At 35.9% G+C, this 72,089-nt stretch overlaps 3 protein-coding genes across 3 annotated transcripts; all 3 read right to left on the bottom strand.

The window, feature by feature from the left end:
- Window positions 1-36,242: 36,242 nt before the first annotated feature.
- On the bottom strand, window positions 36,243-37,547 carry LOC139875737 (uncharacterized). The gene is made up of 3 exons (XM_071863044.1): window positions 37,214-37,547; window positions 36,795-37,033; window positions 36,243-36,266 (listed from the first exon to the last, which is right to left on the bottom strand). Exons 1-3 carry the CDS (start codon window positions 37,545-37,547, stop codon window positions 36,243-36,245), a joined length of 597 nt encoding a protein of 198 aa, XP_071719145.1.
- Window positions 37,548-40,557: 3,010 nt separating this feature from the next.
- Window positions 40,558-43,806, bottom strand: LOC139875736 (uncharacterized). Its single transcript, XM_071863043.1, has 4 exons — window positions 43,723-43,806; window positions 41,298-41,578; window positions 40,798-41,226; window positions 40,558-40,609 (listed from the first exon to the last, which is right to left on the bottom strand). Exons 1-4 carry the CDS (start codon window positions 43,804-43,806, stop codon window positions 40,558-40,560), a joined length of 846 nt encoding a protein of 281 aa, XP_071719144.1.
- A 114-nt stretch (window positions 43,807-43,920) lies between these two features.
- LOC139875735 (uncharacterized) lies at window positions 43,921-47,554 on the bottom strand. Its single transcript, XM_071863042.1, has 6 exons — window positions 46,592-47,554; window positions 46,349-46,462; window positions 46,114-46,306; window positions 45,558-45,793; window positions 44,374-45,171; window positions 43,921-44,259 (listed from the first exon to the last, which is right to left on the bottom strand). The coding sequence occupies exons 1-6, from the start codon at window positions 47,552-47,554 to the stop codon at window positions 43,921-43,923; spliced, it is 2,643 nt and encodes an 880-aa protein (XP_071719143.1).
- Window positions 47,555-72,089: the final 24,535 nt, after the last annotated feature.

Raw genomic sequence — 72,089 nt, 5'->3', positions numbered from 1 at the left:
AATAGATAAACGAAGACAAAAATAAAGAAAACAAGAACGCGAAGATTTAACGTGGTTATATGTAATCAACGGATTGATTACTTTAATCCACAGACCAAACTAGAGAGATTTTATTGATAATTTTCGTGATACAATGTATGGGTTACATTAGGGTGTTTATATAGGCAAAACAATACAAGGAAACAACTTAACGAGCAAGAAAAACTCGTTTCTAGAATTTTCTCCCGTCAGGACTCACTTCGCGACCGCGATAGAAAAGTTATGGTCGCAACTTTTGACTTCCAAGCTAACTAATCTTCTGATGAGCTTTTCGCGACCATAGCTCACTTTTATCCTGTCGCGAAAGGAACTTGGGGACCGCGAGTCATCCTCCTATGGTCGCAAGAATCAGAAATCAGGAAATTCTTCTTTTTGTTTCAATCTTCTTCACCACTCCAACAATCTCCCACTTGAAGGAGTATTTAAACAAACCTAATCTTCGTCAACCCAACACATCAACAAACTAACCAAGATAGTCGAACCACCATACATACCGCCAAAACGCCATTTGGGACACACACACTCATCACATACGTCGAATGAGTAGACTTTCGATATAAGGTCTTCAACACTTCTTGTTAGACTTGAACCATCATCTCTCTATCTCTCTAGTAGGTCATCTTCTCTCATCAATTCATGAGAAGACCGGTTGAGGCAATGCAAAACCTCAACTTGTCCGTCGTCACCACCTTAGTAAACATATCCGCGGGATTCTCTTTACCATGGACTTTCTTCAAAATTAAAGTACCATATCTTATATGATGTCGAATGAAATGATACCTCAACTTGATGTGTTTCGTACGACTATGAAACACCGGATTCTTCCCAAGATTAACCCCACTTTGATTATCACAATACAAGACGCAAAAGTCTTGTGTTTTACCCAACTCACTCAAGAAGTCCTTCAACCACACAAGCTCTTTAGTAGCTTCCACAATAGCCATGTATTCGGCCTCCGTTGTAGATAAAGCAACACTTCTTTATAGTCGAGACACCCAACTAATTGCCGTCTTCCCTAATGTGAAAACATAACCCGTAGTGCTTTTCCCCGAATCATCACACCCACCCAAATTAGCATCCGCATAACCTCTAAGTATGACATTGTTTTTAGTAAAACACAATCCCATATTAGAAGTACCTTTCAAGTAACGAAGCAACCATTTGAGCGCTTCCCAATGCTCTTTCCCCGGTTTAGACATATAACGGCTTACTACCCCTACCGCATGGGCAATATCCGGTCTCGTACAAACCATGGCATACATAACACTACCCACGGCTGATGCATATGGGCAATATCCGGTCTCGTACAAACCATGGCATACATAACACTACCCACGGCTGATGCATACAGAACCTTCTCCATCTCCGCTTTGTCTTCTTCCGTTTTAGGTGATTGACGTTTCGATAACCTTATTGAGCTTCCCAAAGGCATAGAACGAGCCTTTGAATTCTCCATGTTGAACCTCTCTACTACTTTCTCAATGTATTTAGTTTGACACAAGTATAGAGTTCCTTTCACAAGATCACGCACAATACTCATCCCAAGTATTTGCCTAGATCCACCAAGGTCTTTCATCTCGAACTCATGGGAAAGTAATTTCTTCAACTTGTTGATTTCAGACATGTTAGAACCCGCAATCAACATGTCATCAACATACAATAACAAGATGATATAAGAAGACTTGAATTTCTTCAAGTAGCAACAATGATCGGCTTCACATCTTAAGAAATTAATCTTCTTCATAAACTCATCAAACTTCAAGTACCATTGACGAGGTGCTTGCTTCAATCCATACAAACTTTTCTTTAGCTTACAAACCCACTTCTCTTTACCCTTTACCTCAAAGCCCTCGGGTTGCTTCATATAGATCTCTTCATGAAGATCTCCATGTAAGAATGCGGTCTTCACATCTAGTTGCTCAAGATGTAAGTCCTTGGATGCAACTATAGCAAGTACCAACCGAATAGTAGTCATTTTAACTACCGGTGAAAAAATCTCGTTGTAATCATCTCCTTCCCTTTTTTGAAAGCCTTTGAACACCAACCAAGCCTTGTACCTTTTCTTGCCATCCAACTCATTCTCGATTCTATACACCCATTTGCTTTTCAACGCCCTTTTATCATGAGGTAATTTCACTAGTGACCAAGTTTTATTCTTTTCAAGTGACCCCATCTCTTCTTTCATGGCAAGCTTCCATTGTATGGATTCTTTTGATTTTCTCGCCATAAAGTAACTCTCAGGTTCACCATTCTCGGTATAGAGCAAGTAGTTTGTTGATGAAGAATACCTAGGATTAGGCTTGGACACTCAAGTAGAACGTCTTAGTATAGGAGCAACCGGTATGGTTAGACCAGTTCCATCATCATCCTCCTTATCACTAGAACTCCCACTATGTTCAGAACTTTCACCGCTTTCCGAACCATCTTCATCATTAGCACTTTGTGATGCCTCACCATTATTCGGAAATTCATTGTTACCCGAACTCCCACTAGAACCTGCAAGATCATCAATAGAAACATCGTCAAAAGTAACATAATCTGGTTTAGGACTCCCCATTTCCGGTTTGCCATAAACCCAATCTTCATCAAAGTAACATCACGCGAACGAATCACTTTTCTAGCTTCGTTATCCCAACATCGATAACCCATCTCATCCGAACCATAACCAATGAAAGTACATCTCTTTAACTTAGCCTCAAGCTTGTCTCTATCCACATCCTTGGTCTTTACATATGCATTGCACCCAAAGATTCTAAGATGACCATAACTCACCTTCTTACCTTGCCATTCTTCCTCGGGAATTCGGAAACCCAATGGTGTTGAGGGTCCCCTATTAATCAAATAAGCCGCCGTACTAACCGCATCCGCCCAAAACATCTTAGGCAAACCGACAAGTAGTCTCATACTCTTATCCCTTTCATTCAATGTACGATTCATACATTCGGTGACCCCATTGTGTTCCGGTGTCTCCAGTACCGTCTTTAACATCTTAATACCGAGCTTTGCACAATGGTCTTTAAACTCAAGACTACCATATTCTCCTTCATTATCCGACTTTAAGCTCTTCACCTTTAAGTTGGTTTCATTCTCTACCATAGCTTTCCACTTCACAAAAGTATCAAATACATCGGATTTAGCTTTAAGAAAATAAACTCATACCTTTCGAGTGGAATCGTCAATGAAGGTGACATAATAGCGAGAACCTCCATGTGATTCTACATTCGTTGGACCAAATACATCCGTATGAACTAGCTCCAATTTCTCCTACTTAGGCACATTCCCCGATTTCCCAAAAGTTACCTTCTTTTGCTTCCCATATATACATGGTTCGCAAAACCCAAGCTCCACTTTCTTCAAATCCGGAATTCTCTCACTCGAAACAAGCATCTTCATACCCTTTTCACTCATATGCCCGAGACTTCAGTGCCATAGAGTAGAACTATCTCCAACATCAACCGTGCAACCACCGTGTTTTCATCAAACACCTCAACCATATAAAGTGTTCCCCTTTTATGTCCACGTGCCATGACCCTACTACCCTTAACCACCTTCCATTGGCGATTTTCAAAAGTAACCGCGTTACCTTCCTCATCTAATTGACCAACCGAGATAAGCTTCCTTTTCAACTTAGGTATAAACCTCACGTCTTTCAAAGTCCAATTAGAACCAAGAGTAGTCTTCAATATAATATCTCCTATACCTTCAATTTCAAGCTTTTTATTGTTTGCCAATCTAACCTTACCCTGATACGATCGAAAATTCGTCATCAAACTCCTAGTGGGTGAGGCATGAAACGAAGCTCCCGAATCCAAAATCCAAGACTCTGTCGAATCTTCAACACTACACAAAAGTACATCATCCGTATCTTTCGCGGTAAAGTTAACACATTTCTCCGGAGAATTTTTACAATTCCTTTGAAAGTGTCCCTTTTGATTGCAACCCTAACAAATAGCTTCACTTCGGACCTTTGATGGATACCTCTTCTTAGACTTCTTCCTACCCTTCTTCTCACCACCACGATCAATTTTTCTACCCCGGTTGTCGGCACTTAACAAGGATCCGAATGACGATTCCCCCGAGTTTCTCCTACGAGTGTCTTCACCGAGAATCAAATCCCTAATACCTTCAAACACTAGCTTAGTAGTTCCCGTAGAGCTACTAACCGCGGGAACCGTACCCGACCAACTCTCCGGTAACGATGAAAGCAAGATTAGTGCTTTTAGCTCATCATCAAACTTGAGATCTACCGATTCAAGCCTTGATATAATATTGTTGAATTCGTTGATGTGATCAGTTACACTCGAACCTTCCCTCATCTTCGTATTGAACAATTGTCGCATAAGAAAAACCTTATTTTCCGCCGTAGGTTTTTCATACATGTTAGAGAGAGCCTTCAAACATGGAAACGTTATTTTCTCGTTCACAACGTTATATGCAACGTTCTTGGCGAGAGAGATACGAATCACACCCAAAGCTTGGCGATCCAAAAGAGACCAATCGGCCTCATCCATGCCTTCGGGTTTGACATCCAACAAGGGTTGGTGTAGCTTCTTTTGATACAAGTAATCTTCGATTTGCATCTTCCAAAAGTCGAAGTCTTTTCCATCAAACCTATCGATTCTAAATTTTCCGTCTTTCGCCATCTTCCCAATTCAAAAACCTTGAGCTCTGATACCAATTGTTAGGATTATTGGACCCAACAACGCGAAGATTTAACGTGGTTATACGGATTGATTACTTTAATCCACGGACAAAGCTAGAGAGATTTGATTGATAATTTTCGTGATACAATGTATGGGTTATATTAGGGTGTTTATATAGGCAAAACTGTAACATCCCGCGTTTTTCCGTTAAATTTATTTTAACACCGTCTTTTTTTTAGATAATATCTTTTGTTATCTAAATTCATGTCTTTCATTAACTAACGTTCTTAGTGTGATGCCCCGTACTAAATCATCATGTACGGACCATCATCAACAGGATCATTACAAGGTTAAGTACTATATGCGTTTTCAAAACAGAGTTTGCATTCATTAATAAAAGTGACGTCATAACAAACGTCAAATGTTTTACAATCCAAAGCATGCTTCGTTAAGTAGAAGCATTAAGTAAGTGTACGTGACCATAAAGGTCGTTACATAACATAGTTTCAAATGTAAATAAGTTTAAATGCAAGATAAGTAGTCATGCGATAACAACTCTAGGCAGCGGGTTCTACAGCACGACTAGTAAACTAGCGGAAGCGACTTCAAGCACCTGAGAAATACACGCTTAAAAAGGTCAACACAAAGGTTGGTGAGCTATAGTTTAAGTATAACAATAATGTAAGTAGGCCACGAGATTTCAGTGCTACAACGAGCGTTCAAAAGTATGTAAAAGTATATGCTTAACCGTGGGCACCCGGTAACTAACTTAACGTTTAATGTACCCCCTTAAAGTGCACTTGGCAAGTGCGTATAACCTCGAAGTATTTAAACACTCGTTAAATGCTAGCGCGACTAGCCCGAGTGGGGATGTCAAACCCTATGGATCCATATCTAAGATTCGCGTTCACGGTTCAAAAACCAATGATTAAACGTTACCGAGCTAAAGGGAATGTTTATGCCGTTATATAACCCACACATATATAAGTTTAAGTACTCGTGCCTAGTATGTAAAATATAAAATCCGCATGTATTCTCAGTTCCCAAAATAAGTTAAAGTAAAAAGGGAATGCTATAACTCACAATGATTAGTAGTAACGGTAAGGTAGTAGTCGGAAAGTGTGCAAGTAAATGGTCCGAGTGTCCTCAACCTAAGTCAAATAATACTAAGTCAGTAAGATGTCTCAAAAGGTTTACGAGTATGTAATTAAGGTCATAAGGGTCATCATCAATCATCATTAAACAAAAGGTAACAAGTAAGGTTCGTTTATGAAAGTCGTTTAAAACAAAGGCTGATTTCGGTCAGTCACCACGGTCTCTATACCTACTGAAATAAGGTGAGACCAGTGTCCATGGCTCCGTCTATGAGTCCCTTAAGTGTGGTTAAAATTACAGAAGCTAACTCGTCTTAGTTTGACCGTGGCGACGGTTTAAGTGCGAGTAGGTCAGAATTTTCTGCACAACGTTAAAGGACCTAGTGACGAACGGAGGGCCATAAATCCTAAACCGTGACTCGTATGAAGACGAGTCCTAAACGAAAAATTATCTACTCGAACAGAGCTAACTGAATATCACAGTTTAAGTAGCCCAGGTGTTCGGGTCTGACTCAGAAAACAGTAAACAGAAAACTGAAACAGGAAACCGAAAAGTAAATGGACCTAGTGACGATCGGAGGGCCATAGACTCTAAACCGTAACTCGTATGAAGACGAGTCTTACATGAAAAGTTATCTATTCGAAAAGTTCTATCCAAAAATCAAGGTTTGGTCAGCCCAGACCTTCGGGTCTGTTCCATAAATATCTGAGCAGAAACCTTGGACAGAAAACAATAAGTTTGGAGGATTCCGGTGGTCTTGGTGCTTGATGTTCATCATGGTTCTCATCCTTGATGCATATAGCTTCAAGTGCACAACTCATGGATGTGTTAACATCATATTAACCAAGTCTTGACCATCATAACCCTAGTGCAAGTCTAAGACATAAATTGATGAACCAAAGTTACATCAAGTCCTAGATCTACACACACATGAACTATGAAAGTAATTCTAACTAAGTTTTGACACTAGCAACACAAGTGTGTGTCTAAGACATGTAGATCAACTCACTTGAGAGTTGTATGATGTTTGATGAACCAAAGTTTCATCAAAGTCTTAGATCTATCACATACATCAACTTTAAAACTAGAAATAAACTACAAACTTGAAAACAAACTTAAGTACACAAGATCTTAGGTTATAGAACCTAGTTTTTAGTAGATCTTGAAGATCTTAGTTCCAAATGCATAGATCTAGTACTTAAGTTAAATCAACACAAGTATGTGAAGTTGTAACTAACAAGTTACACTTCTATGTCTTGAACTTACAAGGTTTCAAGAAGAATAATCAAGTCTTAACTAGTAAATACTTGACCATGAACATAAATCACAAATTTAACTAAGTAAAAGTGAAACAAATAACTAGATCTACAAGTTTTATGTTTACATTTGTTTCATACTTGAGAAGATCAAACCAAAGTGTAGATCTTAATAGTTCAAGTCAACAACATAAACATAAAGATGTTTCTACAACTTATGAACTAGAAACATGAAATTAAAGTAAAGATAATGAAGAAAAATAACTAGATCTATAAGTATTTGTTCATGTTTGTATCATGCTTGAGAAGATTCAACTAACTTGTGAATCTTAAGAGTTCAAGTCTACAACTCATGGAACAAAGAAGATCTTAAAGTATATGAACTTGCAACTTGAAATTTCATAAATATGGAACTTCAAACTAAAGAGTTTGAGTTCATGTTCTTAGTTCTTCAAATTCAAAGAAGTAACTAAGATCTAAGAAGATTCAAGCTAAAGAGACTTGATCTTTACAAAAAAACAAGAAACAATTACAAACAACAAGTAATAAGCAAAGATGATGATGATTATTTGAGCTCTAGGCTACGGTTTCAAGAAGGAGAAAAGAAGAAAAAAAAAAGTTTAAACTTACAAAAGAATGAGAGAAAGTTGAGAGAGTTTGAGAGGAGTTTGAATGTGTGTGTGAAATGAATGAGAGAATGCAAGTATCAAGTGATATGTGAAGTGAAAATGGACTCTCCTCTCTCTCCTTGTGGTGGACGGTTTCTAGGTCTAAAGGGGGAGGTCAAGATGCAACTTTCTAGCATGGGAGAAAGGGTGGAAGCTAAGAAGGGTAAAGGAGTTAAAAGACCTTGCATGCTTGAGACAACTTTGTCTCTAAATTAACTTAATTAAACCTTGATTAATCTTAACATAAACTAGTTTAATGAGTGGGCTTGCAAGTCCATAAAAGAGTAGGGTGGGCTTACATGGCCCAAGTCTAGTAATTAAAGCCCAAATTTAATTAAAGGTGCAATTTAAATAATGAAAGCCCAAGTAATTAATCACTAACCTTGATTAATTAAAATGATTAATAATAAATAATCATGAATGTAAATAATATTCTAAAAATATTATTCGCGCAGTTTCGTGTGTCGCAGGGACGTTTCGGGCCCTTAAAAGTCAAGTACGGGCAATCATGGCAACATGTAAATGTAATTACATACATTCGTTTAATCACACGTATTAATAATAATAATTATTAATAAAATAATGTTGGAAAAACCAGGGTCATTACATTACCCACCTGTTAAAGAAAATTTCGTCCCGAAATTTAAGCTGAAGTAGATGGAGGAGTCGGGAAAAGATGAGGATATTTCCGCATCATTTGATCCTCTCGTTCCCAAGTAAACTCAGGTCCTCGTTTGGCATTCCATCGTACTCGTACAATCGGAATCTTGTTGCGTTTCAAAGTTTTGATCTCACGATCCATAATCTCAACAGGTTCCTCCACAAAGTGGAGTTTGTCATCAATAGTAAGTTCTTCCAATGGTATGATGAGTTCGGGTGCAGCAAGACACTTCTTCAAGTTTGACACATGGAAGGTAGGATGAACTGAGCTCAATTGTGCTGGTAGATCCAAACGGTATGCAACTGGTCCAACACGTTCCAAGATCTCGAAAGGACCAATGTATCGTGGGTTCAACTTTCCACGTTTTCCAAAACGGATCACACCTTTCCAAGGTGCAACCTTCAACATTACACGATCACCAACATTAAATTCAAAGTCTTTCCGTTTAAGATCGGCATAACTCTTTTGGCGATCACGGGCAGTCTTAAGTCTAGCTTGGATCTGAGCAATCTTCTCCGTGGTTTCGTGGACTACCTCGGGTCCGGTGATTTGCTTTTCGCCTACTTCGGCCCAACAAATAGGAGATCGGCACTTACGACCATACAATGCTTCAAAAGGTGCAGCATTAATGCTTGAGTGATAACTGTTGTTGTACGAGAATTCGGCGAGTGGCAAATGCCTTTCCCAGGCCTTTCCAAAATCAATGACACATGCACGCAGCATGTCCTCCAAGGTCTGAATCGTTCGTTCACTTTGCCCGTCAGTCTGAGGATGATAAGCAGTACTCATGTCAAGACGAGTTCCCATGGCTTCTTGCAAAGAACGCCAAAATCTAGAAGCAAAACGGGGATCGCGATCGGAGATGATCGATAAAGGTACACCATGACGAGATACAACCTCTTTGATGTATAACTGAGCGAGTCTTTCCATTGTATCAGTTTCCTTCATCGCTAGGAAGTGTGCAGATTTGGTGAGGCGGTCAACAATAACCCAAATAGTATCGCATCCGCCCACCGTCTTTGGCAGCTTAGTAATGAAATCCATTGTGATCCTTTCCCACTTCCATTGTGGGATTTCTGGCTGTTGAAGTAACCCAGAAGGTCTCTGATGCTCGGCTTTAACCTTCGAGCAAGTCAAACACTTACCAACATAAGTCGCAACGTCCTTCTTAAGATTCGACCACCAATACTGTTCTTTAAGGTCGTGGTACATCTTACCCGCACTGGGGTGAATCGAATATCTCGATTTGTGTGCTTCATCAAGTATCAGGTTTCGTAGATCTCCATAATAAGGTACCCAAATTCTTCCGGCATAACATCGGAGTCCAGACTCTCTAACCTCGAATCGAGAGACAAGTATGTTCAAATGCTCGTGATATATGTTCTCCTCCTTGAGAGCCTCAACTTGGGCTACTCTGATCTGGTTGTTGAGGTTCGAATGGATGGTGATGTTCAGAGCCCTAACACGGAGAGGTGCCGTCCTCTCCTTTCGGCTTAAAGCGTCAGCTACAACATTGGCCTTGCCAGGGTGATAACGGAGTTCACAATCGTAGTCGTTGAGCGTCTCGATCCATCGACGCTGTCTCATATTCAATTGTTTCTGATCAAATATGTGCTGGAGACTCTTGTGATCGGTGAAGATAGTGCTCTTAGTTCCATACAAATAGTGTCTCCACAATTTGAGCGCAAAGACAACGGCTCCAAGTTCAAGATCATGTGTAGTGTAGTTCCGCTCGTGAATCTTCAGTTGGCGGGAGGCATAGGCAATAACCTTTGATCGTTGCATCAGTACACAACCAAAACCACTCTTCGATGCATCGCAATAAACAACAAAGTCGTCACTACCTTCAGGAAGTGATAGGATAGGTGCGGAGGTTAACTTCTTCTTCAAAGTTTGGAATGCTGATTCGTGTGCGGGTTCCCAAATGAACTTCTTGCCCTTGTGAGTTAGTGCGGTCAAAGGACGCGCAATCAGAGAAAATCCTTCGATAAACCTTCGATAATAACCGGCGAGACCTAGAAATTGGCGAATATGCGTTGGAGTAGTGGGGGTCTCCCACTTGCTGATGGCTTCAATCTTGGCGGGATCAACTTTGATACCCTGGTCGCTCACAACATGACCCAAAAATTGTACCTCCTTCAACCAAAATTCACACTTGGAGAATTTGGCGTAAAGTTGTTCTTGTCTTAAGAGTTCAAGCACTAATCGGAGGTGTTGCTCATGTTCTTCTTCGCTCTTAGAGTAGATGAGGATATCATCTATGAAGACGATAACAAACTTGTCCAAGTAAGGCTTGCAGACACGATTCATGAGGTCCATGAACACGGCAGGTGCATTTGTCAAACCGAATGGCATCACGAGGAACTCATAATGACCATAACGGGTCCTGAATGCAGTTTTCATCACGTCACTTTCCTTCACCCTCAGCTGGTGATATCCGGATCGCAAATCGATCTTTGAATAAACGCTCGATCCTTGTAGTTGATCAAAAAGATCGTCAATTCGTGGAAGAGGATATCGATTCTTGATAGTCAATTTGTTGAGTTCACGGTAGTCGATACACATACGGAAGGATCCATCCTTCTTCTTCACAAACAACACCGGTGCGCCCCAAGGCGAGAAGCTTGGTTGGATAAACCCTCGATCTAATAGCTCTTGTAGTTGACTATGTAATTCTTGCATCTCGGAAGGTGCGAGTCTATAAGGTGCGCGAGCTACAGGTGCAGCTCCTGGCACTAAGTCAATCTGAAACTCTACTGCTCTCTGCGGCGGTAATCCAGGCAATTCCTCTGGGAAGACATCAGAAAATTCGTTCACAATTCGAACGTCGTTCACGTTCTTCACCTCAATTTCTACCGCTTTCACATGTGCTAGGACAGCAAAGCGTGCCTTCTTCATAATCTTTTGCGCTTTCACGCAACTAATGAGGTTCAACTTCGAGGTACATCTCTCTCCATAGATAACCAGTGGTTCGCCATCTCCTTGTGGTATGCGAAGTGCTTTATCTCCACAGATAACATCGGCCTTTATCTTGCTCAACCAATCCATACTGACGATCACGTCAAAACTTCCCAGTTTGATAGGTATCAAATCAATTTTGAAATCTGCACCAGCTATGTTGATAATAGCTCCACGACTAATATGGTCAACCTTTTCAAGTTTTCCATTGGCGACCTCGACAAGCATACTTTCCTTTAAAGGAACTAACGACCAATCTAACTTATCACAAAAATGTCTACACACATAGCTCCTATCGGCACCAGTATCAAATAGAACAGAAGCTAAAAGATTGTTGATTTTGAATATACCTGTCACCAAGTCGGGGTTGTCGCGTGCGTCCCTCGCATTAACATTGAAGGCTCTAGCACGTGGTGGTCCGCCATCCTTACGCTTGTTTGGGCACTCGTTTCTGAAATGGCCCGTTTTTCCACACTCATAACATTTCCTAGGCCCATTGTTGTTGTGGTTTGGCTTCACGTTCAAAGTAGTAACCTTACAATCTTTACCAACATGCCCAGTCCGTTGGCATTTCTCACAGACAACATTGCAATACCCGGTGTGGTGCTTATAACACCTCTTGCATTGTGGTAAAGTTCCTTTGTAGTTCGGGTTGGAGCTGTTGTTGTTGGGGTTGGTGTTATTGTTGTTTTGCCTGAACCCTTCATGTCGCTTCGCTGGGTTTGATCATAGTTCTTACCCCTGTTGTTGTTGTGGTTGTTGTCCCATTTCCTCTTCTCGCCACTACCAGTTTCAAACTTAGCCTTCTCCGGCTCGTCAAGGATGATTTGATTCAAGAGAGTATGCGCCATGCGCATTGCTTCGGGAACGCTTGGTGGCTTGGATGAGGTAACATTACCCTTGATGGACTTAGGAAGTCCCGAGAAGTATTTTTCCAAGCGCTTAAATTCGGGGGTGACCATGGTCGGACACATAAGAGCCAACTCCAAAAACCTACGGTTGTAACTGTTAAGGTCGTTCCCTACGGCCTTTAACTGCATAAATTCGATTTCCATCTTCTGAATTTCGGTTCTCGGACAGTATTCCTCGATCATAGCACATTTAAATTCTTCCTAAGGCGTAGCATACGCCTCATCAATTCCTTGCGCTTGGGCCATGGTATTCCACCATGTAAGCGCGCCATCAGAAAGCGTGCAAGATGCAAATTTCGTTTTGTTAGCTTCCGAACAATTGCTAACCCTGAATACCGATTCCAACTTTTCAAACCATCTGGTGAGACCAACTGGTCCCTCGGTGCCGCTGAAGTTATGCGGTTTGCAGCTCTGGAATTCCTTGTAAGTACACCCATCTCGGACGAGTGGAACGACAGGCGGTGGTACAATTGGAGGGTTCCTTTCTGCTAGAGCAGCAGCAACACGTTCGTTAATCATGTCCTCAATCTGGGCGGCGGTAGGCGTGGTTCTTCCGTTAGCCATGGTATTCTAAACAAAAATTTTGACCCAAGTCAAAATCCAGCATGCAAGTAGTAATAATACAGTATATAGTGACCAATCATGGAATCAAAACATCACATGTTATTAAATAATGCATCTAGGTACAAACATCACAGAATCATAGTACAGCAATGTAAATAGAACATCGTGCAAGAATTAAATAACGCAAAGTTCCAGTTGTTAATGATAATAAGTTTCATACATCTGAATAAGTTCGTGCAATACATATGAAATACATGAAACTATATCTAGATTACATCATGAAAACTAAATACAAGGTCCTACGGTGAAGGCGGGTGAACTGCTCCTCGAGCCAACTGCTCCTCGAGCTCAGTGACTCGAGCTCGGAGAGTCTCAATCTCCCTCATCAGTTCCTCGTTAGAGGGAGCTGGTGGGGCAGGCGGTGCAGGTGGGTCGGGTGGTGCCGGTGGTGCCGGTGGTGCTGATGTAGATGGTCCGGCTCCGGATGTAGACGGTACGTCCCTAGATGTAAGTGGTGCGTATCTGAATCTAGGTGGTACGGTTCCAGGAATAGTCAATACGTAACGGGGAACCTTACGTATCTGTGGGTCGGCAGGGTATGGCACAACTCGTTTACGAGCAGTAACCCTACGTCGATGTCCAAAAGCATCAGTAAAAACACGACCTCCATTCACCCCTGGAATGACGGTGCCATCGAAACGGTACCGCTTCTTCGGTGGGGTGGAGGGTGCCTGAATAGGTCTATCGGCAGGATCCTCATCATCGCTGGAGTCGTCAGATGAGGTGTCGTCTGAAGGAGCATCGGTGGGAGACCCGTCGTCTGAATCATGTGGTGGTGACGCGGGTGGCGGAGGTGGTAATCCGAAATGTCCGAAAGCGGCCAACATCTGTCGGTGTCGGCCTGGCGTAATCACGGCTAGGCGTCCGTCGGGAGTGCGTCGGCAAGGTGTGCGCCAGTGATTACGGAAGGGACCTTCCCCGAACTCTGCGGGGATCTCCATACCACCAATGCGAGCCAGTTGCCTCGGGGGTCTGGAAGCAGACGCTGGGGCAGGTGCGCTAGAGCTAGCTCCAGAAGTAGAAGCGCCGGGATCGCCAGTGGGTGTCGGGGCCGGAATATCGGCAGCAGCAGCAGCAGCAGGTGCAGCAGTAGGTGGAACAATGGGGTCTGAGCCTGTACTGCCCGGAATGTCAACAGGTGGAACGTCCGACATCTGAACAAGGAAAAATAAATTTTCCGTGTCAGTATGTCATAAAGCAAGCAAATAATAGGCCAACAGTTTAAATCATGTATGACAATAAGTAGCATGGCAATATCAGTAATTCGTATGAAGGTAGCATGCAATCGAAAGCAAGTAGCATCATGCAGTAGTGAAATCATGTAATAGCATGTGGCATATAGCAGTAATAGTAAGCAGCAGCATGCAGTAAGTTCAGCAGAAACACGTAAACTAGCAAGTTGTAGATTAGTCCTATTAGTGAATCCTACTCGGGTCGGTCTTAGACTCACTAATGCAACCTAATTCCCTACAACCAATGCTCTGATACCAAATGTGACGCCCCGTACTAAATCATCATGTACGGACCATCATCAACAGGATCATTACAAGGTTAAGTACTATATGCGTTTTTAAAACAGAGTTTGCATTCATTAATAAAAGTGACGTCATAACAAACGTCAAATGTTTTACAATCCAAAGCATGCTTCGTTAAGTAGAAGCATTAAGTAAGTGTACGTGACCATAAAGGTCGTTACATAACATAGTTTCAAATGTAAATAAGTTTAAATGCAAGATAAGTAGTCATGCGATAACAACTCTAGGCAGCGGGTTCTACAGCACGACTAGTAAACTAGCGGAAGCGACTTCAAGCACCTGAGAAATACACGCTTAAAAAGGTCAACACAAAGGTTGGTGAGCTATAGTTTAAGTATAACAATAATGTAAGTAGGCCACGAGATTTCAGTGCTACAACGAGCGTTCAAAAGTATGTAAAAGTATATGCTTAACCGTGGGCACCCGGTAACTAACTTAACGTTTAATGTACCCCCTTAAAGTGCACTTGGCAAGTGCGTATAACCTCGAAGTATTTAAACACTCGTTAAATGCTAGCGCGACTAGCCCGAGTGGGGATGTCAAACCCTATGGATCCATATCTAAGATTCGCGTTCACGGTTCAAAAACCAATGATTAAACATTACCGAGCTAAAGGGAATGTTTATGCCGTTATATAACCCACACATATATAAGTTTAAGTACTCGTGCCTAGTATGTAAAATATAAAATCCGCATGTATTCTCAGTTCCCAAAATAAGTTAAAGTAAAAAGGGAATGCTATAACTCACAATGATTAGTAGTAACGGTAAGGTAGTAGTCGGAAAGTGTGCAAGTAAATGGTCCGAGTGTCCTCAACCTAAGTCAAATAATACTAAGTCAGTAAGACGTCTCAAAAGGTTTACGAGTATGTAATTAAGGTCATAAGGGTCATCATCAATCATCATTAAACAAAAGGTAACAAGTAAGGTTCGTTTATGAAAGTCGTTTAAAACAAAGGCTGATTTCGGTCAGTCACCACGGTCTCTATACCTACTGAAATAAGGTGAGACCAGTGGCCATGGCTCCTTCTATGAGTCCCTTAAGTGTGGTTAAAATTACAGAAGCTAACTCGTCTTAGTTTGACCGTGGCGACGGTTTAAGTGCGAGTAGGTCAGAATTTTCTGCACAACGTTAAAGAACCTAGTGACGAACGGAGGGCCATAAATCCTAAACCGTGACTCGTATGAAGACGAGTCCTAAACGAAAAATTATCTACTCGAACAGAGCTAACTGAATATCACAGTTTAAGTAGCCCAGGTGTTCGGGTCTGACTCAGAAAACAGTAAACAGAAAACTGAAACAGGAAACCGAAAAGTAAATGGACCTAGTGACGATCGGAGGGCCATAGACTCTAAACCGTAACTCGTATGAAGACGAGTCTTACATGAAAAGTTATCTATTCGAAAAGTTCTATCCAAAAATCAAGGTTTGGTCAGCCCAGACCTTCGGGTCTGTTCCAGAAATATCTGAGCAGAAACCTTGGACAGAAAACAATAAGTTTGGAGGATTCCGGTGGTCTTGGTGCTTGATGTTCATCATGGTTCTCATCCTTGATGCATATAGCTTCAAGTGCACAACTCATGGATGTGTTAACATCATATTAACCAAGTCTTGACCATCATAAACCTAGTGCAAGTCTAAGACATAAATTGATGAACCAAAGTTACATCAAGTCCTAGATCTACACACACATGAACTATGAAAGTAATTCTAACTAAGTTTTGACACTAGCAACACAAGTGTGTGTCTAAGACATGTAGATCAACTCACTTGAGAGTTGTATGATGTTTGATGAACCAAAGTTTCATCAAAGTCTTAGATCTATCACATACATCAACTTTAAAACTAGAAATAAACTACAAACTTGAAAACAAACTTAAGTACACAAGATCTTAGGTTATAGAACCTAGTTTTTAGTAGATCTTGAAGATCTTAGTTCCAAATGCATAGATCTAGTACTTAAGTTAAATCAACACAAGTATGTGAAGTTGTAACTAACAAGTTACACTTCTATGTCTTGAACTTACAAGGTTTCAAGAAGAATAATCAAGTCTTAACTAGTAAATACTTGACCATGAACATAAATCACAAATTTAACTAAGTAAAAGTGAAACAAATAACTAGATCTACAAGTTTTATGTTTACATTTGTTTCATACTTGAGAAGATCAAACCAAAGTGTAGATCTTAATAGTTCAAGTCAACAACATAAACATAAAGATGTTTCTACAACTTATGAACTAGAAACATGAAATTAAAGTAAAGATAATGAAGAAAAATAACTAGATCTATAAGTATTTGTTCATGTTTGTATCATGCTTGAGAAGATTCAACTAACTTGTGAATCTTAAGAGTTCAAGTCTACAACTCATGGAACAAAGAAGATCTTAAAGTATATGAACTTGCAACTTGAAATTTCATAAATATGGAACTTCAAACTAAAGAGTTTGAGTTCATGTTCTTAGTTCTTCAAATTCAAAGAAGTAACTAAGATCTAAGAAGATTCAAGCTAAAGAGACTTGATCTTTACAAAAAAACAAGAAACAATTACAAACAACAAGTAATAAGCAAAGATGATGATGATTATTTGAGCTCTAGGCTACGGTTTCAAGAAGGAGAAAAGAAGAAAAAAAAAAGTTTAAACTTACAAAAGAATGAGAGAAAGTTGAGAGAGTTTGAGAGGAGTTTGAATGTGTGTGTGAAATGAATGAGAGAATGCAAGTATCAAGTGATATGTGAAGTGAAAATGGACTCTCCTCTCTCTCCTTGTGGTGGACGGTTTCTAGGTCTAAAGGGGGAGGTCAAGATGCAACTTTCTAGCATGGGAGAAAGGGTGGAAGCTAAGAAGGGTAAAGGAGTTAAAAGACCTTGCATGCTTGAGACAACTTTGTCTCTAAATTAACTTAATTAAACCTTGATTAATCTTAACATAAACTAGTTTAATGAGTGGGCTTGCAAGTCCATAAAAGAGTAGGGTGGGCTTACATGGCCCAAGTCTAGTAATTAAAGCCCAAATTTAATTAAAGGTGCAATTTAAATAATGAAAGCCCAAGTAATTAATCACTAACCTTGATTAATTAAAATGATTAATAATAAATAATCATGAATGTAAATAATATTCTAAAAATATTATTCGCGCAGTTTCGTGTGTCGCAGGGACGTTTCGGGCCCTTAAAAGTCAAGTACGGGCAATCATGGCAACATGTAAATGTAATTACATACATTCGTTTAATCACACGTATTAATAATAATAATTATTAATAAAATAATGTTGGAAAACCCAGGGTCGTTACACTTAGTATTTCCGTTATTCGATTATAACATCTCTCATTTACTTTAGCACATTTAAAATATTCGTTCGGTTAATTCCCGCTCCCGCTTTTAAACTCGAGGGACTATTAGCGTCAAGTGGGCAAACTAGTTGACTAGGTCAACTAGTCAACCCACCACTACCACCACTCATTCATCCTCCTCATCTCTTTCTCTCTTTTCTCTCTTCCATCTTTGAACTCAAACACCCAATTCACTAAATCATCATCTAAATTCGATCTAGGAAGCTTGCAACAAAACAAATTACATATTTGGAATCCTCTCTTCATCCTCTACAATTTGATACCAATTTTATCTCGTTTGGGTAACATTTCTAAAACACTAGATTTCTCTAAATTCATTTTATATGCTTGAAATGGTGTTAATTAGTGTCTATGGCTCAAGTATAACATGAATACATGTTTTGTTTGCTCGATTTGTTGTTTTGAGTAACTAGTTTGAACATTTGAAATAGGTGTGCTTAATCTTGAGTTTTGGGTGATTAAATGTTGTTAAATTATTAAAGTTCATGTTTTAATTGTGTTACTAGTATCACTAGCTTCGTTTTGATGTATAGGTTGATTAAGAAAACTTCAAACACATGAATATTGATTTTGTGAGTTTTGGTTAGCGTTTGATAACTCTTAAAATGGACTTTTGATGATTTAAATGCCATGAAATGATGTTGGTAAGTGTTTAGTTGTATTACATGTTTCATTACCTTCAAAACGGCATATCATATGTATAAATTGGATTCCCGAATCATGAAATGCATTTTGCGAACTTGAGACTTTGATTACGAACATTTAACGATCATTTGACGAGGTTTTTGTTGTTGTAAATGATGAACTCGATTGATGATATGTGTTTAGTTGTATTCCTTGTCAAAATACCTTTCCAACGATATAAGATACATGTTCTAAGCGTTTGCGGTTCACAAATTGTGTTAGTTTGAGTTTTGGTTCGTGCACTTGTGTGTTTCAGCAAACAGGGTCTGTATGCTGATCTGGACGCCATCCAGACTCTTAGACGCCATCCAGACCTTCACATCTAGACGATGTCCAGACTCTTTGGACGCCGTCCAGACTCTTTGGACGCCGTCCAGATGAACTGACAGATTCTGTTTCGCTTGGTCGTTCACCGTTTAATTCTAACTATGCTACGCACCTCCTATTAACATGAAACTTGGCCAACATGCTCATATATGATTATATAACTTAGAAAAATTGTCGGATACCCGACCCGACCCTGTTGACTTTGGCCTTGACCAAGTTTGACTTTTAGTCAAACTTAAGCAAATACTTATGCAATCGTTCTAATCTTTCTTTTATACTTGATTCTTGCATGAAACTTGACAATGTGACTCACATGCTATATATATATATATATATATATATATATATATATATATATATATATATATATATATATATATATATATATATATATATATATTCGAGTCGTAACGAGCCATAGGACTAATTGAACACATTTCGCCCGACCTTGTGTCGTAACCGGTTAATTGATACAACTTGCTTGTTTAGGTCAAGACTAAGCAACTTTCATGCACACGTTTACTTTGTGAAGTACATTTATACTCGTGAACTCGAGGTGAGATCATAGTCTCACCTTTTCAACAACTTTTTATACTTTTAAATCGTAGGCTGAGAAACATATACTTTGTTACATTTTGTACTACTTACTTTTATACTTTGAACACAAGTACGATGAAACAAATATTCCACAGCGAGTTAGAACAAAAATCCTCAATTCTATTATCATTAGTTACACTTGCAGGGTGTAAGCGAGAACTTATATTGTGTGGCCATACAGGTTTGACAAACCCTCATTTCGGACGGTTCGCTACCGTCTACGGATGAAATATATTTTCGAGAAATAGTGTATGTTCTAACACTATTGTGATGGGGTTCTATGGAAGGATACGTTAAGTCTTGATAATTGGGTGCCCACGAACAATAATTTTGGAATGCAAACTTTTGGATGATCAATTTTATGGAAATACTAAATCTTGTGGTTCAAAAATAACGTTTATTACTACATCTATGATTTCACCAACATTTTTCGTTGACAGTTTTCTATATGTTTCTCAGGTTCATACTTGGCTACTTGATACATGCTTCCGCACACTTTGATTACTTGCTTGGAGTCAAGCGTACATGCATACGCTAGGGATAGCGCTTTTGGATTCAAACTTTAAGCATACATACTTTCGCTATTTATAGCAAACCGTGATTTTAAACTAATTATGTCGCAAGTTATTTCATTTACACTTTATAACTTTTGTAAACTTAAACTTGTTATCGATCTGATTGGTAAACTAAACTTTGCAAGTTTTGTACATTTCAAATGAATGCGACATAATTTTGGTCAAACGCGTCTCATATAGGGACTATGACCACGTAATGGGACCTAAGTTAACGGCGCCGTCAATGACGATTTTGTCGGGTCGTTACAGATGGTATTAGAGCGTTGGTTGTAGGGAACTAGGATGTGCATTAGTGTGTCTGACAGAGTCGTTAGGACGCATTAGTGAATCTAGACTACAACCGGATAGTTAGCCATTGCATTCTGACATACCTTTGCTATAGATAGCACTTACTTGATTACTTGTGCATTATACTTGAATCACTCTTAGGCAAACTTCTTAATGGTACCAAACTTTTATCATACGAATCCGTATTCTGCCACTTTCTGGTAACACACGTAAATTGATGATTTATACGCGTACGGATGACCACGACTTCGTTAGTCACTCTAGTTCGGGAACTCTGACTCCTTGGTTGTTATTCACCCAGTCTCATCTTACTATCCACAGGTGTTGTAAAGTTACCATCACTACTTATCACTATGGTTGCGTACTATTTGTTATCATGATTCATTACACTTCTCGTACCGGAATACATTATTGTTTGACTTGAACCGCATTGACGTGAACAATCATTATACATTTCCCTCGGGGAACGCTTCTTTAGAGTTGCACTAATTATTTCGATTCAATACGAGTCACGTTAGAGACGTCATTACACTTTGTTCATTTTAAAACTTCACGATTGTGACGACCCGGGAATTTCCGACTAAATTTAAACTTAATCTTTATATGATTTCGACATGATAAACAAAGTCTGTAATGTTGAATCTAAAAATGTTGAACTATGTAATATATTCATTTAACCATAGACTACCTCCGACGATTCACGAACGATTACGTGTAAGTAGAAAATGTATATATATATGTATATATATATATATATATATATATATATATATATATATATATATATATATATATATATATATATATATATATATATATATATAAACAATAGTATATATAGTAGTTTGAACTAATAAGATAAATTGTAATCATTTGAATTAAATTGAATATTTAAGGTAAAAAAAATAAAAATAAAATAATAATTAATAGAAAAGTTATAATGTTAGATATTATGATTAATAATAAGTATTATTATTAGACATTAGTATTAGTAATATTATTAGTATACCATTATTGTTAATATTGGTATTAGTTAATATTACTAGGAACATTATCACTAATAATTAATATTATCAGTATTATTAAATTAATTGTTATTTTTATTATTATTAATATAATTAGTATCATTATTAGTATCATTATTAAATAATTTAATTTTTAATTATTAATTATAAATTATCGCTATTATTAGTTTTATTATTAATATTTATAAACTCATTATTAGTATTAAAATTTATTAAAACAAGTATATATATTTAGTAATACAGTTCTTAAACAGATACATATACATTTACACATACAAAATATAGTACTTATATACCCTGATATATATAAAAATATATATTTAAACACGTATTTTTACTTAAGAGAATCAATTTCAGATTTGCATTTCAATCATTTACCGTAATTAGTTTTGTTTGTACCTCCTAATCCGTTAACAGTCCTTATCACACTTTATGATATTTATTTCACACTTTATGTTATTTACTTTATTTCCTGTACGAATGAGGATCATTAACGATTTCATTTGACTTTAAACAACCAACCACTATATTTGTTGTTTCTGTTGACTAATAAATCCACTAGACACCACATTCATACTTGTGTTTCTTTCATTCCTTTTTCCTTATTTTCTGTCAAAACCACAACCAAGGTGAACCATTTTGCTTTGATCACTTCATCACCATAAACACCCATCAATAACCATCTCCAACGAAAACCGCCCTACACCACCATTATCTAAACACAGCTACGGTTACTGCTATGATTATTGTTGCTACAAACCCTCGCTTATTATTTGATGCTTCCACCGTGAACCTCGAGCCAAAAACCGAACATCCTATCATTAAACCCACAACACCACACCCCTTATTAATCTGTGAATTTAATGGAAGGTGAGTATTAATGTTTCCATTTTAATTCCACTTGACTAACTTTATTCTATTATATATATATATATATATATATATATATATATATATATATATATATATATATATATATATATATATATATACACACACACATTGACGACTTACATACACATAGAGATAAAAAAAAAATTAAAATGTTTTCCTTCTTCAACAACCCGATGCCAACAGAGAACCCATGAGTTACCACCGTAACCTTGTATTTTTCTGTTTCCCTTTTCTGTGATAATCGGAACCCTCGAGACCCATCACATGAACAAACAACTATTACTGCTGTACGTCTCGTTTGTTTTTGAAAAGTGATCACCTTCAAACCATCATCGTGATGCTCCATTCACCACTTTTCTTTACAACTTCCATAACCGAACACCCCTTCCTTCTTGCTCAATAAACCATCAACTTAGATCACCACAATCCGCTAGTAGCTGCTGCTGTTTCAGTCACGTTCTGTTCAAGGAAGTGCTCAAATGAACCAAACTCAAAATAGGATTCTTTGATTATGAATATATGGTATACATAAAAGCATGCTTTAAAGTGGTAGGGTGTTATTAATTCTTTTTGTTCTAATGGCAGACAAGTTCCAATTGACTAAAGGATTAGGAATAGATTAGTTAATTGAATGGGCCACATAATAATTTAGATATTGTAGTGGAGCACATGATGAATTATTTAAGCGACTTGTGATGTATAAAAAGAAACGATTATTTGTTGGCTGTGTTCGATGGTTTTCAGATAGATACAATCACCGATTATTTTATGTTATCACTTTATCCAAGTTTCGCAAAGGCCATTTAAAATACCATGGACTTGTTTCATTTGTGAAGCTTGGGTCGAGAGTTACAATTGTTAATTAAACCGAAGATAGTGGATTACAATTAGTGGGAAAATAAATAAATAGGAAAGGGGCCGTGAGGAGTACGATGAGGTTAAGATGATGATAAGGTTACATGAAAGATGATGATGGTTTAATTAAGATAATTTGACATGATAATGATACATGAATTTAAGGAAGAAGACAATAACCAGTAGAGTATACGATGAATAGTAAGATTCTGATGATACAGTTATGATTAATGAACGTGATGAGGTAGTGATGATGAAACCAAAACCCCCTTTAATCCTTGTTTCTGTCCATATCTCGTAAGTGAAACTGGATCATAATCTGTTACTGAATTGGGCCGAGATGTTATGATCTGTTGGGCCGAAATAAGTTTGGGCCGTTAACCATCTCATGATTTCTTTTGGAGCTGCTTTGGGGATAGATTATAGCAATAACGATGGGTTAAGTAAAATTAATCAAGAAATAAAACAGATAAGCAGGAGTTAGAGGAGTGGTGTTGAATGTTGGTGTTAGCTGAGAGGTCTTGAGTTCAAACCTGGGCATGGGCATTTTTTTTAGGATTACTCCATTGACGTAGCTAATTATTTAATTACTTATCATTATTATTCTTATCATTATTATCAATATAGTTATTAAAATAAATGTTAGTATTATTACTATTAGTATTAACATTATTATTAATATCTTTATCATTTTAATATTATTACTAAAACTAACAGTTATATTAATAATAATACATAAATTTATGTGACTTCAATTATATGTATTAATATATATATACATGAAATAGGTTCGTGAATCAGAGATCAACCCTACACATGTTCAATGTCGTTATATGTATTTTTACTACAAAATACAGTATGGTGAGTTCATTTGCTCCCTTTTACTCTTTACATTTTTGGGACTGAGAATACATGCGCCGTTTTTATAACTGTTTTTACTAAATGCTTTTGAGATATATTTTGAACTGAGAATACATGAACTGTTTTTATAAATGTTTGACGAGATAGACACAAGCAAAACATTCCTCGAATGAATTATTATGTAGACAGAAGTTCTGTGGATTATTATTGAATTAGTTGGACGTGATAATTGCTACTAATTGTTGTGAATATTTTTTCCTGATTATTATTGCTTGGTAACCTAAGAATTAGAATCGGGTATGGCCCTAATTCACGCGAATCCTAAAGGTAGCTACCGGGTTTAACACCCCCACCCAGAATGTTCACTAGACGAAAGGGCTAGTGGGCGTGGTGTTTAGTACTTTGAGGATTATTATTATTATACAGACGAGATGTTCTGTTTTGGGGATATTATTATGCGCATTATATGTTAAGATCGGTTACCAAGCCAAGCTATGAAAGCAATGAAAAGTGAATGTTATGTATCGAGAGAATGGTTTTTATACACAGGTTATGTGTATTAGTTTTTGTTTACGAGATTTGTGTACGGTTACTATGATTTATGAAAGATGATTTCGTACACGAGAAAGGTGTACTGTATTTAAAAGATATCGCATGTACATTACAGGTGGGTATAGGATTCGGGCCCATTTGTACCATGCAGGATTTAAATCTTGTGGTCTATCAAAATGATGAATTTTGTTGTTTACAATAAACCTATGAACTCACCAACCTTTTGGTTGACACATGAAAGCATGTTTATTCTCAGGTACGAAAGAAACCTTCCGCTGTGCATTTGCTCATTTTAGAGATATTACTTGGAGTCATTCATGACATATTTCAAAAGACGTTGCATTCGAGTCATTGAGTTCATCAAGATTATTATCAAGTCATTCATAGTTGGATATATTAGGAAATGGTATGCATGTCGTCAACTTTTGATGTAATGAAAGTTTGTCTTTTAAAAACGAATGCAATGTTTGTAAAATGTATCATATAGAGGTCAAGTACCTCGCGATGTAACCAAATGTAATGTATTCATCCGGATGGATTAGGACGGGTCCCTTCAACGATTACACGAACTTGAATCTATGGAGTGATGTGGGAATGGAGGTATGAGTTAGCGTAATATAACGACACTCGATCAACGTGGTTATAATACGGTAAGTCATACCAAAGTTCTAATGACACGTGATGGTGATTGGACTCGATCAACCTAATCACCACCATGTGCCATGTACATGATTTCATTTTCCTTGTTTGAACATCCGAAAACTCCGAGAATACTGATAACAACCATACCCAGGACACATCGTCGATTATTGCCGAACCATATTTATGCTTCCGAATGAACGACAAATTCTTTCGACTTTAAAACATATGATACACGTGTACACTATCTAGTCTTCACGCAGTTTTATCGACGAACTACAAAATGTTTGGTATGCTCACATCTAGGCGGAAATTTCTCTTGCATTATACTCGTACTTCCGTTTAAGGAAATCTTTTATCTAAATTCTCAATGGAGAGAGAGAGACTCTTCACATTATACTAGTATTCGCCACGAGGGGGAATAGTCCTAACGAACGTTTTCGGAAACTGATAAATCTTTCGCGACGCGAATTTCTTGAGAAACTTGTTCCAACTAAGGTTTTCAAGTCCTAACGAACTTATTCAATATACCTTAAAGAGATGTACCTCGTTTCGGATCGAGATCCTCGTTTCACTTCTAGATTTCGGAGTACCTTACAAAAAGCCTCGGGACCACGTTTAGACATGAGTACCGCACATCAACCACAACCCGACGGACCGAGCAAACATACGATTCAAACCTTGGAAACCATAATACGAATTTGCGTTATCAACTTCAAATTTACTTAAGAAAAGTCTTTGCCTTTAGCCAAATTCTCTTACAACAATGGTTATCATTCAAGTCAGAACATCACACCTTTTGAAATCTTATATGACCGGAAACGTCATTCTCCTTTTGTAGAACCAAGTAAATGATAATGAAATCACCGGACCCGCACTCATTCATGAAATAACCATTAAGATCGTTCAAATCCAAGAGAGGCCCAAGACGATCCGTAGTCGCCAAAAGAGCCATGGTAATATTAGACGTAAACCTCTCGAATTCCAAGTGGGGGACCGCGTAATGTTAAAAGTCGCACCTTGAAAAGATGTAATCCATTTTGGGAAACGTAGAAAGCTAAATCCGTGATATTTTGATCCTTTTAAAATCTTGGGGCTTTTTGGACCCGTTGCTAGCCGTTTAGATTTTCCGACTCATTTGAGTCTCCGTTCATCCAACATTCCATGTATCAACTTAAAGAAGTGTCTTGCGGAACAAGGACTTTTTATTCCTTTCGATGAGCTTAATATCGATGACGAACTCCACTTCATGGGAAAACCGATTGAAATTATGAATCGTGAAACCAAACTCTAAAACGACGTAAAATCCCGACCGTCCAAGTTCGTTGAAATGCCCAAGGAAGTACCTTCACTTATTCGTAGAATTGGCAACACAAGATCTCGAGGAAGAATCAACAACTACTACTTCCAACTAAATTTCGGGATGAAATTTCTTTTAAGGTGTAGGTAATGTAACATCCCGCGTTTTTTCGTTAAATTTATTTTAACACCGTCTTTTTTTTAGATAATAACTTTTGTTATCTAAATTCATGTCTTTCGTTAACTAACGTTCTTAGTATTTTCGTTATTCGATTATAACATCTCTCATTTACTTTAACACATTTAAAATATTAGTTTGGTTAATTCCCGCTCCCGCTTTTAAACTCGAGGGACTATTGGCGTCAAGTGGGCAAACTAGTTGACTAGGTCAACTAGTCAACCCACCACTACCACCACTCATTCATCCTCCTCATCTCTTTCTCTCTTTTCTCTCTTCCATCTTTGAACTCAAACACCCAATTCACTAAATCATCATCTAAATTCGATCTAGGAAGCTTGCAACAATACAAATTACATATTTGGAATCCTCTCTTCATCCTCTACAATTTGATACCAATTTCATCTCGTTTGAGTAACATTTCTAAAACACTAGATTTCTCTAAATTCGTTTTATATACTTGAAATGGTGTTAATTAGTGTCTATGGCTCAAGTATAACATGAATACATGTTTTGTTTGCTCGATTTATTGTTTTGAGTAACTAGTTTGAACATTTGAAATGGGTGTGCTTAATCTCGAGTTTTGGGTGATTAAATGTTGTTAAATTGTTAAAGTTCATGTTTTAATTGTGTTACTAGTATCACTAGCTTCGTTTTGATGTATAGGTTGATTAAGAAAAACTTCAAACACATGAATATTGATTTTGTGAGTTTTGGTTAGCGTTTGATAACTCTTAAAATGGAGTTTTGATGATTTGAATGCCATAAAATAATGTTGGTAAGTGTTTAGTTGTATTACATGTTTCATTACCTTCAAAACGGCATATCATATGTAAAAATTGGATTCCCGAATCATGAAATGCATTTTGCGAACTTGAGACTTTGATTATGAACATTTAACGATCATTTGACGAGGTTTTTGTTGTTGTAAATGATGAACTCGATTGATGATATGTGTTTAGTTGTATTCCTTGTCAAAATACCTTTCCAACAATATAAGATACATGTTCTAAGTATTTTCGGTTCACAAATTGTGTTAGTTTGAGTTTTGGTTCGTGCACTTGTGTGTTTCAGCAAATAGGGTCTGTATGCTGATCTGGACGCCGTCCAGACTCTTGAACGCCGTCCAGACCTTCACATCTAGACGCCGTCCAGACTCTTTGGACGTCGTCCAGATGAACTGCCAGATTCTGTTTCGCTTGGTCGTTCACCGTTTAATTCTAACTATGCTACGCACCTCCTATTAACATGGAACTTGGCCAACATGCTCATATATGATTATATAACTTAGAAAAATTAACGGATACCCGACCCTACCCCGTTGACTTTGACTTTGACCAAGTTTGACTTTTAGTCAAACTTAACCAAATACTTATGCAATCGTTCTAATCTTTCTTTTATACTTGATTCTTGCATGAAACTTGACAACGTGACTCACATGCTATATATATATTCGAGTCGTAACGAGCCATAGGACTAATTGAACACATTTCGCCCGACCTTGTGTCGTAACCGGTTAATTGATACAACTTGCTTGTTTAGGCCAAAACTAAGCAACTTTCATGCACACGTTTACTTTGTGAAGTACATTTATACTCGTGCACTCGAGGTGAGATCATAGTCCCACCTTTTCAACAACTTTTTATACTTTTAAATCATGGGCTGAGAAACATATACTTTGTTACATTTTGTACTACTTACTTTTATACTTTGAACACAAGTACGATGAAACAAACATTCCACAACGAGTTAGAACAAAAATTCTCAATTCGATTATCATTAGTTACATTTGCAGGGTGTAAGCGAGAACTTATATTGTGTGGCCATACGGGTTTGACAAACCCTCATTTCGAACGGTTCGCTACCGTCTACTGATGAAATATATTTTCGAGAAACAGTGTATGTTCTAACACTATTGTGATGGGGTTCTATGGAAGGATACGTTAAGTCTTGATAATTGGGTGCTCGCGAACAATACTTTTGAAATGCAAACTTTTGGATGATCAATTTTATGGAAATACTAAATCTTGTGGTTCAAAAATAACGTTTATTACTACATCTATGATTTTACCAACGTTTTTCGTTGAAAGTTTTCTATATGTTTCTCACGTTCATACTTGGCTACTTGATACATGCTTCCGCACACTTTGATTACTTGCTTGAAGTCAAGTATATATGCATACGCTAGGGATAGCTCTTTTGGATTCAAACTTTAAGCATACATACTTTCGCTATTTATAGCAAACAGTGATTTTAAACTAATTATGTCGCAAGTTATTTCTTTTACACTTTATAACTTTTGTAAACTTAAACGTGTTGTCGATCCGATTGGTAAACTAAACTTTGCAAGTTTTGTACATTTCAAATGAATGCGACATAATTTTGGTCAAACGCGTCTCATATAGGGACTATGACCACGTAATGGGACCTAAGTTAACGGCGCCGTCAATGACGATTTTGTCGGGTCACTACAAAAACAATACAAGGAAACAACTTAACGAGCAAGAAAAACTCGTTTCTAGAATTTTCTCTCGTCAGGACCCACTTCGCGACCGCGATAGAAAAGTTATGGTCGCAACTTTTGACTTCCAAGCTAACTGATTTTCTGATGAGCTTTTCGCGACCATAGCTCACTTTTATCCTGTTGCGAAAGGAACTTGGTGACCGCTTGGTGACCGCGAGTCATCCTCCTATGGTCGCAAGAATCAGAAATCAGGAAATTCTTCTTTTTGTTTCAATCTTCTTCACCACTCCAACAATGTTCACTGTAGGTGTTTTCATTTTGATTTTTTTTCCAGAAGTTTTATATGACAGACATAATGTTTCTCTATAAACTTAGCTATTCTTTTAAGTACCTAGCTACAAATTTCATATGTTTTGTGTATTAATGTCAAATTTTACTTTTTTATAAACAAACCCGTGAATTCACGGGTCTTTATAGCAAAGTGGCAAATATTTAATGATTTTGGAAATTAATGTTATCAAAATATCATTTTTAAAAGTTAAAAGAGTGACTTAATTTATATTGAAGGAAATTATCAACCGACTAGGACAATTGTAACCTCAAACTGTTTTTAAACCTTCCAAATAAATAAATGAATTATAGAAACTTCACTCAAACTAAATAGTATTATAGCTAGTATATAGCACTCAAACTGAATAGGGCTAAGCAGACGATTAAAATTCTGTTCCTACGTATCATGAGAAATTGTCTGAGTTTGAAAAGTTGTTAGAACTCTAGATACGAGTGGGATAGTGTTTCCTAGCCTTAGACTAGTTCTAACCCTAGGCAGATTTGTACTTTTTGGCTCAAAAAATGCATTTGCCTGTAACATGGTAGTGTCAAATTCTGACCCCCAATAACTCCAAATGTCAAATGGTAGTGTCAAATTCAGTAGGGTCTACTAGTTTTGTATTTTTTTTTCCAAATTAATTAAAATGATAAATAAATACAACAAAATAAAAATAAATTACATATTAAACAAAAAAAATACATAATTAATTTTTCATAAGAATTTAAAAATACATAAATTAACGATTACATAGATTCAATAAAAAAACTAATTCGCATTGCGAAAAGTGGGTGGAAGGTTCCAAATATGCTCGACTAAATCCTCGGTAAGTTGGTTGTGCATATCTCGATCCCTAATTTCTCTTGCGATGATGTCTCGATCCCGTCCTCTGTTCTGTATACGTTCCATACCATTTTCCATTTCTTCGGTAGTGAATCTTTCTTCCCATTTAGAAAGTGCAAAGACGTTATCTTCAAGTATCATGTTATGTAATACGAGACAACATTCCATCACTCTTCGCATCCTGTTAACTGACATACTTCGTGAAGCTATGCGTATAATATGAAAACGACCTTGAAGAACCCCAAATGCCCTCTTTATATCCTTTCAGGCACTAGCTTGAAATCTAGTAAACTTAATCGTTGGTTCTTAAGTAGGACATGAATATCCTTTAATAAAGTTGTCCAATCGGGATACATACCATCCGCAAGGTAATATCCTTTGCTATATTCATGCCCATTTACCTCGGATGGTGCGGATGGAAATGTTCCGTTCTTAAGTTTATCAAAGATATGTGATTGGTTCAAAACGTTAATATCATTGTTGGAACCCGCCATCCCAAAAAAGCATGCCAAATCCACAAGTCATATGAAGCAACTGCTTCAAGTATAAGGGTCGGTTTCTTGTGATCACCCCGAGTGTATTGTCCTTTTAAAGCAACAGGACAATTCCTCCACTCCCAGTGCATACAATCTATACTCCCGAGCATACCCCTAAAACCATGTCTCTCGTCGTGTGCACTATATAATCTAGCAACATCGTGTTCATTCAGAGATCACATGTATTCCCTTTTGTACAAAGTAATAACACACATACAAAAGTAATCTAGACATAGGATTGATGTTTGCTCACTTATTTGCAAATATTCATCCCACATATCGGGAGCGGTGCCATACACCAATTGGCGTATAGCCGACGTACATTTTTGTAAAGTAGTAAATGTAGGCCTACCGATAGCATCAACTCGTTGAGTAAAGTAACTAAAATATTCTGGCATATTATCACTTTGGGAAGTAGTTATACCTTGCACTATCCGGAGAAATAATTGTATTCGCATACGAAAACGTCTTTTAAACTTTTTGTGTGGATATTTTGGCGTCTCACAAAAATAATCATCCCACAAATGTTATGCAGCAACCTCCAGTTCCCTAGGAATGTAACCTCTAACTCTCGGAATAGATGGTGCCGATTCGACTTCGGAATCATTATGTTCTATTTCTTGAATTAATTGAACAATCCGTAAATCTTTGGAGTCGGAATTAGACCCCCGTAACCTCGAACCCATTTATAAACTAGTAAACTTTCATAAAAAGAATATGGAAAGAAAAAGAGTAAGAATGAAATTAGTGAAAAATGATAGAATTTTTGGTATTTAAATAGGAGTAAAAAGGAGTAAAAATGATTTTAAAAAAAATAGAAAAAACGGGTATATATCCGTTGGGTAACGGATATATTACCCCAACCAATCACAAGCTGCCACACGTCCCTTGAAACCCTGTTTTTTCAGTTAAATCATCAACTGACGCCCCCTAGCGTCAGTTTTTGACGCCGCGATAATGGCGTCAGGGGCGTCAGATACCGCCAGCTTGTCTGACGCATGCCTCTCTGACGCCGCGTTAATACCAGTCTTAGAAAAGGATTCTATGAGGAGGGCTATAAATAGAACCCCAAGACTTCCTACTTTAGTGTTGATAGCCATTGATTTGTAAAGATATCCAAGAGAGCCGTGGATACATGTTTTATTACACTTTTGCTCTCTTGACATTCATAGCTTACCAAACCACATTCATGCACATTGGACCTAACATTTGGTATCCGGGCTGGTTCTAGAACTTTTTAGTCCCTATTCTTTACATCTTCATCATGAATGTGCGCGAACATTTTCAAATCTTCAGCATCTAATCCTATACATCTTCAAACCTTCATCATGTACATTTTCATATCTTCAACACCTAATCCTATACATCTTCAAACCTTCATTATCAAAACTTCAAATCTTCTAACCAAATCTTCAAATCTTTAAACCTAATCTTCACATCTTTGACCAAAATTAACCAAAAACGTTAAATCTTCAACCAAATCATATAAACACCAAATCCTAATCTCACCGAATCCTATCATCATCAAACAACGATTTATTAAAAGTCAAAATCATCCTGAGATTTTATCCAACTCATTCCAATTTTCCGTTTTTCTTTTTATCACCTCACAATTCAGAAAATCAAAATAAAAAAAATCAGGAACTTATTTCGTCACACCTGCTACTGTTCAATCTTAAGTCCTTCACTCAAATTATCAAGTCTCAGAGAATCATCATCATCATCATCGTATCAGATTATCAACACAACATTTTAAATCAGAAAATGAAGATTGCAGATTCATGATTCAACAGCTCGAAGCATTCATCAACATCAACGTCGAGCTTAAAAAGAAATTAGATTCATACAATTGATATTTAAATACACTTTCTGTGATCAAACGTGATCAATATCAACAGCCTAAGCTTAGAAAATCATCAGGAACAATAAATAGATTCGGATTGAAGGATATTCATCTCGTGTTCATCCTTTTTTTTCGGCAAAGTGAAGAATATATTACTTTTCAAAAACATACAATGGGAGGATATACCCTAGCCCATATTGCACCTAAAATACTGTTAACACCTATTTCCTTATGAGGTAAGGCTTAGTGTATCAACACAATACTAGAAGTGTCTAGCTAAGAGTGGGAGAATGTTGCCGATTGATTTTTACCCTCAAAAAATAATCCCTGCAGACCCGGTTCACAAGTATAGAAACTTGTGGGGTGGCTTAATCAATCTTTTTGTCCGTTGAGTGTTAAACTATTAGCCGGATGACTTCTAGTGAGAGAAAGTACTGTGAGAGAGAGAAAGGTGAAGTCTCTGCTCTCAAGTTGTCAGAATGTCTAAATGTGTAAAATGACGACCCAAGGGGTCTATTTATAGTGTCAGATCCACCAGACTATTCGGGGATACGTGTCAGATGATGATACGCTCTGTTATTCATAATCCGAAATTTATGCTGAGTGGTGCGCTCTCCGGTCAGGGCTTATGCGATAGGCGGCCTTCTGGGCTTACGTATGACGGAAGCAGCCTGTATCGTGGAGAACGCTTAACGGATAGTCTCGTAAACTGTTGTTCTCAGTTTTCCTGATGCTAACTACACATGATCATTATGCTTTTATGCGTGTATACGATAGGATACACTATTAAGTCCCCCCAGTTTAATGACTTAAGCATTTAAAAAATGATTAAGTTGTTAAACTTAAAATTTGAAATCTGAAACAGGTTGATTCTTGAGTTTCCCGGGAGCAATAGGCACATTTATCGAATGAATCCTGACCATACACGTGTGTGGTTGAAAATAAAACCCCCAAAATCACCACCGATCACAGCTGTCACATCTTTTTTTTAACCACCAAAAAACCCTAATCGATCTTTCACTTTTACAGCTTTTTCTACTGTCTTTATCTTTTACCATCAATACCTTCTTTACTTCCTGTTTCATTAAAACTTTAATGGTGACAACACATGACGTTGTAACTATTCATAGCAGAGTGAACGACAAATATTTGGCTCTGCTGTTGCAACACTTTCCAAGATTAGCTGGTGTTGAGCCAATAATTCCTGCAACTAATGCTAGGGCCTGCTCACCCCCTCCTGGCAAGGTTGCTGTCTATGGTCATTCATTCTTCAATTTTTGTTTGCGATTGCCATTTACGCCATTCTTCTTAGAAGTCTGTAAGTTTTACGGAGTTGCTGTTGGTCAATTCGAACCAGCAGCTATTAGAAAAATCCTCATTTTTGAGATGTATTTCCATGCGAGTAATATAGTGCCATCTATTCGGATATTTTGCTCTTTGGTACGTATAGCATCTTACGAAAAAGGTTGGTTTACTTTCAACAAAGTTGATGGATTTCTGAGACCTGCACTTGATCATCCTTCCCGTGATTGGCATGCTTCTTTTATCTTTATAAATGAAGATGCAATTGATAACAAGTACTCATCTGTTCGAGTTTGGCGTCAATACATTCATCCCGTATCAGTTACATTTCCAAGGTTAAATAACAAAGAGAACGCTTTGCTTAAAAGACTAAATCTGAAAAAATCAACGATGTCAAATATGGGGAACATATGTTATCATTGACATCTGTAAGCCAAGATTGGGATATTACGCAAGGTTATGCCTGCGTTCTTGCTGGGAGAAAGAGTAAGTGCTTACTTTTGCTATGTATGCTTAATAAGAAGTTTCTTTTTGTTTATCCAACTAACCACTGTGATTTTTAAACTTTTTAGAAATTAGTCCGCTTACCGCCATGCGGTCATCGTCTTATTCGCAACTTAACTTTACCACTCAGAAAATTATTGACGATACTCCCATTCCTGAAAAGGATGCTGCAAGGGAGGAGGAGGAGGAAGAAGAAGAAGAAGTGGACATAGGTATGAATCGAATTGCTTCTAGAGAACGTCGTGCCTTGGGTAATGAGAATGATAACACTGAATTATGTAAAATACTAGACCAAAACCTGAATTTGTTTTCTTTTAGGCCCAGTACTGGTGGATTTTATAATCCAAACCCCTCTTTATACATTATGACACCTTTGAAATCTTGTGAATCGTATTGGAACTCTTTTATAAGTAACAACTTCCCTTTATCTCCAACAACTACTGCACCACACCAAGACACTATACTAGTGACTCTTCCGCCTTCCGCCAAGAGAAGAAGAACTGGTCAAAATGCTCCGCCATCTGCTCAACAAGAAGCTGGCACTGGTTCTTCTCAAAAACAAATTATGCTTCCCAATCTTGACGCAAATATACTTTCTTCCTTTTTAAAAGGACCACCACACTCTTACGAGGATTTCATGAATTTTTTAAACGCCATGGTATGTCCATCACTAGCCCAGTTTTTCAGCAACCTATCTGATGCAGATGCTAAGAAGGTTAAAGCACAAAGTATTATCCTCAACATTACTTCTGGGTTAAATGACCTTCAACGCCTATCCGAGTTGCAGAGCAATGAAATTACCTCGAGTAAGGAACTATCAGCTGAAAAAGAGAAAATAACCAAGATGGAATAAGTAGCTACATCTTTAAAGAGGGATTACGATATGATGAAGAGGCATTATGAGAACTGCAACAATCAGAGGGCAGAATATAGCAAACAAGTCAATGAACTATCTTTCAGAGAAAAGCAACACTTGAGCAGGATTGATGAACTAGTAAAGGAGAATAATGCTCTAAAAGAACAACTTAAAGCTAAAGAAGAGAATGAAAGACGTATGATAGCTGGGATTCCTGCTCTTGTGAACCGTATATTTAATTGTCAAGCGTTATCTCACAGGATTCGTGAGTTTGTTCGCCTTGCTAAGTCTGCTAAACGGTTGAGTTTTTTCAATTTTATGAAAAGAAAACTTCCAGAACTACCAAATCCAATGCCTATGGTTATTACATCGAAGATCAATGAAAATGCTATCACAGAAGCGGATGCAGCCGGTGCATTAATTGAAAATATGAAGTTTTCTGATCCTGAAAGTCTTTGTAAAAATCCGGATGTAACCATAGACGATGTACTGAATTACACCCCTCAAAATGAATGAAATATTATGTTTATATATGCCTTGCATAACGTTTAATATTGTACTTGCTGTAATTATTAGGAAGATGCCTTAATTTATTAACATTTTCGGAGTGAATAATGCACAAGACATTGACATTGTACCTTGCAACCATTATGGTTATAAATATTGAAATTATATTTTTCGTTATACGCTTTCCGTCATGAAACTCATGAGGAAAAGTGGTGTATTATTTTGCCTTCAACTAGTTTGCAGGACGCCATTTTGCTTTGCACACTGTGTATAAGTTTTGTGTCATGACATTTGTAGATTCACTTTAACGCTTCGATGCTTTAGTGAGTTCTACATGTCTCACTATCGATACAATCATTTTGAGTATGACTGCACTTCTACCACTGAAAGGTTATCTTTCTTTCTGCAGGTAGGGATGACACACAGTTACGTGACACCTGGGCTAAAAAATCCTTGGCCGGTTAGAATTTATGAAAAATATTGCCATAAGAATAATTGCTGTTATTCATATTATAAAGAAATTTTTACATTTATGACTATATCTCATGCATTTGACAGGTGATCAAGCTGCCCATGCATATAGTACTACGCATAAAATTTCTTTAAATTCATTGCATTCCAAGCTCTTTCGTATTCCTTGCCGGAAGGCGCATCAAGCATGTATGATCCATTCTGATTTACTTTTGTGACCTTATAAGGTCCTTCCCATTTTGGTGCTAATTTCCCAAATTTGATTTGCCTGCTTGCCTCATTATCTCGTAGCACCAGATCACCAACTTCAAATTGTGTATGCTTCACTTTCTTATTGTAATATTTTGCCATCTTATGCTTATGATCTGCTTGCTAGATGGCGGCCATCAATCTTCTTTCCTCCAACAAGTTGAGATTCTCCCTTAATGCTTCAGAATTAGCTTCAATATCAAATGCCATAATGCGTTGTGTTGGCACACATATTTCAGCCTGTATTACTGCCCCAGTACCATACACTAAACTGAAAGGTGTTTCCCCCGTGCTCCGCTTTGGAGTTGTCCGGCGTGTCCATAGTATATTTTGCAGTTCGTCAACCCAACCGGTTTGACTTAATTCTAACCGTACCTTAATGCCAGCAACAATCTCTTTGTTGGTAACCTCTACTTGTCCATTCGCTTGATGATGAGCAACAGATGTAAAATTTTGCTTTATGCCTAGCTCCTCACACCAACTTCGAAATGGATTCTCTACAAATTGCTTGCCATTATCACTGACTATTTCGTTTGGAACCCCATAACGGCACACAATATCATGCCAAACAAACTTTTTAACATTTTCTCCTGTAATCTTTGCTAAAGCCTTTGCTTCAACCCACTTTGTGAAAAAATCAATTGCTACTACCAAGAACTTAGCATTACCAGTGCTTCTATTGAATGGCCCTACAATATCAATCGCCCATTTACAGAACGGCCAAGCGGATGACACTGATATCAAGTCATACTTTGGGAGACGTTGGACTGTCCCATGCCTCTAACAATTCTCACATGTTTTTATGATCTCTGCAACATCTCGGTAAAGGGAAGGCCAGAAATATCCTTGTCTCATAATTCGTGATGCCACAGTACGGAAGCCGGAGTGCTGAGAACAAACTCCTTCATGCATTTCCTTGACTACCTTTAATGCTTCATCATTGGTTAAGCACCTCAACAACGGACCATTGTAAGACTTTCGATAAAGAGCACCATTAACTACTTCATACATTGGTGCTGTTACTCTTATCCTTCTGGCTTCTGCCTTGTCAATGGGTAACCCTCCGTCATGCAAATACCTCAGATATGGAGTCATCCAAGTTTCCTTAGCACCTTCAACTATCGCCATAATTGGTTTTTCACGTATTGATTTTCCTTAAGTTCTTCAACCAGCACCCGCTTATGCAAATGATCAAAGGTTAAAGTAGCTAGCTTGCTTAAGACATCAGCCTTCTTATTTTTATTTCGACGGATTTGTACGACTTCAAGGTTATCAAATTTCTTTAAAATTGCTTTTACCAACTTTACATATTGCCTCATTGATGTGTCTCTAGCATCAAACGTTCCATTAACTTGCTGGGCAACAATTTGAGAATCAACGTATGCCCTTAGGTTTGTTATGCCCATTTCCACTGCTATACGCAGGCCGGAGAGTGATGCCTCGTACTCTGCTTCATTGTTAGATGCATAAAAACAAAATTTTAATGCATAAGTATACTCTTCTCCATCTGGACTTGTTAGAACCAGTCCCACACTTGTTCCTTCTTCGCTGGAGGCCCCATCAGTGTGCAATTCCCAAACATCTGTTGTGGTACCATTCTTTCATCATGCTCCACTTTTTCATTTATTTCCAGAAGAAAATCTGCCAATATCTGTCCTTTAACTGCATTTCGGGGAGCGAAATTGATTTCATATTCCCCCAACTCAATGGCCCATTTCGCCAGACGGCCAGATGACTTTGGACGACGGAGTATTTGCTTCAACGATTGATCTGTTAACACCAAGATAGGATGACCTTGAAAATACCTTCGTAAACGTCATGCAGTATGCATAAGGGCATAAACCATGCGATGAAGTGGTGGATAATTCGTTTCACTGAGCTGCAATACTTTGCTAACAAAATATATGGGCATTTGCACGCCGTTTCGTTATGCGATTAAGACAGAACTAATTGCTTCTTTTGAGATAGCTAAATACAAAATTAAGGTCTCCCCTTCTTTTAGTGCTGTTAATGTGGGTAACGTTTTCAACAACTGCTTGACCTCTTGGAATGCATTTTCGGCTTCCGCCGTCCATACAAAATATTTTTTATTTAGACAGCCTTTTAACAGCTTCATGAATGGAAGCGACTTTTCAGCTACTCTGGACAAAAATCTTGTTAATGCTGCTAAACATCCATGTAATCTTTGAACGTCTTTCTTGCTGGCTGGCGATTTCATGTTTTCAATTGCTTGAATTTTATTAGGATTAGCTTTGATACCTCGTTCTGTAACAATATGGCCTAAAAATTTTCCTTCTTCTACGCCAAACGTGCACTTCTTGGGATTTAACTTCATATTAATTTTTCGCAAGGATGCAAAAGTCTCTTGTATATCCCGTAACATTTTGTCTTCTGTATGACTTTTTATGACAATATCGTCAACATAAGCCTCCAAATTTCATCCAATTTGATCCTTAAATGCCATATCAATAAGTCGTTGATATGTTGCTCCTGCATTCTTCAAACCAAAAGGCATTTTCATGTAACAGAATATGCCTTCCGTCGTGTGAAAAGCCGTTTTGTCTTCATCTTTTAAAGCCATAGGTATTTGATGATACCCCTTAGCTGCATCTAAGAAACATTTAAATCGATACCCTGCCAATGATTCAACCTTCCAATCGATTTCAGGTAAGGGATAATTATCCTTTGGGCATGCTTTATTGATATCTGTGAAATCCACACACATCCACCATGAGTTGTCCGGCTTCCTAACCATGACCGGATTGGCCACCCATGTCTGATATTTAACCTCTCGCAAGATTTCAGCATCCACCAAACTTCGTACCTCATCAAGGAGGAATTTGCTTCTTTCTGGCGTCATGCCTCGTTTCTTCTGACAAACAGGATGTATGTTAGGATTCATATTTAACCTATGTTCTGCCACTTCCCTTGGGACACCGGTCATATCAGACGGTTGCCATGCAAAGATGTCTAAATTTGTTGCCAAAATGTTGTACAACTTTTCCTTACATGCCGTAGATAACGTATGCCCAATTATGATTTTTTTGATCTGGAAACTGTAAATTTGGCGAGATTGACCCATCATCATGTATTATTGGCTTAATTATTGCTTTGGTTACTTGAGAACACTCAATTGACTTCTGCCGTTCTGCATACAACGTTGCTATTCCGCCTGGCATTGGAAACTTCATCATGCCATGCACAGTTGACGTTACAGCCCCAAACATCATTAAAGCAGTTCTTCCCAAAATTATGTTGTATTGTGAATTTACTTTAACCACCAGGAACTCAATGTTGGCTGCACGTTTTAGGGGTGGTTTGCCCAAGACTACTTCAAGCAGAATACTTCCTTCAGACCAAGATGGCTCACTTGTAAAACTTGCTAACGGCACGTATGTTTCCTTCATTTTTTCTTGCACATCTTTGGGAAGCTGTATGAAGCAATGTTCATACATAATGTCTGCTCCAGCTCCTGTGTCAGTGTAAATGTTGTGTATTAAGTAATTAGCAACTCGTGCTTCTATAACCACTGGACCATCGGATGGATTTGTGTTAAACATAGAAGGAAATGATATTAATTGTTCTTTCCAATCTTCTAACACTTCTGCCTTCCTCCATTGTCCAGCTTTCTATGGATGTATCATGCCTACTTCTATGGGCACCAATTCGTTATCCTCGCCTTCTTTGTCAGTATTGATGAGATGATTCGTCTTAATAATGGATGGCGCTATTGTTAACACCTATTTCCTTATGAGGTAAGGATTAGTGTATCAACACAATACTAGATGTGTCTAGCTAAGAGTGTGAGAATGTTGCCGATTGATTTTTACCCTCGGAAAATAATTCATGCAGACCCGGTTCACAAGTATAGAAACTTGTGGGGTGGCTTAATCAATCTTTTTGTCCGTTGAGCGTTAAACTGTTAGCCGAATGACTTCTAGTGAGAGAAAGTACTGTGAGAGAGAGAAAGGTGAAGTCTCTGCTCTCAAGTTGTCAGAATGTCTAAATGTGTAAAATGATGACCCAAGGGGTCTATTTATAGTGTCAGATCCACCGGATTAGTCGGGGACACGTGTCAGATGATGATACGTTCTGTTATTTGTAATCCGAAATTTACGCTGAGTGGGGTGCTCTCCGATCAGGGCTTATGTGCTAGGCGGCCTTCAGGGCTTACGCATGACGAAAGCAGCCTGTATCGTGGAGAACGCTTAACGGATAGTCTCATAAACTGTTGTTCTCAGTTTTCCTGATGCTAACTACACACGATCATTATGCTTTTATGCGTGTATACAATAGGATACATCATTAAATACAATGCCAAATCGACGGCCTAATACAACTGCTACATATTAAAATACAAGAAAAACTGTAAAGCTACCATTTAACATCCCAAATGACTTCAACCTCTCTAATAGCACTTGACTGTTTGACTTTGAAAGTCAACAGCTTACACTTGATATAATCCTGAATTAAATTACAAACTCCTTCCACTTTCCTGGATACCTTTTTGAAAATTCTGTTGTTTCTTTCTTGCCAAATATGATACACACATGCTGCAACAACCAAACGGTTTAAAATACTCCAAATGTTTCTCTTTGCAGGATACCTGCAAATACCCTGAACTAGGCCCTGCAGGTCATTAGGCAACCCTTTATACGATAGTTTTTGCTTCATTTGCTCCCAAACAACCAAGCAGAAATTACATTGAAAGAATAAATGGTTGATAGAATCTGCTTCTAAGCCACAGAAAGCACATTTTAAATCCTGATTGGGCATCCATTTCAACATTTTATCTTGAGTGCTCAGCCTTTTAAGAATAGCCAACCATAAGATAAAAGCATGTTTTAGATCATACCCTTGAACCATACTGCTTCATACCAATTAACTTTAGCTCTATTAATCCTGAGGTCCAACCATACTTGTTGAGTAGAAAAAGCGACTTTCTTGCCTTCATTATTAATCCAATGAAACAACAAACTACCATTGACTAATTCTGACCCAATGTGATGCTCAATTTTATCTCCGAGTTTAAGCAGGAATTTCCAACCCCAACTATCACTTTGACTTGGAGCAATATCCCAAAAAGATTGACTTTTTAATTTGACTAAGTTAACCCAAACACTCCATAATGACTTGTCTTTAACAAGAGTTCTCCAAATCTATTTTACAATAAGTACTTCATTCCACTCTTTTAGTGGTTTTAGACGAAGACCACCTTGATCTTTAGGAACACAAACATCTTTCCATGATACTTTGGCCTTGCCTTTTGACTACTCAGGTTGACTCTACTAGAAACCTGATATGCCATTAACGGACGGTTTTATTTGTACGGTGTCGTTAGGTCGCAGGATGTCCGATTTGGTAGCACACAGTGTCTTCGTTTATTTATATTTTGCGGGGCCTAAATTCACTTTTACTTTCTAAGGTGTAGAAGGTGTAAGTTAACCTAGTGTCATATTTTTATGCTGATTAACGAATTGAAGATCAAGTGGATAATTGTCTTTTAGTTAAATTACCTGGATAAAAGATAGTAGTTGATTTTAGCTAAAGGTCCTAAATGCAGAAAAGTAAATAAAGTGGAAGGATATTCGGAGTATGCAGAACAGGGAAATGTTGACCAAGATATCAGTATTGGGTTAGGAAAAGGTAATTATGCTTATCTTAAGACTATGCTTGGAATGATGTAGATCTGGTTGGATGAGCCAATTACACAGACCTACTTGTCTCTGAACTCTCAGAGTTCTCTTTGAGCAGTGAGAAGTATGTCACTTGGTCATATAATTGAAGGGTAACAACACCTCGGAGGTTATCCTCATTAAAGTACTAGGTTTATTAGTGAGTTAAGCTCTAATCCTAATCCTCGTTATCAGTTTAGATAACTGAATAACAACGTGGCGTGTTGATTGAACACTGATCACAAACAGAAGGAATCTGTCGGCTTAAGTTGGCAAAACCTTAAATGAAAACTAACAACCATTCCATCATACTAATGAGATCACAACAATTCAAACATTATACAACATCACAGTTAATATACTGATAGTAAAGCAGATAGAAACCTAATGAATACCTAAACAGTTGATATGACTAAGACCTAGGGCAACAATCAAATAAGAACATGCAATAGGCTTGGGTCATACAGTAAAGGCACTAACTAGATCTTAACAGCCCCTAAGAGGTCTCTTCGGAACAGTCAATAGGCATACTAGGTCATTCATGTCTCAATTCCTAAGTTCCGTGTCCTATAAGTGCATTAGATGCCTCTCGGGAACTCCGACCATACCGAGTTCATAGAATCTTCAGATACAGTATAACCAGGGGTCTTAATCATATGAAGTAGCTAATTTCATATAGGTGGACAAGTCCTGATCACAACCTAGGTTGGTCAATCCTTAAGATGCTAGCATACAAATCTACCAGACTTCCTAGTTCAGTATTATAACAGTAATCGTACTAAATTAACATAATTACGCTAACCCAAACTTCTATCATGGCAACATACAGATTAATTAAGCTATCATGGCAATATCGAAATGCATTATTAAACAAAAAAAGTAAGAACACATGTTTAATACAAAAGACAAGCGTTTTCGATAAAAACCTGACAAGGCGGAGAAATCTGCCCGAGATCGCAGGGACTCGCCGGGATATCCTCCAGAAAATAAAAGTTAAGCTAACTACTACTAAAAACTAACTAAAAGATTGAAAATATGAAATGAATTACAAATTGAGTGTGTGTTGTAATGGATGGAGAGAGCCCTTTAAATAGACTCTATTTTTGCCTGCAAACGGCTGGCAAGCCATTTGGCAGGCCGTATTTGGCAAGCCGTTTGCAAGGCAAGCCATTTCTTGAGGCCATTTGCTGGACCATTTGGCAGGCCGTTTTCCATACTGGCAAGCCGTATGGTAGGCCGTTTTTGGTGCCTGGTCAGTCTTGATTCACTGGATCGTAACTTGATTTCTTGTCTTTCACCGTTTTCGCTTTAGAATCTTCGTTTTAGCTCCGTTTTATTTGATTCTTTTTGCATTGCCTTCGTAATTACTTGATATACAAAATCAACTAAAAAAGAGATAATTTTACCGACAAAGTTTAAATCTTTATTGTTCTAGGGCTTAATTTAGGGGGTAAAAATGTGACTTTTTGCCCGATATCAAAACCCTTTAACAACTTATCAATTTCTTCCACAACACCATAAGGAATAACATAAACTGATGCCTAATAAGTCTGCATTATTGATAAAATAGACGCAACTAATTGCAACCTACCTGCATATGATAGCTTCCTTGTTTTCCAATTACTAACCTTTTTTCTCACCCTATCAACCAAGCATTTGAAATCTTTAATACCTAATCTTTTGGCCAATAAAGGAACACCTAAATACTTCATTGGTAGGACACCAATTTCAAATGGAAACACCTTAAGAATATTGTTCCTGATGATTGGCTTTACACTACCAAAAAATATAGTACTCTTGTTGATATTTGGGAGCAAACCATACACCTAACCAAATACATCTAAAACTTTCTTCACCACTTTAACTGATGCCACATCACCATTACACAGAACTAATAAATCATCAGCAAAGTAGATATGAGTGAGTTTCATACCTTTACATTTGAAATGATATTTGAACCTGCTACTTGATTGTGTAAACTTCTTCATTAACAATGAGAAGACTTCCATAACCAGAGTGAATAAGTAAGGTGATATAGGATCCCCTTGTCTAAGACCTCTACCACCTTTAAAGAAACCTTCAACCTCACCATTAACACATATGGAAAAAGATGAACTAGTGATACAAGTCATTATCCAATTTACCATCTTCTCATGAAAACCAAACTGAACCAAGATATCCTTCAAAAACTTCCAGTCAATTGTATCATAAGCCTTTTGGATATCTATCTTAAGAGCTCATCTTGTTGGACCTTTAGATCTGCTATATCCCTTTAATACCTCCTGGGCTACCAAAATATTATCATGAATTGACCTCTCGGGAAGAAATGCACTCTGGTTGCAGCTCACCAACTTATCAAGCCCAGACTTTAATCTATTGGTGAGGATCTTACTTATGCATTTATATAGAACATTACAACAAGCAATGGGTCTATATTCTGAAACTTTATTAGGGGTATCAATCTTAGGAATTAAAGCAATTAATGTAGTGTTAACTTGCCTCAAAAGCTTTCCTGTGTCAAAAAACTCTTTAATAGCCAAACAAACATCATGACCAATTATGCTCCAAGCTTTCTTAAAGAATTGAGCAGAATACCTATCTGGACCAGCAGATTTGTTACCATCTATGTCAAACATGGCTATTTTTATTTCTTCATTAGTAATAGGACCCACCATATCCATAGCTTCTTGATCAAAAAGCTTAACATTGAAAATATCCCCAAATTCTTCAATTGGTCTACAATTATTGCTAACACCTAAGAAATTCTTAAAATGTTTGACAAATTGCTCTCCCACTTCATCACCATAAAACCTAGTACCTTGATCATCACAGATACTTTCAAACTTATGCTTTTGCTTCCTGCATTTCACAATACTATGAAATAATTTGGAATTTCTATCACCCTCAGCAAGCCATTTAACCTTAGCCTTCTGTCTTAACAGTGTAAGTTCATCTTGTTTTTCCCTTTCATATTCAAGAAAGGTGTTAGAAGCAACTACTCTGGCACTATGATCATGAGGATTATTTTCTACATCACTTTGGCATTTCTGTAATTTTTCCTTTAATTCAACCACATTCTGAAATACATTACCATATTTCCAATTCAAATTCTTAAGATCTTTCTTCAACATCTTCAACTTACTCACTACTTGGAACATTTTATGGCCTGCTACATTACTATTCCACTTTTATGCAACAATATCCAGAAACTCTTCTTTGTCTGCAATATGATTCATGAATCTAAATGAGCTCTTCTTTTTAGGTTTACCATTAGGCACCCCTATTATTGTTGGACTATGATCGGAAACCAAAAAAGGAAGAAATACCCCATATGCTTGAGAATAATGAACAAATAACTCTCATTGACCATTATTCTATCCAACTTTCTTAAAACATTATATAAGGGATTTTTAAGTGACTTTGTCCATGTGAAATGAAACCATGTGTTGCCCAAATCCTCTACCTCAATGTCATTAATACATGAATTGAACTCAATCATTTCACCAGAGATAGTAGAGCATCCTGAACTGTGTTCATTAACCCCTATGGTAACATTAAAGTCCCCCATAAACACCCATGGATGCTTATTAACTATAATTGCTTGAGCTTTGAGTTCCTCCCACAACTGAGATCTTTGTCTTCCATTATTACTAGCATATATAAAGCTACAATAATACTTCATCCTTTTGTCAACAGTTTCTATCAAACAAAAAATCACTTGTTTGGCCACATGAATAACCATAACATTCACCAAATTGGTATCCCATCCTACAACTATTCTGCAACTATTGGAACTGAACTTTACATATGATACCCAACTCCAATTATCAAAAACATAACTACAAGCCTTATTAATTCCATGTGGCTGAAGATTTGTTTCTATAACTATACAAACACTTATTCTTTCATTTCTAATAAAATCCCTAACTTCATCCTATTTATTCTTATTACACATACCCCTAATATTCCAACTTACAGTTTTAAAATCCATTGAGTTTAAAGGACCTCTTCCAGAATACCTGGATCAATACCATTCACTTCATTTTCCCTCAAATGACTATCATTCTGCAGACTGGACTCCAATACATCATTCTCAGATTTGGAATTATCTTCATTTTCTGATAACACTGCATATTTGTTCATACTTGCTAGCAAATCCTTTACATTATTAGCATTTAATCTCCATGGTTTATTAGGTGTTTTGGGTACAGGCTTTGCAACAGGAACTTTAGGAACATAAATTTACTTTGGAACCTGTTTCATAATCTTGTTGAACACCTTCTTAGGTTTAACAGCTTCAAAACCATCCTTATCCATTACCTTTTGTTTCTCTTTATTCTCTAGTTCTGCACTTGTTCTTGGTCTCACCTTTCAATCATCATGATTGTGACCAAATACAGCACAATGATGACACACAGCAGGTTTCTAGTCATACTCAACTTTCACCTGCTAAATGCCTTTTATTGTGTTCATATTATCTCTATAATGAATATCAACGTGGTTAGCATATCCCTTAGCTGCTTCAACTTCCATCATTACTCTAGCATAACCAACTCTCCCTACTCCTTTGTGACACATACTATTAGTCATGTTATCCATACCAAGTGGTGTTCCCAATTTGCTTGCAATAGTACTTAAACCCTTTGGGCTCCATGCTTCTAATGGTACATTTGCCAGTTTAACCCACATAGGAAGCTTAGTTGGTTCAACTTTCTCAATATTAATGTCAGGACTCCATTTATCAACAAACAAAGGCTTACCATTAACAATCCATGGTCCTTTATCTATTACCTCATTCATGCCCTCAATTGTCTTAAACTTGAAATAACAGATTTGTTTCTGATCCATATTTATATCCTTAATGCCATACTTGTTCCACATCCTCCTAAGATTACTTTGAAGTACACCATAGGGCATATTACTACCTATCACATATCCATAAGCAGTTTTATCCCATCTACTAGCCCCTTCAGCAACAAAAACCTCATAAAACACAACTATATCCTCACCATCACCATTCTTAACTAAAGGCACAAAGCTAAGCTTATTATCCAATTCAGATTTAGCAATGTTAGCATAAGTGCTTTGCTTTCTTGTGCTTTGAGACTTAATGGGTATAGCTGTATCAGTGCTAACATTAACATCAGAATCATTAACAATATTAATAGGACCAGAATCATTAGCAATCTTCTCAATACCAATAGGAGTAGTTTTATAGGTCATACCAATAGTTGGGAATTCATCTGTACTATATGATTTGAGTAGATCTGCAATATTCGTATCCTTCGTCTGTTCCTTAGTTGAACCTGTTTCATCCTTATTACCAGCATTCTCAGGATCAACTTCCTCCTTAGCAGAGCTCTGATCACTCGTTGCCTCTTGTGATTTCAAATTGTGGACTGAATTCGAGAATTTAATTGGAATTCTAACTTTACGTTTCGATCGCTTGGCATGAGACATGATAATACACAAAAACAAATGACCTATGAGCTAATTGATGAATACGATGGAAAAGAGGATTGAAAATTATATAGAATCACTGTTTGATTGACGAAATTGATTCACAAATCTCCAAATTAGGACTCAATTGGCATTTGAAAAATCTCCCGCCAAAATCGCCTTAGAGAGGAGAGAGAATTTATGGATGATAAACCATTTCTCGTGTTCATCCTTAACCGCAAGTTCATGTCGTTTTGGTCTCCGGAATGATTCAGCCGTTTTCAGATTGAATTGAGCTCAGATTCGAATTTCTCATCACTTATTCAAACTATTTGAAGCTTCAATTCACATGGAAATTCATCACAGATTGCTAATTTTCAAAGTCAAAGTTCGGATATAAAAAGTCAACCGAATCTTCGTTGTTCAAATTCAAAAGTTACATATTGTTTCAGATTATGATGATGATATTCGAAGCTTAGGGATCTGATTTTAAACATTTTTCATGAAGCATTTAACCTCTGAAACGTTCTATATTTCATCTTCAAATTTCATGTTCATATGAAGAAAACGCTCATGTTCATCAATGATTCTCCGATTTTGATGCTGTTTGGATTTTAATCCTTCACAATAGGTATTCTTCGCAGCATCTGGAATCCATTGGAATCAATTTGAGTCTCAATTTGAATTATGATTCTCATATTCATCTTGCTTATTGTTCGTGAAGATGATTGCAAGTCACTACTCACCAAGTCAGAAACAGATTCGGTGCAATGAACCTGGATGGAAATTGGTGTGGTGGTGTAACACATGCCCAACAGAATAATTAAGGCCCAACACACTACAAAAGTTTATGCACAATTCGGTGATAACAAGCTACTATGCTTACAGGCCCAACAAATAAATCCTAGCATAACAACTATAATCAGTTTTCTTTGAAGATCGAGGAAGAAATCTCCCAATTATGCCATTCAGAAGAAGTCTTCTACAGAGGGAAAGCCTGTTACGAGTAAGTGGAGAGGAAAGATCTCCCGAGATTCTTATCTCATTCCATTCCATTGGCTCAACCAGTAACTAATGGCGAAAACTAAAACTATTCGGTGGCCTGCCAGGCCCAACAACAAATTTGAAGGGAATTTAACAACGCTTAACTGACCCGTTAACTTTTTTAATGAAGCAAGAGCTACTTCAGTAGACGGAGGCTAACAGAATTAAAATTCGGTGGTTCATGGTTGCATTTTACCGAATAAAATCAGTGAAATTTTTTTCCATGAACATGAACACCAAATTTACAAAATTCGTTGAATAGTTTAAATTTTTAGGGATGACCGAAACCTACATCAACCAATTATAAATGATGATTTTATTGCACAAAGTCATCATTTAGGGGGAGAATGAGATATGTTTGATGTTCGAGTACGACTCTTGTGCATGTACAGTACAAGACTCGATTTTCAAGAAAGAATTGTTTGACTAAGGGGGAGTTAGAGACTCAAAGAAGTTCCTACATCATATGGGGAGATTCAAGATCAAGCTACCAAACTAAAACTAATAGCTATTGATCGAGCCTTTGAAAGTAGAGCCCATGTACTTTAAAAGGGGAGCTTCGCGAGTCTCGACATTTCATTTCAAGTCAAGCAAATTCTAATACTTACAACGGTTATCTAGGGGGAGGTTGTTGTCTAGCAATCGACGGAAATAGATGTTGCACATACATGATTCATGGGGGAGATTGTATTTCCTTTTATGTGAATTTGTATGTATTTGATAGGAAGCAATTTTTAAAACACGATCAACTCATAAGGGGGAGAATGTTGGAACTCTAGATATGAGTCGATAGTGTTTCCTAGCCTTAGAGAAGGGTTCTATGAGGAGGGCTATCAATAGAACCCTAAGACTTCCTAGTTTAGTGTTGATAGCCATTGATTTGTAAACATATTCAAGAGAGCCGTGGAATACATGTTGACTATTTGACTTTTGCTCTCATGACATTCATAGCTTAGCAAACCACATTCATGCACATTCATCGATATTGGAACTAACAAAAGTCTTAAACATTCTTTTGATTATACAAGGGATGTTAGTAATTTTTGCAAGGTTATACGGACCACATTATAATTTATTAAATGATAATGGTGACGATAACAATTTTGAGGATGTGATTAAGCTTTTGTTCGAACATGATCGTGGTAATCTCCGTGGTAGTGCTTCGGGTCACGGTGTGGCTTGTGATGACCGGCTAGGTAAGCCCGTTGGTAAGTCTTCAGATGAGATTCCATACCCGGCGAAAGTTGGTTTCTTTCAAGATCTTTAAGAACGATGTGTGATCACTCCTTTAACGTCAACATTGATTGGATCGAGACGGTTCTTCTAACTTCCTTTCATATAAGATTGTTAATCGACCGGGCAAGAATATGCATTGTGAGACAGTCAAGGGTAAACTTAAGAAAGTGGCTTTTTAGGTCGTTTTCGTTTTGGTATTTTGTTTGTTAATATCTCTAGCCAGTTTATTTTTTTGTTTTGACCGTATCCCTAGGCTTTATGTTTTGTAATTTAGAGGTTGTTGTTTGTGTTGATTAGGTTCGTTTGGTTGAATATGTTTTTGGGTTTTGCGGTTGAGGCTCTTATAGATAGTGTACGATTGTTTTGATGTAGCTTTTTAGGTTCGAGTTCCTCCCCACACTATCTCCATTTTGTATCTCTCGGTTGCTGAAGTTTTTTAAATGAAAACGTCTTTATTTTCTATATGATTTTTCGTATTATTAGAAACAAAAATAAACTAATGAGGAGTTTTATATGTAGTCAACAAAATAAACAGATTTTTATGTACAGTCAACAACAAGGAAGGATTCAATGTAACAGATTCATGACATTAAAGATTTAAGTGACTAATTCAAAATAACAAATTCAAGTGACGATTCAACATAACAGATTTAAGTGACACATTCAAAAAAACAAACATTAAAATTTCAAAATGACAGATTCAACATCAATTCAAAACCATAGAAACGCAAAAAAATAGCACTTCATCCTTACTGCACTCCACTTCCAGAAGCACTAGAAGAACCAAATTGACCTTTACTCCTCCTTGATCCACTACCAGATGCACCACCAGCAGAACAACTACGTTTGTTATGCCCAAACCCTTTGCACCTTCCACATTGTGTAGTCCTCCTTTCTTTGATAACTTACCAATTTCACCATGCTTTCCTTTTCATCCAATTCTTTTCTGCTATTTTTTTTCAGGCCTTCCAGCAGTTGCAACTTTCAATAGTGGGATGAATATAGGTAACACGACCAAGATTGGTGTCTGGTCTAAGAAAAGAAAAGATCACTTGTTCACTATCAAAATATCGTATTTTCTCTGCAATATCTTGAATCTGAAGGACCAAAAACTTATCTATATCTATGCCATCAATATAGGTAACACAACCATTAATGTATTCACATCGTGGAGGATTTGTGAAACAACATACCTAGATATATCACTACAACAAACACCGTTTTTAATCAAAAATCTGAAGAAAAAAAATAATTAAACACTATAAAAGGTTTAATGAATACGAAACAGATGCATCTATTTGAAAAAACACTTACAATTTAATGTGTAGTCATCGATAGCGTCTCCATCGGTTATTATTTTGTATGATTATGCCATTAATGGATTGTTTCTTATTGTTGCAGGTAGAATTTTTTATGATGCACTAATGTAACAGTGATAGAGGATTCGAAGAAAAAAAATGTCGACTGTGATTACTTTGGATAGGGTAACGTGGGATTACACATCCTTTAGGGGGGGAAAAATGTGAGAATGGACTTCTCAATTGTAAGCAAAAATGACGAAAATACCCGGCTTGTGCTTATCACATGACTAACTTCACATGTTTGGACTAACCAGCCGTTATGTTTGGGACCAATCCTGATATTCTTTAATAAGTTGGCACCAACCATGATCAAATTAAACTTAAGGTCCTAAATTAATTTTAGGTACAAACTTTGGGGATCAATCATGATATTTTTTCTTTGTTATCTCTTAGTAACATTTAATCCCTTTTATATTGATATTAATATTAATATTAATATACTAATCTTGGTGAGAGTGGTTGTAACAACCCAACCCGTTAATTAACACAAAACCTTCTTTTTTTTTTTTAAAACAAGGCATGACCATCAGCTCCTAGGCGCGGGGCGCCCTTCTTGGCCGCGGCGCGGCTAGAAAGATACGCAGAAGGTCAGTCCCCTGTCGATTAACTGTTACCAAAATACGATGTTTCCCGCGGCGCGGCTAAGCCACCCGCGGCGCGGCTACATCTGAGATCAGGTTCTGAGTTCAGCACAAGACATAAGCCTCCCAAATCACACACTTCAAACATATTTTGACTCAAAAGACTTCCCGCATCATAATAAAATTAGAGTTACGTATTTCACCCATAATCAAAGTAATTTAACAACCGGGCCACATTCGCCCATTTACAAATTCAAAATACAAGTTTCGACCCGACAAGTGTAAGTACCAAACATAACCCGAGCATGGTGTTTGGGGTTAAACTACCCAAACCTAGGTCGAACTTCCAAAAACAATTCTCTACATAATCATATAGGAAGCCCGCTAGTTCAAACGAATACCCTTGCCTTTATCCACGCCGAAGCCTATAAAGGTAAACAACGAGAGGGTAAACAAAATGCTTAGTGAATGCAATAATTATACACATACATATATAACCTACTTACTTGCAATCACCTACAAATTACCTCATACACGTTAGCAATTTAATTAGCATACCATCGCAAAGTATAACGCTAAAACCTCCGATATCACAAGCTAGCACAAACAATAGCATATAACACGAACAATATAATATGCTACACTACAACACATAACCATGGTTAAACAATAGCACAAGGGAATGGTACTCGCATTTTCCATCGGTGTTCATAACAACTATTAGTGTACAACAACATATATCATCAACCCCTAGGTGGTATCGTACGCCCGAACTTTAATCCCACCCGCTACGTGAAATGTGGTATCGAACGCCCGAACTTAAATCCGACACTTCACGCCCCCACACACACACACACACACACACATATGATGATATGGTATCGGACGCCCGAACTTTAACCCATATCACATGTCATCCCGATGTGGTATCGCACGCCCGAACTTGAGTCCCACATCGAATTTTGTACAAGTCAACTCGATGTGGTATCGCACGCCCGAACTTGAGTCCCACATCGAATTTTGTACAAGTAAATACATTACATACACACATGTATAATTATTCCACTCACCTTAACGCCTTGATGAATGCGACCGAAATAATCCACAACTCGTCAATGAATAGTACGTATACCATTAATCACATAAAAACAACACAATTAAGGTGGTTTTACAACCAACCCAATTTGACACTTAGTGCCATTTTGACCCAATTTCACTTCCAAGCACAAACCGTGCCCAAACTAACCAATAATCACTAACACAAGTGAAAATGGTCCTAATACACCGATTAAACCAAATCATAAGTGTTAAACACTCGTCTTTCTCAAAATCACCGACAAACTCTAATTTTGACCCGTTTCAAAATTAGTCTTCCAAATACATTCAAATGGATTCCAACACTTCCATAATCACTAACACAAGTGATTATACCCAATTTACAAGCCCTAAACATGGCCAAGTCGGTTTCCAACCAAAAACCCACCAACAACAATATTAAAACCCAATTACTAGTTTCTAACTTCCATTAAAGGGCTAAGTGGGTTTTCTCAAGAACCTTTAAGCTCAAACCCTAACATGAACAACAAATCAAACAATTGAAACTCGAAGTTAGAACTTACCATAACAACCACTACGTAGCCGTGAATGAGGTGAACAACTTTAACTCTTGAGCTTCCACCCGAATCGACCTCCTTCCTCCTAGATCGGAGATTTCTCTCTCTAAAAACTATTTCTCACTCTAAAAGATGAGAGTGTTTGGGGATGATGAAAATGAGGTGGAAATGGGGATAAGGCAAGCATTTGGTCAGTTTTGTGGCTCAAAATCCTTCCGCATGTGAAATTACAAGTTTACCCCCTCATTTAACCCCTTTTTAAAAATGCAGAAAATGAGTCTGACCCAGCACCAGGCGCGGCGCGGCCATAGGGGCCCGTGGCGTGACTCCAAGGAAAATCTGGCACCAGTCCTTTTCCAAATGATTCACCATCAGCTCACGCCTAAAGGCACGGTGCACCCCTTCCTAGACGCGGCACGGCTGAACTAATTAACTGAGGTTCAGGGATTGATTCTGACTGATTCTGATGTGAAATCTGAAAATACATAAGTGTTAGGTTCACTTTTAGTAGCGCTTCTGAGAACACTCTCTGATGACACTTTCTGGTAACACTTTCTGATGCATTAAAATTCGGGGGTGTTACAACTCTCCCCCACTTAAACTGGATCGCGTCCTCGCGATCTAAACCTCATTGCAAACAAGGAGAGTACGCCTTCCTCAACTTTTCGAGTTCTCACACAACCCTAGACCCTTCGATGCCACCATTGCATCCTGTGAGTCCCACTTCTTTGGAATGTAACGTTCTACACACACAACGATCCACCATGATTCCTTGGCATACTCTAATTTACGACTTAAAGTGTGACAACCCGTCCTAATCCATCTGGACGAAGTCATCAACATTAGGTTCCATTGCGATGATCGACTCCAAGTAATGTTCTTAAAATGAGCAAATGTACAGCGGAAGATTTCTCTCATACCTGAGAATAAACATGCTTAAAAGTGTCAACTAATAGGTTGGTGAGTTCATAGGTTTATTATAACAATCATTTCAATATTTTAATAGACCACAAGATTTCATATACACAAACGTTTTAATAAAAATATTCTAAGTGGTTGAGCACTTGGTAACCATACTTAACATTTAATCAATGTCGCATATTCCCTTTATTATGAAATCTCACTACACTGTACCAAGTGTAGTCACTAAAACGAAGTACTGTGCAACCATTGAATACTGGTCGTCCAGTCCGGTTGGGGTTGTCAGGCCCGATAGATCTATCAACAGGATTCGCGTTTACAATACCACATGTAAATAGTAGTTACCAAGCTATTAGGGAAGATATGCAGGGTGGTACAACTCAACGTAGAATATATTTTAAATACTTGTGTCTATCTCGTAAACATTTATAAAAGCAGCGCATGTATTCTCAGCCCAAAAATATATATTGCAAAAGCAATTAAAAGGGAGCAAATGAAACTCACCATACTGTATTTTGTAGTAAAAATACATATGACGTCATTTAACAAGTGTAGGGTTGACCTCAGATTCACGAACCTATATCATTAATGTATATTAACACATATATTTGTAATCGAACAAAATTATATATAATATATCTTAGTTTATATGTTATATATATTTAATTTGTATATATTTAAAATGATTAATATTTATACATGTAAATATTTTAATATGTATATTAGTATTTTATTAATAATTTGTTATTTGTAATATTTATAAAAAAAATAATGTTAATATGTTTAGTATATAGTTATATGTATTATAAGTATAATATTTATTTATTATAAAAATAATAATAAAAATAATAATTGAAATAATAATGATAATTAAAATAGTAATGATAATAATAATAATAATTTTTAATAATAATGTAAATTTAATAATAATAATATTAAAAATAATAATGTTTTTATATAAAAATTCATTTCAATAATAATAATAATAATAATAATAATAATAATAATAATAATAATAATAATAATAATAATAATAAATAGTGTAAAATTACTACCTCAAAGAAATAAATCCCATAAAAATAGTGCCCTTGCCCGGGCTCAAACCCGTAACCTCCCGATCAACAAACACACCCTAAACCACTCAACCTTTTAACTGTTTTTAAAATAAACCCATAACTATTTAATTTAACCAGCTGCTTCATCAAGATCATCTCAACTCATTCGATTTATTATCATAATCATTATCTTTCTCGATTCTTAATTATCATTAACTACATTCATCTCTCGTTCAATTCATCACTCATCTTTAACATCATCACAGTGTTATCCTTTACTCGTATTATCGTAATCATGTTTTATAGCTACTCTATTTAAAAAAAATCGAGCAGCAAACACATAGCGTTGGACTTGTTTGATATTGGCTGCAACTTTCTGGGCTCATCGTATATGCTACTGTTATCATCACCTTCCATTGTCATCTCCACCATAATCAACATCAACCTTATTACATCATCATTATCATCATCATATATAGTTTCGAAAATCAGAAGGAAAAGAAAAAGTAATGAGAAGTTATTATTTTCTTAGCCCAACAGAATGCTAGTCTCGGCCCATGACAAGAAGAGAAATCGCGACCCAAAACTCAAGTGACCCTCGGTCCAAAACAAATAACAAGAAAACAATTAAGAAAGGTATCGGTTGTTTTAAAAAAAACAAATAGCAGCTGTTGGTTTCGCATGATGCTTGCCACAAACAAAAATCCAAGATGCAATATCAACATGTCCTCATCATTATATCACATTCCCATAAAGAATTCCTTTTGGTCGGCCAAGTATATTAATATAATACCATTTGATACTTTTCTCAAAGATACAATATATTTAATATGCCATCTTATCTCTTGCTATATATATATATCAGTAGGAAACGAGCCATAGTCGAAAATCAGTAACCTTGGTGGTGTTTCCATTAGAGATAGAACAGAAACGGCTAGAAGAAAGAAGAGAGAAAAAAAATTAAACAAAAGAGGTCGTGATATGTGGATTGTAAACAGCAGGGTGGTTATGATGGTTATGGTATTCGATCTGCACCGGATCAGGTAACAAATGCAGCATCAATCAACGAACAATGATGGTTAATACGTTGATCAAGGTGGTGTGTGGTGTTGGTGAGTGAAAATAGTAGTAGAAGGAAACAGTTAATTGGAGGTGATATTGCAAGGTTGAAGGTAGTAACCGACGGTGATGAAAGATTAGTTTGGTTGATGAATGTCATATGCATATGTATATGTATGTCGAGTATGTATTTATATGAATATAGAGAAAAAGGGTGGTTTAGTGGACGGTTAAGGTGGTTCTCGTTTGGAGGTGATCAAGGTAATCTTCAGTTGATATGGTTTTCGATGATAGTTGTTTGTTGAGTTACTTTGCTAATCACTTGAAGAAAGGAAATAATATAGAGATTGAAAGTGGGTGTTCCTGTGTCTTTTAATCTATCTATATGTATATATAAAGAGTTAATAAATAGCGTTGGTTATAGGGTGTTCAATATGATGTCTAGTAAAAGAACGAATTATATTACTTCCAATAAATCCTAATTTGTTGTGTATAAAAAAATGGGATGTTGATGTTTAACCAAATCCTACATCACATTGATAGAAACAAAAATTTAAGAAGAAAAAGTAATAAAAGACAAAGTTGATGGTGAACCTGATTTCAAACTGTCTGTACGGTTTCTCTTTAATTGATTTTTACTAATTCATAAATGTTTTATTAATTATTATACTGTAATTTAAATGATAATAATAGAATTAATAATAATAATATCAAAAATAATACTAATAATAATTATAATTATAGTAATAACTAAAATCATATTATATTTATCATAATAATAAAATAATATTTGTGTTAATACCATAACTACATTATATAAATAAATATTGTAAATTTTTATAAATTATTACAGTATTCATATAATGATTCATTCATTTTTTTTATGTTGCGTTTCGTGTGGTCATAAAAGAGTTGTTTGTTACTTGTTTAATAATGATCAAATGACAATAGTGTTACTATCGTTTTCTAATTAAATTCGAAACTATATATATATTACATATGTATAAGTATATTTTAATTAAGGCATTTATTTAGTCATAATTTATTTACATATTTTAATCCTAACAATTTATATTTAAATTTATTAGATATATATATATTTATATACATATCTATTACAATTATTTGTTCGTGAATCGTCGAGAATAGTCAAAGGTTAATTGCATTTCATGAAATTAGTTCAGAAATTTTTGTGACTCAACATTATAGACTATGCTTATCGTGTCGGTAATATATAAGGATTAAGTTTAAATTTGGTCGAAAATTTTCGGGTCGTCACAGTACCTACCCGTTAAAGAAATTTCGTCCCGAAATTTGATCGAGGTCGTCATGGCTAACAATAAAAAAATGTTTTCATGATGAATATGAATTGATAAATAGAGTTTTATCATCATTGAGTAATATGGATAAAACAATTCGATTATTTGAAGCGTATGAGTGGAGCTATCACAAAAGATCGAGATAGAGATTTAAATTTTGACGTAGTCATGGTGAATTTACGAAATTCATGGAATTTAAAGAAAATCTTCTAATCAGAAAGAAAATGAAATAGCACGATTTATTAGCAAACTGTTGGAATTACGGTAAGGATAGAACTATCAAGAAAATAATCTCTTGATATGTTTAGAGGTTAAGTATAATGAAAGAGTTATGTAACATGGCACATGATGATGGTAGATCTGTGAATCATCATCGTGTTTCATTAGAATTTTCAGCATGGCTTACTGTAATATAACCACGTTGGTCTGACGTCATTATATTATACTAACTCATGCTTCAATTCCCTACACTTCTCCAGGATTCATTCATAATTTAAACTCAAATTTTATAGAAGGATGGAAACTAAAACAGTTTCTTTTATGATGTAACATAGATAGCACGAGGAGATGGATAATTTTTGATAAAGATATTTATGAAGGTATCTTCAGAAATATCGAAGATATTTATAACGAAAGATAAGATGATATCTTGAAATATTTAAGATCCGAAGATGGTGAAGAAATTTGTCCGCAAGGATTTAGAGCAAGGAGCAAGGTATTTGCTAAAGATTTCATCAGCTTTTTCGAAACTCTAAAATCTGATTCATAGGCTAAAGCGCTTTTCAGAAGTTCAGAATTAAAGTTTTGTAAATCCAGGAGATAGAATATATATATATATATATATATATATATATATATATATATATATATATATATATATATATATATATATACTTATATATAATTGTTGTCATAAAATCGCCGAGGAATTCGAGATTATCGATTGATGCCTCTCGGTATTTGGTATGGTAATTATCGTTACAAGATGCCGATGAGTTCATGATAAGACTTCAATAGATAAATATAGTAATTTGTCAGAGAGATTTAAACTAAGGAGCAACGAGGTTGCTAGTACGTCTGTTGGCAATATGGCGGAATATAAAAGGTTTCCCGGTAACAAGAGCATGCATATATATTAAGGTTATAATAAGGTTGTTTCAAACGAAAAGTCAAAGTTGACTTGCTGGAGCTGTGACAAAACTAGCTATCTCGAACAGGAGTTGCAAAGTTATTGTCGGTAATAATAACGCTAAAGGAATTAGCACAGCTATGTGTTAAACGTTTACTCAGTTTCTGAGAGTTTTTCAGGTGCATAATTATATACATAAATCTTTTCTTCCGTAGATGAAGTGCGGTTTGTTCATCTTCTTGATTGAGATGTTTTCAAGAGTCATGAAAGGTTTGAACGCAAATTGGAATCGTCAAGATACAAATAAGGTTTAGGATGAAATCAAGTGGCAAACTTGAAGAATTGTTTAGTTTCATATGTTATAATCAATATTTTAATTCATTTTAATTGTCCAATATTAATAGTCCACAGTTAGTATTCCAATAGTCCAATAGTCCAAAAGTCCAAATAGTTCAATATATTATCTAATTAATCAAGACGCATCGTGACACATTGTACAAACTATTGTCTCAGATTTAATCCGACGTATTGTGTACATGTGTCCCGATTTGTCCGACGATATTTAAAGTTCGTAAAATAAATAACTGTATTTAAATGACGATAAATAAAGTGCGTGAAGTAAATAACAGTATTTAAATGACGATAAATAAAATGCGTAAAATAAATGACGATAATTAAAATTGCGATAATTAAAATTGCGATAAATAAATTGCGCTAAATAAATTGCGGTAAATGTAATAAGAAATTAACAGTTAGCTAGGAACAAGTAGCTAGGATTTTGTTAGCATGGATTCTTAACAAAATTTTTCATAGTTAATTTGTTTGTTTCTAACAAATTTTATTTTGTCTGATGTTTTCTTCATTATGCCACTTGTTGGATTCTGATAGGTCAAAATCCAAATATGAAATTGAATGAAAATGGTTATTCTGCGGTGAACGGATTCGTATCTTTGTGGATGTAGGTAGGATAGTAAATGACTGTTGAATCAGATTTGAAGAATGTACAGTGTAACTTATTAATGTGAAACCCAAATATTTCTCGGGTATTACCTACCCGTTAAAATATTTTCATCATTAACAGTTGGTACAAAAGAATTTTTAATTACAATCTTTATGAAAATATACATATATATTTTCTTCAGATGTAATCATGGATTTAATGAGTCAATAAGATATTAAACTCATTTGATTCATCGTTAGTACTAGTTTACATAATCTCTAAAACTTTAGAAATTACATAATCTCCATATCGAGCGAAGATAATCAATGTAGAACGATATGTAGAACAAAGATAAAGTAGGTAGAACGATACGTAGAACGATGATTATGCTCGAGGTAAAGAATGAGATGTTGAGATGTGATGTTGAATCTTGGGTTGTTGGTGGTACTGGTGCTGTTACTGATGGTACTGTTGGTGCCGGTGATGTTGTTGAAGCTGGTAAATTTTGCACCATATTCTCCAAATTGATTACTCGAGCGCGAAGTTCGTTGACTTCTTCTATTATTCCGGGATGATTGTCGGTCGGAACGAGTAAATGAATAAGGTTTAGAATTTTAGATAGAATATAATCGTGGCGAGATACTCTGGAAATGAAAATGAAAATGGTGTTTCGGATTGGTTCGCCGGTGAATGCTTTAGGTCCTTCGCCCGAAGGACAATATGGTGGATGAAAGGGATCGCTTCTTCTTGTCTTCAATGATTAAGTAGACTACGAACTCATCAGATGAATTAGTTGATTCATTCTGGTGACACTGCTTTCGGAGCTTAGGTGAAATTCCATATCGGAATAGCTGTCGGAATCCGAGGAATTCGAACTAGTTGAGGGATTCATCTTGTACGATCAGATGAAGGATTTTCGATAAGAAATAGATTATAGGATGTAGATTAGTACCCTGCAATACATAATTTACATATGTATATATAATACTAAAATCCCATAAGTTACGAAGGAATCTACAGAATATGTCAGGCAACGTCTACAGTAACAGATACGCTAAGATATGAATTATCAGATACGCTAAGATATGAATTTTGTCTATACACTATTCATGTAATCGTTGCAGTAAGATGTGTCTAGACTAAGAATGATAAGCAGGTAATTTCCTAAGGAAGATAAGCAGATGATTTTCGACACAAAATGATAAGCAAAACTTTTGACATGCAGACACGGTCGAAGTCCAGACCCACTAATGCATCTAAACAACTATCAGTTAGACACACTAATATAAGACCTGGTTCGCTAAGACCACTGCTCTGATACCAACTGTAAAGACCCGTCCTAATCCATCTGGACGAAGTCATCAACATTAGGTTCCATTGCGATGATCGACTCCAAGTAATGTTCTTAAAATGTGCAAATGCACAGCGGAAGATTTCTCTCATACCTGAGAATAAACATGCTTAAAAGTGTCAACCAAAAGGTTGGTGAGTTCATAGGTTTATCATAACAATCATTTCCCTATGTTAACAGACCACAAGATTTAATGTATACAAACGTTTTAATAAAAATATTCTAAGTGGTTGAGCACTTGGTAACCATACTTAACATTTAATCAACGTCGCATATTCCCTTTATTATGAAATCTCACTACACTGTACCAAGTGTAGTCACTAAAACGAAGTACTGTGCAACCGTTGAATACTGGTCGTCCAGTCCGGTTGGGGTTGTCAGGCCCGATAGATCTATCAACAGGATTCACGTTTACAATACCACATGTAAATAGTAGTTACCAAGCTATTAGGGAAGATATGCAGGGTGGTACAACTCAACGTAGAATATATTTTAAGTACTTGTGTCTATCTTGTAAATATTTATAAAAGCAGCGCATGTATTCTCAGCCCAAAAATATATATTGCAAAAGCAATTAAAAAGGGAGCAAATAAAACTCACCATACTGTATTTTGTAGTAAAAATACATATGACGTCATTTAACAAGTGTAGGGTTAACCTCAGATTCACGAACCTATATCATTAATGTATATTAACACATATATTTGTAATCGAACAAAATTATATATAATATATCTTAGTTTATATGTTATATATATTTAATTTGTATATATTTAAAATGATTAATATTTATACATGTAAATATTTTAATATGTATATTAGTATTTTATTAATAATTTGTTATTTGTAATATTTTTTAAAAAAATAATGTTAATATGTTTAGTATATAGTTATATGTATTATAAGTATAATATTTATTTATTATAAAAATAATAATTAAAATAATAATTGAAATAATAATGATAATTAAAATAGTAATGATAATAATAATAATAGTTTTTAATAATAATGTAAATTTAATAATAATAATATTAAAAATAATAATGTTTTTATATAAAAATTCATTTCAATAATAATAATAATAATAATAATAATAATAATAATGATAATAATAATAATAAAAATAATAATAATAATAATAATAATAATAATAATAATAATAATAATAATAATAATAATAATAATAATAATAATAATAATATTAATAATAATAAAAATAATAATAATACTAATAATAAATAGTGTAAAATTACTACCTCAAAGAAATAAATCCCATAAAAATAGTGCCCTTGCCCGGGCTCAAACCCGTAACCTCCCGATCAACAAACACACCCTAAACCACTCAACCTTTTAACTGTTTTTAAAATAAACCCATAACTATTTAATTTAACCAGCTGCTTCATCAAGATTATCTCAACTCATTCGATTTATTATCATAATCATTATCTTTCTCGATTCTTAATTATCATTAACTACATTCATCTCTCGTTCAATTCATCACTCATCTTTAACATCATCACAGTGTTATCCTTTACTCGTATTATCGTAATCGTGTTTTATAGCTACTCTATTAAAAAAAAATCGAGCAGCAAACACATAGCGTTGGACTTGTTTGATATTGGCTTGATAATGCTAAAAACGAACATATATTTCATAGCATTATTCCTCAAGAAAGACAAGCTTTTAGTTGCAATTGTTCTATTTACAAGTGATATTCGTTTAAATAATAAAAGGTGAAGACAAAAGACAGATTCGACGAATTGAAGACGCAAACGACCAAAAAGCTCAAAAGTACAAAAGACAATCAAAGAGGTTCCAATTATTGATAAGAAACGTCTCGAAATTACAAGAGTACAAGATTCAAAACGCAAAGTACAAGATATTAAATTGTACGCAAGGACGTTCGAAAATCCGGAACCGGGACCAGAGTCAACTCTCAACGCTCGACGCAACGGACTAAAAATTACAAGTTAACTATGTATATAAATATAATATAATATATAATTAATTATATAAATTATATATATAAATTATATTTATATAATAAACCGTTGGTAAACAAAGAGCCAAAATGGAGTGAGCTGTATTTACAAACCCCGCGACTCGCGGAGTTTGAAGGCAAAAAGGGCCGCGAGTCGCGGAGCCCCAAATTCTGAAACTCCCTATAAAAGCAAACGAATTCTGATCGCAAAAAAAACATATATATCCATCCTCTCTATATATATACGTAAATATTTATATTTTAATTTTAATTTTAATTTTAATTTTAATTTTAATCCTAATAATAAGGGTATGTTAGCGAATATTGTAAGGGTGTAAGTCGAAATTCTGTCCGTGTAACGCTACGCTATTTTTAATCATTGTAAGTTATGTTCAACCTTTTTAATTTAATGTCTCGTAGCTAAGTTATTATTATGCTTATTTAATCCAAAGTAATCATGATGTTGGGCTAATTACTAAAATTGGGTAATTGGGCTTTGTACCATAATTGGGGTTTGGACAAAAGAACGACACTTGTGGAAATTAGACTATGGGCTATTAATGGGCTTTATTTTTGTTTAACTAAATGATAGTTTGTTAATTTTAATATAAAGATTTACAATTGGACGTCCCTATAAATAACCATATACACTCAATCGGACACGATGGGCGGGGTATTTATATGTACGAATAATCGTTCATTTAACCGGACACGGGAATGGATTAATAGCCACTAGAACAGCCCTAGTCTTATATACTGACTACCCAATTCTAGTAAAATTTTTCAAAATTTTCAATTAAATGAACTCAAAATCATGTTTATACATATTTATGAACGATAAAACTAGGTTTTAACACCGAAATTATTGTAACCTCGGAAAGGACATGAATTGAGAAACAAACCAAAATGTTAAAATTCATTTAAAATAGAATAGAGGACAATAAAAAGGAAAATAAAAGCCAAGTGTGGGAAAATTCTCCAAGTTATTCAAAACATATATCACATATTTTTGTACAAATAACTGAAAATACTTTTGCTTTGGACTAAACTAAAAAGTTTTACCAGATTTACTCTAAGAAAGATGGATCTACACGATGAATCAATTCCATCATTAAAAGGAAGTAAAGTCTTCCTAAAAAGACACGCGCTTCTTGATTTAGGTCAAGAAGTTGTCGTCCAGACCAGCTGTAGGTTGACGAAAAATCTAGAAAAGTCATCTCTAAAATCAGCAGGAAATCCACGGACCTCAGCATTAAACAGGATCGCCAAGTGGTCAGATTTATCCTAACCATGAGAAGAATTTATCTCGTAAAATGGGGGGCACCATGCAAATTAGCTGGATAAGACTAATGAATCAGATCCCCAGAAAGGATAATCTCCTTAAAATATCAAAAATCAGCTTTTAAGCCTGATATTACTCAATCCTTGAGATTGACCTTAAAGATTGAGAATTACAAACTCATGGAATTCAATGATATCTAAACTCGAGCCTGAACGAGAAAATATTTTGATCAAAATTACAAACCGATTTGTTTTCTAAAAACCCATTTTCAATGCGTTCATTACCATTGAATGTAAAATCCTAGGAATTCACCTGGAATTCATTAGGTCACCTGAACCAAATCGGGTGTCAACCGTAATAACGGTGGTTGCATAGTGGTCAAAGACAGGACCTTGTGCCAAACCTACAAATTATAAGGGTGAGCTTTGCTATTGCTCCTACCAAGGATAGTAATTGCGTCTGACACGTTATAAACCATAATTAAAAGCATGTCAGGGGACATTGCCTTAACAGTTGCTTGTTCAACGCTTTCCTTTACAACCGGACGGTAGTTTACCGAAAGGTAATATACGAGACAAGTAAACTAGACGTGTTGCTTTCCAAATACAAGGATAGCAAGTGGGTGACACAAAACCATAAGTTTTGAGCTAAAATTTTCAAATATGAAACCCACCAAACCCACAAAAATAATTTGCAAACACCGGTAAAGGGTTATTCCGGAAAACTTATCTAGGATAAAAACTAGATTTAATTTTCAAAAGATCAAATGTTTTCATAAAGATCCAATTTCCTTAATGGATCTAAATTTTCATAGTCATGTGGGACTGTAAACCATATCGTTACTACCATTGTTTATACCGCCGTATAGAAATCACTGATGTACAAAGTGTGAAGAATAAAGAAGTGATTCTAGTATTTCAAGACGATATTGCTTGAGGACAAGCAACGCTCAAGTGTGGGAATATTTGATAATGCTAAAAACGAACATATATTTCATAGCATTATTCCTCAAGAAAGACAAGCTTTTAGTTGCAATTGTTCTATTTACAAGTGATATTCGTTTAAATAATAAAAGGTGAAGACAAAAGACAGATTCGACGAATTGAAGACGCAAACGACCAAAAAGCTCAAAAGTACAAAAGACAATCAAAGAGGTTCCAATTATTGATAAGAAACGTCTCGAAATTACAAGAGTACAAGATTCAAAACACAAAGTACAAGATATTAAATTGTACGCAAGGACGTTCGAAAATCCGGAACCGGGACCAGAGTCAACTCTCAACGCTCGACGCAACGGACTAAAAATTACAAGTTAACTATGTATATAAATATAATATAATATATAATTAATTATATAAATTATATATATATATTATATTTATATAATAAACCGTCGGTAAACAAAGAGCCAAAATGGAGTGAGCTGTATTTACAAACCCCGCGACTCGCGGAGTTTGAAGGCAAAAAGGGCCGCGAGTCGCGGAGCCCCAAATTCTAAAACTCCCTATAAAAGCAAACGAATTCTGATCGCAAAAAAACATATATATCCATCCTCTCTATATCTATACGTAAATATTTATATTTATATTTTAATTCTAATTTTAATTTTAATCCTAATAATAAGGGTATGTTAGCGAATATTGTAAGGGTGTAAGTCGAAATTCTGTCCGTGTAACGCTACGCTATTTTTAATCATTGTAAGTTATGTTCAACCTTTTTAATTTAATGTCTCGTAGCTAAGTTATTATTATGCTTATTTAATCCAAAGTAATCATGATGTTGGGCTAATTACTAAAATTGGTTAATTGGGCTTTGTACCATAATTGGGGTTTGGACAAAAGAACGACACTTGTGGAAATTAGACTATGGGCTATTAATGGGCTTTATATTTGTTTAACTAAATGATAGTTTGTTAATTTTAATATAAAGATTTACAATTGGACGTCCCTATAAATAACCATATACACTCAATCGGACACGATGGGCGGGGTATTTATATGTACGAATAATCGTTCATTTAACCGGACACGGGAATGGATTAATAGCCACTAGAACAGCCCTAGTCTTATATACTGACTACCCAATTCTAGTAAAATTTTTCAAAATTTTCAATTAAATGAACTCAAAATCATGTTTATACATATTTATGAACGATAAAACTAGGTTTTAACACCGAAATTATTGTAACCTCGGAAAGGACATGAATTGAGAAACAAACCAAAATGTTAAAATTCATTTAAAATAGAATAGAGGACAATAAAAAGGAAAATAAAAGCCAAGTGTGGGAAAATTCTCCAAGTTATTCAAAACATATATCACATATTTTTGTACAAATAACTGAAAATACTTTTGCTTTGGATTAAACTAAAAAGTTTTACCAGATTTACTCTAAGAAAGATGGATCTACACAATGAATCAATTCCATCATTAAAAGGAAGTAAAGTCTTCCTAAAAAGACACGCGCTTCTTGATTTAGGTCAAGAAGTTGTCGTCCAGACCAGCTGTAGGTTGACGAAAAATCTAGAAAAGTCATCTCTAAAATCAGCAGGAAATCCACGGACCTCAGCATTAAACAGGGTCGCCAAGTGGTCAGATTTATCCTAACCATGAGAAGGATTTATCTCGTAAAATGGGGGACACCATGCAAATTAGCTGGATAAGACTAATGAATCAGATCCCCATAAAGGATAATCTCCTTAAAAGATCAAAAATCAGCTTTTAAGCCTGATATTACTCAATCCTTGAGATTGACCTTAAAGATTGAGAATTACAAACTCATGGAATTCAATGATATCTAAACTCGAGCCTGAACGAGAAAATATTTTGATCAAAATTACAAACCGATTTGTTTTCTAAAAACCCATTTTCAATGCGTTCATTACCATTGAACGTAAAATCCTAGGAATTCACCTGGAATTCATTAGGTCACCTAAACCAAATCAGGTGTCAACCGTAATAACGGTGGTTGCATAGTGGTCAAAGACAGGACCTTGTGCCAAACCTACAAATTATAAGGGTGAGCTTTGCTATTGCTCCTACCAAGGATAGTAATTGCGTCTGACACGTTATAAACCATAATTAAAAGCATGTCAGGGGACATTGCCTTAACAGTTGCTTGTTCAACGCTTTCCTTTACAACCGGACGGTAGTTTACTGAAAGGTAATATACGAGACAAGTAAACTGGACGTGTTGCTTTCCAAATACAAGGATAGCAAGTGGGTGACACAAAACCATAAGTTTTGAGCTAAAATTTTCAAATATGAAACCCACCAAACCCACAAAAATAATTTGCAAACACCGGTAAAGGGTTATTCCGGAAAACTTATCTAGGATAAAAACTAGATTTAATTTTCAAAAGATCAAATGTTTTCATAAAGATCCAATTTCCTTAATGGATCTAAATTTTCATAGTCATGTGGGACTGTAAACCATATCGTTACTACCATTGTTTATACCGCCGTATAGAAATCACTGATGTACAAAGTGTGAAGAATAAAGAAGTGATTCTAGTATTTCAAGACGATATTGCTTGAGGACAAGCAACGCTCAAGTGTGGGAATATTTGATAATGCTAAAAACGAACATATATTTCATAGCATTATTCCTCAAGAAAGACAAGCTTTTAGTTGCAATTGTTCTATTTACAAGTGATATTCGTTTAAATAATAAAAGGTGAAGACAAAAGACAGATTCGACGAATTGAAGACGCAAACGACCAAAAAGCTCAAAAGTACAAAAGACAATCAAAGAGGTTCCAATTATTGATAAGAAACGTCTCGAAATTACAAGAGTACAAGATTCAAAACGCAAAGTACAAGATATTAAATTGTACGCAAGGACGTTCGAAAATCCGGAACCGGGACCAGAGTCAACTCTCAACGCTCGACGCAACGGACTAAAAATTACAAGTTAACTATGTATATAAATATAATATAATATATAATTAATTATATAAATTATATATATATTATATTTATATAATAAACCGTCGGTAAACAAAGAGCCAAAATGGAGTGAGCTGTATTTACAAACCCCGCGACTCGCGGAGTTTGAAGGCAAAAAGGGCCGCGAGTCGCGAAGCCCCAAATTCTAAAACTCCCTATAAAAGCAAACGAATTCTGATCGCAAAAAAACATATATATCCATCCTCTCTATATCTATACGTAAATATTTATATTTATATTTTAATTCTAATTTTAATTTTAATTTTAATCCTAATAATAAGGGTATGTTAGCGAATATTGTAAGGGTGTAAGTCGAAATTCTGTCCGTGTAACGCTATGCTATTTTTAATCATTGTAAGTTATGTTCATCCTTTTTAATTTAATGTCTCGTAGCTAAGTTATTATTTTGCTTATTTAATCCGAAGTAATCATGATGTTGGGCTAATTACTAAAATTGGGTAATTGGGCTTTGAACCATAATTGGGGTTTGGACAAAAGAACGACACTTGTGGAAATTAGACTATGGGCTATTAATGGGCTTTATATTTGTTTAACTAAATGATAGTTTGTTAATTTTAATATAAAGATTTACAATTGGACGTCCCTATAAATAACCATATACACTCAATCGGACACGATGGGCGGGGTATTTATATGTACGAATAATCGTTCATTTAACCGGACACGGGAATGGATTAATAGCCACTAGAATAATTAAAACAGGGGTGAAATTACATTCAAGGGTAATTGGTGTAATTGTTAACAAAGTTGTAAAACCTTAGTTTACACGCAGTCGATAACCTGGTGTATTCATTAAACAAAGTATTAAAACCTTGTTACAATTCGAATCCCCAATTAGTTGGAATATTTAACTTCGGGTATAAGGATAATTTGACGAGGACACTCGCACTTTATATTTATGACTGATGGACTGTTATGGACAAAAACCAGACGGACATATTAAATAATCCAGGACAAAGGACAATTAACCCATGGGCATAAAACTAAAATCAACACGTCAAACATCATGATTACGGAAGTTTAAATAAGCATAATTATTTTATTTCATATTTTATTTCCTTTATTTTATATTTAATTGCACTTCTAATTATCGCATTTTATTTATTGTTATTGTATTTAATTGCACTTTTAATTATCGTACTTTTTAATTATCGCAAGTTTATTTTATCGCACTTTTATTCGCAATTTCATTATCATTATTTACTTTACGCTTTAAATTAAGTCTTGTATTTATTTATTATTTTACATTTGGTTTTAACTGCGACTAAAGTTTTAAAATCGACAAACCGGTCATTAAACGGTAAAAACCCTCCTTTATAATAATAATATTACTTATATATATATTTGTATTTTTATAAAAGTAAACTAATATAGCGTTAAGCTTTGTTTAAAGATTTTCCCTGTGGAACGAACCGGACTTACTAAAAACTACACTACTGTACGATTAGGTACACTGTCTATAAGTGTTGTAGCAAGGTTTAAGTATATCCTTTCTCTAAATAAATAAATATCTTGTGTAAAATTGTATCGTATTTAATAGTATTTTCTTGTAAAAATTAATAGTATTTTATACCCCTCTGCTAAAACATCAAGTTATTTTTGGCGCCGCTGCCGGGGAACTCTTAAAAGCCGAAAGCGCAACGCTAAATATTTAAAAAAAAAAAAGATTTTTAGTTTACTTTTATTAAAATACGTTTTTGTAAAAAAAAAATATATACGTTTTTAATTATTCGAAAATATAAAAAGAAAAACAAAAAATATAAGTATTTTTAAGATTTTGTTAAATATTTAAGTTTTATAAAGTTTCTTTATTTTTATATAAGTTTTATATAAGTATTTTGTTTTTATTTAAAGAAAAAAAAAGCGTCAAATTTTAAACTGTACCTGAGTTGAATTTTGAAACCCCGCGACTCGCTGAGTTTTCTGCTTCGGGCACCGCAACTCGCGGAGACACTCTGACACCGACAGAAACCCTAATCTGCATTTAATTACGGAGTAATTATTAATTATTATTATTATTAACCCTAATTAATTATTATTATTATAATTAGTTTTACTTTTTATTTAATTTATATTTTAGTTAAATTAGTTTAATTAAATTGTAAAATTAATAGTTTTAATAAATAAATAATATAAAAATAATATTTTTATAAAATTTGTACTTTTTACAACTTTTTGAATATTTTTATATTTTGTCCCTTTTTAATTGTTTTAGCGTAATATTTATATTTTTCGCTCATATTTAGTTTTAAACTTAGTTTTTGCCATAGTTATTTTTACTTCTAGATTTTTAGGCTTTGCCGTAGAATTTCTTAAGTGCTTTTTCTTTAGACTAAGATTTAGGTACTTTAGAACTTTGCGACGCCTTTTTAAGTTTTAGTTTCTTTTTAAGTTATTTCCATTTGGGATATAGTTTTTCCTGTAAGCTTTAATATTTTTAGACGACTTTTACCAATGTATCAATTATCATTCCAATTAGTAATCTCAATTTGCGATTATAATTTTAAGTTAGTTGTAGTAATAAGGTTAGGTTAGTCAAGTATTTTTAAGTTTTATAAGTTTCTTTTATTTTTCCGTCACCTTTTATTTTTCAACCATTTTTCTTTTTCGACCTTTTTCGACACGCTCTTTTTCTTTCTTATTTCTCGCTATTCTAGTTTTTAGGACATAAATTTTTATTCTACTTCTTATCTAAATTTCTTAAAATTACGAAAATTTATTTTAAGTGGTTAAATTGATAGACATCAAAATTTTCTGGTTCGTAGTAATAGTTGGATTTGTATGTGGACCGGGTTATTGGAGCCAAACAGTCCTCAATTATATTGAGACCAAACGAATCCTGCCCCTCTGCTGCATCTTTTGGCTATTCGAAACGTGGGCAAGATCAGAAAAGTCTATTGATTGGATAACTTATTATAATTTTTCTTTCCTTTTAAAAACTAATAGGATATTCAGTGAATGCACCGAGCAAGACGTTCACCACCTTTTGTACGTTCACCACCTGTAACTAGATCAAGACATTTAGCAAATATTACCGCCGTTGATTTTTCTTTAGAATCGTCATCCAGTCGACCAAGTACTCCAGTTCAAATTTCCGATAATCCATTTTTTGAACCCGACCTCACAATTGAGAATCCGGAGAATATACAGGAACGATTCGTAGATCCTGAACCACTAAATTTTCCTCCGGAACCACCAATCATTCAAACAGAGATTGTTGAGGAACGAACCATTAAATCAGAATCCTCTAGTGATTCCGATTCAACAAATTCAATTATGGAGAATCTAGAACTTTAAGTATGGAAGACCGAATGAGAGCTAAACGCACTGGCCAAGGTCACGCAATTACTCATCCAGACATTAATGCGCCAGATTATGAAATCAAAGGACAAATTCTACGCATGGTGACTAATCAATGCCAATTTAGTGGTGCGTCGAAGGAAGATCCAAATGAACATCTACGTACCTTTAATAGGATCTGCACACTATTTAAAATCCGAGAAGTGGAGGATGAACAGATATATCTCATGTTATTTCCCTGGACTTTAAAGGGAGAAGCCAAAGATTGGTTGGAATCGTTACCTGAATGGGCGATTGATACATGGGACGTTTTAGTTGAAAAATTTCTTAAACAATTCTTTCCTGCATCTAAAGCCGTAAGACTTCAAGGAGAAATTGTTACATTTACACAGAAGCCGAATGAAACTCTATATGAGGC

The sequence above is a fragment of the Rutidosis leptorrhynchoides genome, chromosome 11 (genome assembly GCF_046630445.1).
Source record: "Rutidosis leptorrhynchoides isolate AG116_Rl617_1_P2 chromosome 11, CSIRO_AGI_Rlap_v1, whole genome shotgun sequence".
NCBI lineage: Eukaryota > Viridiplantae > Streptophyta > Magnoliopsida > Asterales > Asteraceae > Rutidosis > Rutidosis leptorrhynchoides.
Note: the sequence above shows the minus strand (reverse complement) of the source record. Positions and strands in the feature narration are given on the sequence as shown.

Coding starts and splice junctions, on each gene's coding strand:
- LOC139875737 (XM_071863044.1), bottom strand. CDS start 37,547: ATGGCGATAGTTGAAGGTGCTAAGGAAACTTGGATGACTCCATATCTG. Junction 37,034..37,213: donor TGCAGAGATCATAAAAACAT/GTGAGAATTGTT, acceptor AGTGGGTTGAAG/CAAAGGCTTTAGCAAAGATT. Junction 36,267..36,794: donor AGATTGTTGCTGGCATTAAG/GTACGGTTAGAA, acceptor ATGCATGGGCAG/CTTGATCACCTGTCAAATGC.
- LOC139875736 (XM_071863043.1), bottom strand. CDS start 43,806: ATGAAGTATTTAGGTGTTCCTTTATTGGCCAAAAGATTAGGTATTAAA. Junction 41,227..41,297: donor AATAGAGCTAAAGTTAATTG/GTATGAAGCAGT, acceptor TATTCTTAAAAG/GCTGAGCACTCAAGATAAAA. Junction 40,610..40,797: donor GTCATTTGGGATGTTAAATG/GTAGCTTTACAG, acceptor TCCACGATACAG/GCTGCTTTCGTCATGCGTAA.
- LOC139875735 (XM_071863042.1), bottom strand. CDS start 47,554: ATGTCTCATGCCAAGCGATCGAAACGTAAAGTTAGAATTCCAATTAAA. Junction 46,307..46,348: donor TCAACAAGATTATGAAACAG/GTTCCAAAGTAA, acceptor CCTGTTGCAAAG/CCTGTACCCAAAACACCTAA. Junction 45,172..45,557: donor CATGTATTAATGACATTGAG/GTAGAGGATTTG, acceptor AATGTATTTCAG/AATGTGGTTGAATTAAAGGA.